The sequence below is a fragment of the Anomaloglossus baeobatrachus genome, chromosome 2 (genome assembly GCF_048569485.1).
Source record: "Anomaloglossus baeobatrachus isolate aAnoBae1 chromosome 2, aAnoBae1.hap1, whole genome shotgun sequence".
NCBI classification, from domain to species: domain Eukaryota; kingdom Metazoa; phylum Chordata; class Amphibia; order Anura; family Aromobatidae; genus Anomaloglossus; species Anomaloglossus baeobatrachus.
In genome coordinates, this window is record NC_134354.1 from 159782701 (window position 1) to 159854789 (window position 72089).

The window sequence follows — 72089 nt, forward strand, 5'->3', positions numbered from 1 at the left end:
TCCGGCCTCTGTCAGCGGCGCCAGATCTCCTGCAACCCGTCCGGGTGAGGAGACCATACTCTTTCGGCCACACCTCAGCGACTTAGGAAGTCAGCTTCCTAGTTTCCACACTTGGGATGTGAATTGTGGATATGGTGGATGCCGTGTCATCCACCCACATCAGAACCTGCCGGACTTCCTGGAAGGCTTGCCGGTTGCGCGTTCTTCCTTGGTGGTTGATGTATGCCACCGCTGTGGAGCTGTCCGACTGAAGTCGGATATGCTTGCTTTCCAGCCGCTGTTGGAAGGTTTGTAGGGCAAGATACACTGCTCTGTGTTCAAGAACATTGATCTGAAGAGTGGACTCTTGCTGAGTCCACGTACCCTGAGCGCTGTAGTGGAGAAAAACTGCTCCCCACCCTGATAGACTCGCGTCTGTCGTAACTATCGCCCAGGACGGGGATAGGAAGGACCTTCTTTTTGACCAAGAGGTGAGAAGAAGCCACCACCGTAGAGATTCCTTGGCCGCCTGAGAAAGAACGACGACTCTGTTGAGGGACGTCGACTCCTTGTCCCATTGGCGGAGAATGTCCCATTGTAGTGGACGCAGTAAAACTGCGCGAAAGGAACTGCCTCCATTGCTACCATCTTACGTAGGAAGTGCATGAGGCGTCTCAATGTGTGCGACTGGTTCTTAAAGAAGAGCTTGCAGCCCGTAGTGAATGCTGTTTGTCTAGCGGCAGCTTCACTATCGCTGAGAGAGTAAGAAACTCTATGCCTAGATATGTTATCGATAGGGTCGGGGTCGGATCTGACTTTAACAAGTTGATGATCCACCCAAAACTCTAGAGAGTCTCCAGCGCAACGTTCGGGCAGTGTTGGCATGTTTCCTAAGAGAGTGCCTTGACAAGTAGATCGTCTAAATACGGGACCACAGAGTGACCCTGAGACTGTGACTACTGCTGCCCTGACCTTGGCGAAGACCAGTTGGACTGTCGCTAGCCGGAAGGTAGAGCTACGAACAGAAGGTGTTCGTCTCCTATAACGAAGCGTAGAAACGCTAGTGCTCTGGATCAATCGGCACGTGTGGATAAGCATCCTTGATGCCTAACGATGCTAGGAAATATCCTTGGGACCTTGAGGCGATGACATGGCGGAGGGAATCCATCCGGAACCGCCTGGTGTCCACGAGCTTGCTGAGCATTTTTAGATCCAGAACGGGACGGAACGGCCCGTTGTTATAGGTACCGCAAAGAATTTGGGGTAAACCGTGACCTTGTTCCTGAAGAGGAACGGGGGTCATCACTCTTTCTGCCTATAGAGTGCACCCTGTTTGCAGAAGAGCAGCGGCCCGGCCGGGAGGTGGAGAAATTCTGAAGAATCGAGTTGGGGGACGAGAAGTGAGCTCTATCCTGTACCCGTGAGACAGAATGTCTCACACTCAATGGTCATTGACCTATGGCAGCTAAATATCGCCAAGGCGGGAGAGCCTGCTACCGACCGAGGCCGCAAGTCATGAGGAAGCCGCCTTGGAAGCGGGTTTTCAGACTGTCGCTTTTTTGGGCGAGACTGAGCCCGCTAAGAATCTTAGCTCCTCTGATCCTTTTGAGTCCACATTGGACGAGGAAAAATGGGACCTGCCCGAGCCTCGAAAAGGCCGAAAACCCCGACTGCCTCTTGCTCTGTTGGGGTTTGTTGTGTCCGGGCTGAGGAAAGGATGAATCCTTACCCCTGGACTGTTTAATGGTTACATCCAACGCTCACCAAACAGTCGGTCAGCAGAAAAAGGCGACTGGTTAGGCAACCTTTTTTTGGAAGCAGATCTGCCTTCCATTCACTTAACGAGCAGACCAGGCTCTGCTTAAAAACACGGAGTAGCGGAGGCTACCGCCGCACGGTTCGCAGAGTCCAGGATAACCTGAATCGCGTAAGAAACAAATGCAGACATTTGAGAGGTTAAGGATGCCACCTGCGGCACAGATGTACGTGTAACCGTGTCAATCTGTGTAAGACAAGCTGAAATAGCTTGGAGTGCCCCAAGGGAGAGAATGCCGGAGCCAACGCCGACAGCCTCATAGATGGCTTTCGACCAGAGATCCATCTGTCTGTCAGTGGCATCTTTGAGTTTGCAGTTCCATCTCCCACTGCAACTATGGATCTAGCTACAAGCCTGGAGATTGGAGGATGCCGCTCGGGACATTGGGTCCAGTCCTTGACCAAGTCAGGGGACAGGGATAACGTGTATCCTAAGCCGTTTGGAGAAGCGCATATCTGGATAAGCGTGGTGTTCCTGGACTGCCTCTCTGAAGGCAGAGTGGTCCAGAAAAATACGTGAAGCTGACTCCTCCACTGGAGGAGCTGTGAGAAATAACCCACATTCTATAGATGGACGCTATAAGATTATTTACTATGGCGTCACAATCAGGAGTATCCAGATTGAGAGCGGTCTCAGGATCAGAATCCTGAGCCGCTACTTCCGCCTCATTACACAGCGAGTCCTTCTGTTAGGACCCTGATGAAACCGAGGCCGCCTGTCTGGGACTGACGTCCGTGCAGAGCCGTGACTCTGGGATGCGTGTGACATTCCCGGAGCTGTTAGTTATTCACACTGAGGGGGGCCATGGATCAATGATTCAACAGTGCCCATATTGTGAGAGACATGTCCGGACTGCTAGGCTTCTAGTATCATAGCCATAGTCTCAGAAAAACTGTCAGTAAATACTGCAGACACCGTCCTCATCCCCTGGCCATTAGTGCATATAATGGGAGTCTATGTAACCTGCCGGCCGTATAGCCGTACATGCTGTACCAGCTGTATAGAAAAACATGTGGTTCTGCACCTTTGTTTTACACAGAGAATATGCTGATAACTCCTGCGCATAATCCAGGAGGGTATATACAACGTGCGACCAAACAGTGCAATGTATATAGTACAAGCATATCTATAAGTGCACTTCTGCACTAGTGGGGTTAGCACCACAGGTGCTGCTTAACGCCTGTTGCAGCGATTGTGTGACTATCAGAATGCCAGGGTCTTCCACACTTGTCTCTGTATCGTACAGAAACTGACACTAATGGCTGCCAGCGTCCTTGTAGAGAAGGAAGCCGTGGGCGTGCCTGAGAAAGTGCGGGAATCCGGATTCACAGTGCACACAGTGAGAGGGGTGGAGTATGCAAAACATACTCCAGCTCTCAGCGCTGCTCTATGCAGCGTCACGCCCCTACCCTGACTGTCAGGGCTGTGGGCGGTAACGAAGGGAGACTAGGCCCAGAAGCCGGGGACTCGAGTTAACAGCGCGGCCGCCGTAAAAGCGCGGGCCGCGCTGAAGTCCCCGGCGCACCACAAGTGCCAGCCGCGCCGCAGTTCCAGCGGCCGGCGCGACCGATTCATAGAAGTGGCCAGCGTCCCGCCCCTCTCCTGACTGGCAGGTCTGGGGGCGGGAACGAACGGAAGCAGGCCGCAAAAGCCGGGGACTCTAGTTATCAGCGCGGCCGCCGTAAAAGCGCAGGCCGCGCTGAAGTCCCCGGCGCACTACAAGTGCCAGCCGCGCCGCAGTCCCAGCGGCCGGCGCGACCAGTTCCCATAAGTGAGCCTGCTTCAGCGAAGCTGAATGAGGCCATGGCACAGGCGCCGCAGCGCTGATGTCCCCCGGCGCACTACAACACCCAGCATGCTGCGGTGTGAGCGCCAAATGCACGGGGACACAGAGTACCTTGAGGAAGCAGGGCCATGTCCCTGATGTACTCCGCTCCATCCAGCATCTTCTCCAGGGGCTGTAGATGGAGCACGGTCTCAGTGCCTGGAGACCGGTAAATCCCACTTCACCCAGAGCCCTGTAAAAAGGGATGGGGAAGGAATCAGCATGTGGGCTCCTGCCGCCGTACCCGCAATGGGTACCTCAACCTTACAAACACCTCCGACATACAGTGGGGTGAGAAGGGAGCATGCTGGGGACACTATATGTGTCCTCTTTTCTTCCATCCGACATAGTCAGCAGCTGCTGCTGACTAAAAAGTGGAGCTATGCGTGGATGTGTTGCCTCCTTCGCACAAAGCACAAAACTGGTGAGCCAGTGATCCCACTGGGGGTGTATAGCCAGAAGGGGAGGGGCCTTACACTTTTAAGTGTAATACTTTGTGTGGCCTCCAGAGGCAATAGCTATACACCCAATTGTCTGGGTCTCCCAATGGAGCGACAAAGAAAGAAGAAGGAATCAACATTGCTGGACACATCTTCAACAACCTTAAATACAGAAATGACAACACTGATAGCTACAAGCGTAAATGAAATGAAGGACTTATTACAGCATGTCAAGATGTAAAGCTCAAACACGGGACTCCTAATCAATACAAAAAAATTAAAAAAATAAATATATTGACTACTGCCAAAAACGACAGGGACCGCATCGATGATCAGTCAAGATGTAGTGAGGGCACCAGAAGTAAATAGGAGAATAGCTATGGGGAAATCAACAATGAAGTCACTGGGCAAGGTCTAAATTGAGGAACATTTCACATCATCTCGTACACAGTGTTTTTCTGTGGTAACGTGGATGCAAAACTTGGACGAAAAAAGAAGACAGAAGAAGAATATGTGCCTTCAAAATGTGCTGGAGAAGGATGTTATTAACACTATAGATGGCAAGAAGAACAAAAATCCATTATTGAACAAATCAAGCCAGACATGTCACTAGAAGCAAGAATCACCAAGCCATGACTTGCCTACTTTTGACACATCATATGAAGAGAGCAATAACTGGAGAAGGACATCATGGTCAAACGAATAAAAGGAACAAGGCGAAGAGGAAGACCAGCAACTCAATGGCTTGATACTATCAAGAAAATGGCAGAGAAGACCTTGGTTAACCGATTTATGCTTGAGTAAGATCGATCTTCCTATAAAGCGTTCATCCATCAAGTCACCATGGCTTAAGATTGTGCTGAAGGCCTTTAAAGGGAACCTGTCATCAGAAATTTAGTTTGAAACCTAAAAGTTTCCCCCCTCTGCAGCTCCTGGGCTGCATTCTAGCAAGGTTCCTGTACTTTTTGTGGCCCCTTTTAAACCAAATTAAATACTTTATAAACTTGTACCTTTTGCTATGTAAATTTTGTAAATCGTCCATGGGGGCAGGCTCTCTGCTGACCTTGCTGTTCCTTCAGCACATTGACGCCGTCCCCCCACGCTCCATTTCATCCATCAGGACACCGCTCACTGCGCCCGAGGTGCCGCCCACGCCAGGATCGCTGGTGACGTGTGTCACAAGCACGAGATTATGGGCGGCGCTGTGATTGCATCGCAAGTGCCGCCCATAATCTCGTGGACGCGCTTTCCCCCACTGCCTCCAGTTTTCTGTGCAAGCGCTCGCCGGCCAAATGACCCGACGTCACCTCCTTCCCATCTTACCCTGCAGCAGGGCAAGATGGGAAAAGAGGTGACGTCGGGTCATCTGGCCAGCAAGCGCTTGCGCAGAACGCTGGAGGAAGAGGGGAAAGTGCGGTCACGAGGTTATGGGTGGCACTTCCTGATGACACTCACAGCACCGCCCATAACCTCGTGCCTGCGCAAAACGTCACCAGCGGTCACACGTGCACACAGTGCACAGTCCCGCTACAGTCGCACAGCGCATGCGCGGGACCACGGGCGCCGTCCTGAGATATGAAATTCAGCGTTTGGGGGCGGCGTAAATCTGGAGGAACAGCAACGATCAGCAGAGAGCCCGCCCCCATGGACGATTTACAAAATTTACATAGCAAAAGGTACAAGTTTATAAAGTATTTAATTTGGTTTAAAAGGGGAAATAAAAAGTACAGGAACCTTGCTAGAATGCAGCCCAGGAGCTGCAGAGGGGGAAACGTTTAGGTTTAAAGCAAAATTTCGGATGACAGGTTCCCTTTAAAATAATAACCCCTATCACAGATCTACTGATATTCTATCGTAGAAATATGAAGTATAAACACCAATGGAAATAAAACAGACAAGAGCACTCAGTTTTACTTAAGAGAAAAATAAATATTTTATTACCCAGACCTGACCTGGAATTTAGCTTTGCAATCCTATGTGGTCCCTAAAACCAAAGCCACTAGGAGTTGAGGATCTGTCACCACCTTCCACAATATAAACTGGTGTACTTACCGTATTTTTCAGACTATAAGACGCTCCATACCATAAGACATCCTAAACTTAGACAGAAGAATATAGGAATATATTTTCCCATTTTGTTTTAAAACTGCCCTGGCAGTGTAAAGTGGAGGGGTCATTAGCATTAGTTTTAATGTAATGGCATAGAATATTAAACTATTAAATCTATTGAAGATAGATACTGGAAGGTTATACTCTGCAGTGTGTGTATTATACACACAGCTCTACTGCATGCACATTTACTCACATACACAGCTCTGCGTTCTGCCATGACAAATATTCTGCAGCGTTTTGGCACTGCATGTGCGTTTCAAAACGCAGCCAAAAAGCTGCATTTTGAATGCATTGTGAATGCAGAATTCATGTGTTCTGGATGCTTGATCTGCCATAGACAGCGTGGGAAACCATCCAAAATGCACAAAAGAAGTGACATGTTTTTTAGAACGCAGCGTTTTGGATCAAAATTTCTGCATGCAAATCGCTGCACTCTCAAACGCATTCAGCGCCCTGCTGGGGATGCAGGACGCAAGCGTTTATGCTGCAGTGCAATACATAGCGTAAAGGCGTGCAAAACGCACACGTGCACACACAGCCTTACACTCACATACACAGCTCTGCTGCATGCACATTTACGCTCACATACACAGCTCTGCTGCATGCACATTTACGCTCACATACACAGCTCTGCTGCATGCACATTTACACTCACATACACAGCTCTGCTGCATGCACATTTACACGCACATACACAGCTCTGCTGCATGCATATTTACACGCACATACACAGCTCTGCTGCATGCACATTTACACGCACATACACAGCTCTGCTGCATGCATTTACACGCACATACACAGCTCTGCTGCATGCACATTTACACGCACATACACAGCTCTGCTGCATGCACATTTACACGCACATACACAGCTCTGCTGCATGCACATTTACACGCACATACACAGCTCTGCTGCATGCACATTTACGCTCACATACACAGCTCTGCTGCATGCACATTTACGCTCACACACAGCTCTGCTGCATGCACAGTTACACTCACATACACAGCTCTGCTGCATGCACATTTACACGCACATACACAGCTCTGCTGTATGCACATTTACATGCACATACACAGCTCTGCTGTATGCACATTTACATGCACATACACAGCTCTGCTGCATGCACATTTACACTCGCATACACAGCTCTGCTGCATGTGTGGCGCCTCTGAGGCGTCAGGTGCCACAGGGTATTGCATCCAGTAACAGGTGCAGTGCTAACCCGGGATTCCTGTGCCGGTAAATACCATTCAAACACACACACATCCATGCCCTTTTTCCCCAGACTGGGTAACAGGCTAGAGAGGATCTGATGGATGGCTACCCATTGGTCGGGACTTATCCAAACCGCTAGTCAGACACCTGGGAGGAGGATGAGGGGCTAGTGCATGCAGTGGACAAGAGACGGACATCTTAATAGTCAGACAGTCTGTGGACGGTCAGTCAGAAGTAGACGCTGAGACAGAGTGTAAAGTCACTTATTGGGCTAAAGGAGTACGGTTGCGAGGGAGTACGGTGTGAGTACTCACTGGACCGAGCACCGGCGGGGTGCAGAGCCCTAGTTCAGAAAGTCGCTACAAGGTCACCTGATAAATCTGCCCGGTGAGGGAATCATCAAAGTTCCTCATCAACTTTAGTGCCCAGGGCACAGCGGCAAAGAGGGAACCCGGGAACGATGTCGACCCAAGAGAGGTTCAAGCTGCCTGCCATACGGGCCAGGACTGTGACGACAGGAGGGGACCCCAAAACGCTTCAGACCACGGGGACCCACCAACTGCAGACTGGTGCATGGAAGTAAAGCTCACAAGGTCACCATGACGGCATTGGGATCAAGGGAATATCAGATTACCTGAGGCCCAGATTGGTAGAGACCAGCACCAGCCGGGTTGCAGCTACTCAGAACCAGTCAGTAAAGAGCAAGTTAAACCGCAGCCCCTGTGCTGTCTGAATTCTTCCTACACCTCTGCATCACCAACTTCCACCATACTACAACCACCATCATTCTCCCCTGGGACTTAGCTTTACTTGCGGAGGGCCATAACATCCAAGCTGATTAATACCACCAGCCCCAGCAGAGGAAGACTCTGCAGCGGCGGCTTTCCCCACATAGCCGCATACCGCAAGTGGCGTCACGAAAAACATTTCCCTTTTAACACTTCCCCTTTTTTAAGCGACCCGCAGGTTCATGGAACCGGGCACCGGCCAGTCCCGTGACACGTCCCAGTGATTCAAGGCCCGGGACAGAGTACCGCAAGGCCCTGGGGTGCGCCACATGCACATTTACACTCAGAGACACAGCTCTGCTGCATGCACATTTACACACACCTACACAGCTCTGCTGCATGCACGTTTACACACAAATACATAGCTCTGTTGCATGCACATTTACAGACACACACAATTCATTATCACATCTTATAGATCCTGATCGGGACCTGAACAGACGCTGCAAGGAGTTACCACCTAGCTGAAGGACCTTTCAATTCATGTGATCAGTCATATGACCTGAAAGATCCTGTAATTGCTTGTGTGACAGGACCCTCAATTGTTCAGCTCCTGCAGCATTTGTCTTTCAGATCCTGGTAAGCATCCTCTTCTGCTCTGCACTGATCGCATAGATCAGTGCAGAGCAGGGGTAAGAGCTTCAGTTCTCTGATCAGGGAGGATGCGGTCTACTATTCTCCTCCATCACAGGAAGCTGCCTCCGGGTTATAGGATGCACATACTTTTTAGAGGGAGCTTTTCATGTTAAAAGGTTTGTCTTAAAGCCCGAAAAATACAGAAGTTTAGTTTAAAAATCTATGTCAGTATACTTTGTGTTTTTTTTTTTATCATTTTCCAGCATGATATAAATATAAACATGTTTATTATCAGGTGAAAAAATGTTTTAAGAATTATAGAACCATTTTGACAAGGATTTTCTGACACTAGCCTTGTCAGAATTAAGAGCTATTTATTGTATGCAGTTTGTACTATAAATTCTGGTGACCGATCTTTAAAAAAATGCATTTGTGTAATGTTTAGAAAACTTGCATTTGAAATGTTTGTTAAAAAAAAAAATGGACCTGAAAGGAAGAAAAAGTTATTGATATGTACAGTTCCTTGTGGAGACAAGCCACCGCAACATCAATTTGAAAGTGGTTCTCTAGATAGAAACATTTCTAGAATTATCTGACAAAGATGGATATTGTGTGACGATGTTATTCAGCCGTGAGCTGCATAATTTGGCTAGCCTGGTTGCTAGCTGTACACCACTGCGCCTTTCACTTGGGAGTCTCCCTTGCAACCAGTGTGTCTTAGGCCCTGTGCGCACATTGCGTTTTTTTCTCAAGAACATTCTTTCTGCAGAATTTCTTGAGAAAAAGAATGAGCGTGTCACTTTTCTGCAGGTACCTGCGTTCTTTGCCATAGATAAATGGTAAAAAAAATGCAGGGACCAACCTGCGAAAAAAAAAACAATCAAAAACGCATGCGTTTTTGGTTGCGTTATTGGTGCGTTTTCTGAATGTAAGTGCGCTAATCTTTCAGACTCAAGACATTTCTTGAGAAAAATCCTTTTTCTAGTGCGCACTGGGCCTTAGACCTCTGATGTTCTGCTCAATGCCACACTTGCAGCACTAAAGCATTGCTTCTCTTCCTGCCATATTGCTCTGTTTTTTAACATACACAAAAGTGAAGAAGCTTTTCACCCATGTGCCATGCTGGAGACTGAGGACATTCAACTACTCCAGGATCTCCTGTCTTTGCTGTAAGATCTGCGGTGATGCTTCTTCTCCTTATGACTGTACCTAACCTTCTCTCTCCCTTTGTTTTTGCTACGTTCTGAGCTGACACTTCTTCTCCGTGGGCTGTGATCCTTAGAGGAATGCTTTTTGTGCGATTTCTTCACCTTTTTGTGATTATCTTCATCCCTACTCAAGTCTCGTTTGTATTTGGTCTTCTGCCTGCGCTCTGTGTCCTGAGTGTGACTGTACTTTGTAGCTTTCACCGGTCTGTGTGTGTCGTCTATGTCGGTATTACTGTGACGTATTCCGCTCTCCTCCTCCTGTAAATCTGGATCTTTACTTGCTGAATTTTCATGATGCATCATGCTATTGCTTAGCATGCTGGTGAGCGAGTACAGGGGTCGCCCTGGGTTCAGGACAGTCATCTGGTTGTATTCCTGGAGATGGGGGTCTTCTGCACAGACTCCATTTACAGCATGAAGAGATGAATTTGCATAGTTGATGTAAGGTCTGAGCGGCTCGTAATCCGGTAGCGTTTGTGTTGAGGTAGATGTGACGTAGTTCACAAGTGGGTCATGAGGGAGGTTTTCACTGGGTTTGAGAGGATAAATCTGCTGAGGTTTAGGGTCTTCTTTTATTGGAGGCGCGGAGCACAGGTTCCTGTTGAGAAGACTGTTGACCAACTTTTCTCTCAACTCCCTCTCCTTCCGATGTAAGCTCAGAGTTCGCTGCTTCTCTTCCTCTACTCGCCTCAGTTCTGCCTCCTGTTGTCTTCTCCTTTCCTCCAGCTGCAATAGATGAATTCTCTCTGCTTCCTTCTCCTCCTGCTCACGAATCTTTGCAGCCTACAAAACAAAGGCAAAGTCCATTCACAAAATCTGATAACACACACACACACAGATAGATATAGATAGAGATAGATAGATAGATAGATATCTATCTAATTATGAACTGTAACGTTTCCAAAGCTATGTCGATTGACAACTGTTGGACTAATGGGGGCCTAAGGATGCATGTAGCATATATGCTGAAACCCTTCAAGACACTCGGTAATTGGGCACTGCAAACAGTAAATCCGCAGTGTGAACACATACTGGTCTTGATTACTTACACTTTACTAAGTTCCATAGATGCTAAAGATTCACAGCATATTCGGAATTCAATATAGAATAGAGACCTCTTAAAGGGAACCTGTCAGGTCCAATATGCACCCAGAACCACAAGCAGTTCTGGGTGCATATTGCTAATCCCTGCCTAACCGTCCCTGTATACACTAGTATAGATAAAGGGATCTTTAGAAAAAGTATTTCTAAAGATGTTTTATCGTATGCTAATGAGCGAGGGGACTAGTCCCCTGGGCGTTAGTTCACCTTACTAGTTGGCTCCATTTGCATGTTAGTACACCCCTGTGGGTGTGCTAACATGCTAATAAATACGCAGCGTCAGAGGATGATGTCACTCACCTCTCTGCTGCCATCTAATCAGACGCTGGACTTCGGCTCAGTGCGCATGACCCCAGAGTTTGGGTCATACGCACTACTTCAGTTTGAAGACAGGACACGTACACCGGGCTTCATAGTGCACATGACCGGAACTTCGGGGGTCATGCACACAGCCGAAATCCAGCGTCGGACGTGAGATGGCAGCGGAGAGGTGAGTGAGATCATCCTCTGACGCTGCGTATTCATTAGCATGTTAGCAAGCCCACAGGGGCGTACTAACATGCTAATTGAGCCGACTAGTCAGGGGAACTAACGCCCAGAGGACTAGTCCCCTCGCTCATTAGCATACGATAAAAGATCTTTAGAAATACTTTTCCAAAGATCCCTTTATCTATGCTAGTGTATACAGGGACGGTTAGGCAGGGATTAGCAATATGTACCCAGAACTGCTCATGGTTCTGGGTGCATATTGCACCTGACAGGTTCCCTTTAATATTAGATGGAGCTCTGATCAGAAAATTGCATTGTTTAATTAGCTTTTTGTATTAAACCATGTATTTTTAAAAACATGTAGGCATTTTTTTTAATATTACAATCTGTATTAATAATAAAAAAAAAAAAAAAAAAAGACATTTTTGTGTACTCACCGTAAAATGTCTTTCTTGGAGCCTTTCATTGGGGGACACAGACAGTGGGTTATATGGTGTCTCCAGGGGAGGCGTGACACTAGGTTTGAAAAAAGTGTTAGCTCCTCCTCCCACAGCATATAACCCCAGCTAGGCGGGAACTAGCTCAGTTTGTTGTAAAAGCAGTAGGAGAAGGGCAACCAAAACAACAAGGGCGGGAGCTGTGTCCCCAATGAAAGGCTCCAAGAAAGACATTTTACAGTGAGTACACAAAAATGTCATTTCCTTTCTCTCCTTTTCATTGGGGGACACAGACAGTGGGACGTCCCAAAGCAGTCCCTGGGTGGGAACTGAACTATTAACAGTGTAGAACATCAGCCTAACAGCTGACTTACAACTGCAACTGCAGGGAACACAAACACTGCCAAAAAACCGAGCAGTGGACACTTATAAATGGGCCACTGCCGCCTGAAGGACTTGTCTTCCAAGAGCAGCATCCGCGGAAGCATGCGTATGCACTCTGTAGAATTTTGTAAACGTGTGCACACTGGACCAGGTAGCGGCCTTGCAAAGTTGGGCCGCCGAAGCCCGATGACGGATAGCCCAGGAGGCACCCACTGCTCGTGAAGAGTGGGACTGCACAGATTGAGGGGGAACGAAACTTCGTGCTTTGTAAGTTTCACAGATGGCAGTCCTGATCCATCGAGAAATCGTGGATTTGGAAGCTCGGTCACCCTTTTTTGTCCTTCTGAGAGGACGAAAAGGGCATCGGACTTGCGCAACGGAGCTGTTCTGGAGATGTAGATCCGCAGAGCCCTGACAAGATCGAGAGTGTGAAGGGCTTTCTCAAAAGGAGTGGACCGGGGCCGGGCAGAATGACGGCAACACAATGTCCTCGTTCAGGTGGAAAGAGGATACGACCTTCGGAAGGAAGGCGGGGGAAGGCTGAAGGACCACCTTATGATGGACTATCAGGTAAGGCGAGCCACAGGACAGAGCTGCCAGTTCGGACACTCTCCTGATAGAGGTAATAGCGACTAAAAAGGCAACTTTATAAGACAGCCGTTGAAGAGAGATTTCTCTCAAGAGTTCGAAAGGAGGAAGCTGAAGAGCTCCGAGAACCAAATTCAGATCCCAGGGATCTAAGGGGTGACGATAAGGGGGGACCAAATGCGCCACCCCTTGAAGAAAGGTACGGACCTGAGGGCGAGAAGCCAGCAGCTTCTGGAAAAAATTGACAAGGCAGAAACTTGTCCTTTAAGGGTATTGAGAGCAAGACCCGAGTCCATACTGTCTTGAAAAAAGGCAAGAACATTAGGGATTGAAAAGGTAAGGGGCGACCGATTATGACGGTCACACCAGGTCAGATACGTCTTCCAAGTCCTGTGATAAATGCTGGCGGAGGAAGGCTTGCAAGCATTAAGCATGGTATGAACTACCCTGGAAGAAAGACGCGACTTGGCTAGAATCAAGGATTCAAGCGCCATGCCGTCAAATGCAGCTGTGCTGTATTCTGGTGGAATATTGGACCTTGCGACAGAAGAGCCGGGCGGTCGGGAAGACGCTAGGGAGTGTCGCCGAGAAGGTGGAGGAGCTCTGGAAACCAGGCTCTTCTGGGCCAGTCCGGGGCCACGAGGATCACCGGGATTCCCTCCGCTTTGATTTTCTTGATTACTCTCGGAATGAGAGGGAACGGAAGGAAAACGTATGGCAGGCGAAACTGCGACCACGGGAGGACTAGACCGTCAGAGCCGAGCGCTAGCGGGTCACTCGACTGGGATACGAAGGGATGTACTTTGGCGTTTAGCCGAGATGCCATGAGGTCCACATCTAGGCGCCCCCAACGAAGAGTGATCTGATGGAACACCTCGTCGTGGAGGGACCATTCCCCTGCCGCTAGACCTTGCCTGCTGAGAAAGTCTGCGGCCCAGTTGTCTATCCCCGGAATATGGACAGCTGAAATAATGGGAATGTGCCTCTCTGCGCAAAGAAGAATCCTGGAGACTTCTTTCATCGCTGCCCTGCTGCGAGTTCCTCCTTGACGGTTGACGTAAGCCACAGCCGTGGCATTGTCTGACTGGATCCGAACCGGGAGGCCCAGAAGCAAGGGTTGAAAGGTCTGAAGGGCCAGAAATATGGCCCTGATCGCCAGAACGTTGATATGAAGGGATCGCTTGGGGTGAGACCAGCGTCCGTGAGCAGTGTGGTGGAGAAACACCGCCCCCCAGCCTAACAAGCTGGCATCTGTTGTGACTACGTGCCAGTGGACAGGGCGGAAGGACTTCCCCTGAGATAGGGATGAGACCTGAGTCTACCACACGAGGGAGCTGAGGGCAGTCCGAGATAAGCGGACTGACCGGTCTAGAGAGGCTGGATTCTTGTCCCAAGAGGACAGAAGATCCAATTGCAGAGGGCGCAGATGGAATTGGGCAAACAACACGGCTTCCATGACTGCTACCATCTTGCCTAACACTCTCATCCCACTCCGGAGGGATGTGTAACGGCGGGAGCGGAGGGACTGGGCGGCCCGGATCAGGGAAGACCTCTTGTCTTCTGGAAGAAAAACCCCGGGCCTGAACCGTGTCTATCAGCATACCTAAAAAGGTGATGAGGAATGAGGGGATGACTTGTTGAAGTTGAGAAGCCACCCCTGGCCTTGAGAGCGTGCCTGGGCCAATTTGCACGCTTTCTGAGAAAACTTGGAGAGCTCCCTTTGATAAGTAGGTCGTCCAAATAGGAAACGACCAGGACGCCTCTGTAAAATGGACATGACGGCTGCCATGACCTTTGTGAAGACCCGAGGCGCAGTAGCCAGTCCAAAGGGAAGGGCCCTGAATTGGAAATGACGGTGTCCTACGGCAAAACGAAGGAACCGTTGATGCGATACACATATGGGAATGTGTAAATAAGCATCTTGAATGTCTATGGAAGCTAGGAATTCTTCCGGTTCCATAGCAGCTAGTACGGCTCGCAATGATTCCATTTGCAAGGTCCGAATCCGTACGGACCTGTTTAGCCTTTTAAGGTCCAGGATAGGACGAACAGAGCCATCTTTTTTGGGGACGACAAAGAGGTTTGAATAGAAACCTTTGCCGCGCTGTTCCAGGGGCACTGGAATGATAACGTTTGCTTTTTGCACAGAGGCTATGGCCTGACATAAGGACTGGCTTTGCGTTGTGGACTTTGGAAGCCGAAAACGAAGAAACCTGTTGGCCGGTAGAGAATGGAAAATCGATCTTGTAACCTGAGGTGACGATTTCTCGAACCCAAGCATCGCGAGTATGGTCTAGCCAGATATCCCGAAAAAGCAGAAGCCGCCCTCCAACAGGAGTCGGCTCTGAGGGGTACCTGGCGTCATGCTGAAGGGGCCTTCACGGGGCAGGTTCCTTGGGTTTAGATTGCCTGGAGTGGGAACGCCAGGAAGAGTCCCTTGAGGGACCGGATTCCCGATCTGAGCGTTGCGACGACCCCTGTGATGGTTTTTGGGGGGGCGGGCCAAAAGGACTGCCTGCGCCAAGAAGACTTTTTAAAATTTTTGGATACAGGCCGCTTTTGTGGTAGAATGGTACTTTTACCACCCGTTGTCTCAGATATAAGCTTGTCCAGGGATTCTCCAAACAGACAAAGACCCTGGAAGGGGAGTGTGGACAGGGACGTCTTGGAGGCACTGTCCGCGTTCCATATCTTTAGCCACAGGACTCTGCGGGCAAAAACAGCGTTGGCTGCAGTTAGGGCTGACAAACTAGCTGCATCTAGGGAGCCGTGAAGAAAATAATTAGAGGCTAGAGAGAACAAATCAAGGATCTCAAGAGCCTCTGAAGGAATATTGCAAGAGCGAAGCAACTTGCGCAAGTTCCTACTCCACACACTCATAGCTCTCGCCACCCATGTCAAGGCAAACAGGGGGCGCAGAGAGGAGCCCGAAGCCTGGAAAATAGATTTGACCGCAGCATCAACTGCGCGGTCGGACGAGTCCTTGAGAGACACGGTGTCTGAAACGGACATAACCGTGTGTTTAGCCAGCCTGGATACTGGCGGGTTCACAACGGGGGGTACTGACCAGGTCTTAACCAGTTCTGATGGAAAGGGATAAGTGAATGAAGAGGAGGATTTTTTATTAAACCTATCAGGGTGATCCCACCGTTTAGATATGATTTGATGAAAAATCGGATTCTGGGCAAAGGACTTAGGTGGATTCTTGGCCCGCTTGATTGCTGACTGAGAAGTCAGGTCCGAAGGCTGATCAGAAATCGACAGTGATTGACAGCCGAAATGAATGTGTCTTCCATATGTCTAGACTCAGAAGGGACATCTAAACCAGAGTCAGAGTCTTGGGAATCGTGACTACTAAAGGTCACGGAGCCTGAGTCAGACTGATCATCGTCCGAGTTGGACGAGACGTAACTGTTGCAATGGCGCCTTTTGGAGACAGGCTTTTTACGTACTGGGAACGAGACACCAGACGAAGGTGGGGTCCCCTGGGAGAGCTGAGCCGGGGGGAGGCTGTGGAAGGCTGGGATATCTGAGCGGCCAGGTCATCTAACCTCTTAGACCTTAGAAGAGCCCAGGCAGGAATAACGTCAGACTGGGGTACTGCCTGGATAGTGGCCGCAGCCAAATCCACAGACTGCATGACCTCCTGGACCGGCAGCGGAGGCTGTTGTGACACGGTAGTAGGGGCATCGCAACCCCGGCATAGTGGATAGCTTCGGCCATTAGAAAACGAGCGTCCACAGGTGGTACAAGCATAGTAGAGGTCCGTAGAGGACGCATGGGAAGCTTTATCACCCTTGCGGTTACGCATGTCAGCAACAGTTCCACAATAAGTACAGTGAGCCTCTAGCAGTATTATAAAGGGACTGCTGTGGGTGAGGAGCTGCTAGCAGTATTATAAATGACTGCTATGCAGAGCTGGTATATACTGAGTAAATTAGCACACCCTGTCAAACAGTCGGTATATACCTACAAGAACAGTTAGTATATACTGCTAAAAGCTGATATACACCGCCAGCCAGCAGAGAGACACCGCTAGAAAGACAGCGATATACCACTGAGCAGAGCGGTATATAGTGCTGCAGAATCGCAGAGCCAAGGAGGCGATCTCACCCGTGTCTGCTCCCCACATGTAATGGCGTCCAGTGTTCTCTGGCAGCATTGAGGGGAGAGACGGCCCCCTTGAAGGAGCGGCTTCTAGAGCAGTGAGAGGGGGTGTTGCTAGAATGCAGGCCGAAGCCGGGAGCTAAATTAATGATGCTTCCCTGGGATCACCTGCTCTTGGCTCCGTCTGAAGACGCGTCGGTCCTGGGATGTGGGGATCTCGGGGATGCATCTTCGGCTCAAGGCTGAAGCAGGTCCTCGGCTCTGCTAGCCCTCTGGAGCTACCTTGTGTGAGGTCCTTCCAGGGAGCCTGGAGGGGTACGCAGACCCGACCACTTGGGCGCGAGGGAAGACTGACGGCTTGTGCACACCAGGTTTCCTCTGCCCGTACACGGGGGGAACGGGGGTGGCAAGGCACCCTGGTATTGCCCCTATCAAAAATAGTATGAATAAGAAAAGAAAAACAAAATAAAAAGTAAAAATAAGCTGGCCTGAGGCACCTCTGGTGGAGCTCAGTCCAGACATGTCAGCCTCCCTGCTGACACTAGGTAACAAACTGAGCTAGTTCCCGCCTAGCTGGGGTTATATGCTGTGGGAGGAGCTAACACTTTTTTCAAACCTAGTGTCACGCCTCCCCTGGAGACACCATATAACCCACTGTGTGTCCCCCAATGAAAAGGCGAGAAAGGAAGGCTAATCTTACAATTTTGACTGTCCACAAGGAGTTTATTTAGGGTGCTTTCACACACCCGGATTTTTGCTCTGCAGCACAATACGGCGTTCTGCAGAAAAACCGCCACCGGCTTTTGTAACGCCGGTGGCGGGTTTTTTTGCAAAGACTTACATTAGTGCCGTATTGTGCCACAGGGGCTTGCGTTCGGTCCGGTTTTGGCCGCATGTGGCAGATTTAGCCGATGCGGCGGCCGGATCGAACGTCCCCTGCAACGTTTTTTGCTCCGGCAAAAAACACCGCATCGCGCCGCATCCGGCCGCTGCGGCGCATTTTTCAATGCATACCTATGGAGGCCAGATGCGGCGCGATGCGGAAAAAACCGCATCCGGTCGCCGCATGCGTTTTTTTCCACTGCGCATGCTCAGTAGCATGCCGCAACCGGAAAAAAACGGACGGGCCGCATGTAAAAACTTATGCAAAGGATGCGGTGTTTTCGCCGCATCCGTTGCATAGTTTTCACAGCCGGATTGAGCCGCAGGGCTCAAACCGGATGTGTGAAAGTAGCCTTAGACTAACTTCCTGTAGTTTTAGTAAACAACGCATGTACAGAGCTACAAGGATTAAACACGAACCATATTTTTTTAAATGAAGTGTTTTAAAAGCATATGCAAAGATCAGTGTGAAAGGAGGGGCGCAGGGTCAGCTGTGACATTGCGTAATGTGATTGGTGGATACTGTGTTATTAGCGGTGTAAAGAGTTGTTACCAGTCATTGCAATCCTACCTCTGATAATACGCCTGATGTAAACTCAAGAAGAAGTCTAAAAAAGCCTCAGTGCACAGTGTGAAAATTGCAAGATAATTTCTTTTTAATATAGATCCTAATAGAATAAAAAAAATTGCCAAAGAAGGGAATTTTGTTTACTTACCGTAAATTCCTTTTCTTCTAGCTCCAATTGGGAGACCCAGACAATTGGGTGTATAGCTTCTGCCTCCGGAGGCCACACAAAGTATTACTCTTAAAAGTGTAAAGCCCCTCCCCTTCTGCCTATACACCCCCCCGTGCATCACGGGCTCCTCAGTTTTGGTGCAAAAGCAGGAAGGAGGAAACTTATAAATTGGTCTAAAGTAAATTCAATCCGAAGAAAGTTCGGAAAACTGAAAACCATTCAACATGAACAACATGTGTACACAAAGAACAACAGCCCGAAGGGAACAGGGGCGGGTGCTGGGTCTCCCAATTGGAGCTAGAAGAAAAGGAATTTACGGTAAGTAAACAAAAATTCCCATCTTCTTTGTCGCTCCATTGGGAGACCCAGACAATTGGGACGTCCAAAAGCAGTCCCTGGGTGGGTAAAATAATACCTCGTAATAGAGCCGTAAAACGGCCCCTTCCTACAGGTGGGCAACCGCCGCCTGCAGGACTCGCCTACCTAGGCTGGCATCTGCCGAAGCATAGGTATGCACCTGATAGTGTTTCGTGAAAGTGTGCAGGCTCGACCAGGTAGCCGCCTGACACACCTGCTGAGCCGTAGCCTGGTGCCGCAAAGCCCAGGACGCACCCACGGCTCTGGTAGAATGGGCCTTCAGCCCTGAGGGAACCGGAAGCCCAGAACGGTAGGCCTCGAGAATTGGTTCCTTGATCCACCGAGCCAGGGTTGATTTGGAAGCCTGTGACCCTTTACGCTGGCCAGCGACAAGGACAAAGAGTGCATCCGAGCGGCGCAGGGGCGCCGTACGAGAAATGTAGAGTCTGAGTGCTCTCACCAGATCTAACAAGTGCAAATCCTTTTCACATTGGTGAACTGGATGAGGACAAAAAGAGGGTAAGGAGATATCCTAATTGAGATGAAAGGGGGATACCACCTTAGGGAGAAATTCCGGAACCGGACGCAGAACCACCTTGTCCTGGTGAAACACCAGGAAAGGGGCTTTGCATGACAGCGCTGCTAGCTCAGACACTCTCCGAAGTGATGTGACTGCTACTAGGAAGACCACTTTCTGCGAAAGGCGTGAAAGAGAAATATCCTTCATTGGCTCGAAAGGTGGTTTCTGAAGAGCCATTAGCACCCTGTTCAGATCCCAGGGTTCTAACGGACGCTTGTAAGGAGGGACTATGTGACAAACCCCCTGCAGGAACGTGCGTACCTGTGGAAGTCTGGCTAGGCGCTTCTGAAAAAACACAGAGCGCTGAGACTTCTCCCTTAAGGGAGCCGAGCGACAAACCCTTTTCCAATCCGGATTGAAGGAAGGAAAGAAAAGTGGGCAAGGCAAATGGCCAGGGAGTAAAACCCTGATCAGAGCACCAGGATAAGAATATCCTCCACGTCCTGTGGTAGATCTTGGCGGACGTTGGTTTCCTAGCCTGTCTCATAGTGGCAATGACCTCTTGAGATAACCCTGAAGACGCTAGGATCCAGGACTCAATGGCCACACAGTCAGGTTGAGGGCCGCAGAATTCAGATGGAAAAACGGCCCTTGAGACAGCAAGTCTGGTCGGTCTGGTAGTGCCCATGGTTGGCCCACCGTGAGATGCCACAGATCCGGGTACCAAGACCTCCTCGGCCAGTCTGGAGCGACGAGGATGGCGCGGCGGCAGTCGGACCTGATCTTGCGTAACACTCTCTGGGCAACAGTGACAGAGGAGGAAACACATAAGGCAGTTGAAACTGCGACCAATCCTGAACTAGTGCGTCTGCCGCCAGAGCTCTGTGATCTTGAGACCGTGCCATGAATGCCGGGACCTTGTTGTTGTGCCGGGACGCCATTAGGTCGACGTCCGGCATCCCCCAGCGGCAACAGATCTCCTGAAACACGTCCGGGTGAAGGGACCATTCCCCTGCGTCCATGCCCTGGCGACTGAGAAAGTCTGCTTCCCAGTTTTCTACGCCCGGGATGTGAACTGCGGATATGGTGGAGGCTGTGGCTTCCACCCACAGCAGAATCCGCCGGACTTCCTGGAAGGCTTGCCGACTGCGTGTTCCGCCTTGGTGGTTGATGTATGCCACCGCGGTGGAGTTGTCCGACTGAATTCGGATCTGCCTGCCTTCCAGCCACGGCTGGAACGCCTTTAGGGCAAGATACACTGCCCTTATCTCCAGAACATTGATCTGAAGGGAGGACTCTGGCTGAGTCCAGGTACCCTGAGCCCTGTGGTGGAGAAAGACCGCTCCCCACCCTGATAGACTCGCGTCCGTCGTGACCACCGCCCAGGATGGGGGTAGGAAGGATTTCCCCTTTGACAATGAAGTGGGAAGAAGCCACCACCGAAGGGAGGCTTTGGCTGCCTGAGAAAGGGAGACGTTCCTGTCGAGGGACGTCGACTTCCTGTCCCATTTGCGGAGAATGTCCCATTGAAGTGGACGCAGATGAAACTGCGCAAAAGGAACTGCCTCCATTGCTGCTACCATCTTCCCTAGGAAGTGCATGAGGCGCCTCAAGGGGTGTGACTGGCCTTGAAGGAGAGATTGCACCCCTGTCTGTAGTGAACGCTGTTTGTCCAGCGGAAGCTTCACTATCGCTGAGAGAGTATGAAACTCCATGCCGAGATATGTCAGTGATTGGGCCGGTGTCAGATTTGACTTTGGGAAATTGATGATCCACCCGAATCTCTGGAGAGTCTCCAGAGCAATGTTCAGGCTGTGTTGGCATGCCACTTGAGAGGGTGCCTTGACAAGCAGATCGTCCAAGTAAGGGATCACAGAGTGTCCCTGAGAGTGTAGGACTGCTACTACTGTTGCCATGACCTTGGTGAAGACCCGCGGGGCTGTCGCCAGGCCGAAAGGCAGTGCCACGAACTGAAGGTGTTCGTCCCCTATGGCGAAACGCAGGAAGCGCTGATGCTCTGGTGCAATCGGTACGTGGGGATAAGCATCTTTGATGTCGATTGATGCTAGGAAATCTCCTTGGGACATTGAGGCGATGACGGAGCGGAGCGATTCCATCCGGAACCGCCTGGTTTTTACGTGTTTGTTGAGCAGTTTTAGGTCCAGAACAGGACGGAAAGATCCGTCCTTTTTTGGCACCACAAACAAGTTGGAGTAAAAACCGTGACCCTGTTGCTGAAGAGGAACAGGTATCACCACTCCTTCTCACTCCCTGAGGAAGCGGTGTGAAACACGTGTTGGAGTGGCTGGCAGGGGAGCAGTTTTGTACCACTAATATGACAGCAGGTCTGGTATTGTTATGAGCCAAGTACTTTAATGGGCAGCGATCTAATGTAGACCATTTGTTACTATTATATGGGGATGATGTTAGCTGCCTAATTAATGCTCTTGTTGTACATTGAAGTTGTTATGTGGCCTGCTAGGACTAAGGCTATTTAATATATATGGTTCTTATTGTGGGTGTAGTACATGCTCCCCTTGCCTTGATTTTTTACAAATGTTTGTGTTTATGTTTTTATTATACCATCAATAAAAAAACGTTTTATTAATTTATAAGCTTTATTGGGATAATTTGGTTTAAATAGCTGTTGGTTTATCCCGGTTGGATTTTGAATATTTGTGATTTATGGTCAACTCTTCTAATTTTGGGTTTATTTATCACCACTCCTTCTGCCTTCAGAGTGCACACTGCCTGAAGAAGAGCATCGGCTCGCTCGGGGGGCGGAGATGTTCTGAAGAATCGAGTCAGAGGACGAGAGCTGAACTCTATCCTGTAACCGTGAGACAGAATGTCTCTCACCCAACGGTCTTGTACCTGTGGCAGCCAGGCGTCGCAAAAGCGGGAGAGCCTGCCACCGACCGAGGATGCGGTGTGAAGAGGCCGAAAGTCATGAGGAGGCCGCTTTGGGAGCGGTTCCTCCGGTGGTCTTTTTAGGACGTGACTTAGACCGCCATGAATCGGAGTCCCTCTGACCCTTCTGTGGCCTGTTGGACGAGGAGAATTGAGACCTGCCCGCGGGCCGAAAGGACCGAAACCTCGATTGTACCTTCCGTTGTTGAGGTCTGTTTGGTTTGGACTGGGGTAAGAATGAGTCCTTTCCCTTGGATTGTTTAATGATTTCATCCAATCGCTCACCAAACAGGCGGTCGCCAGAAAATGGCAAACCGGTTAAGAACTTTTTGGAAGCAGAGTCTGCCTTCCATTCACGTAGCCACATGGCCCTGCGGACTGCCACCGAATTGGCGGAAGCTACCGCCGTACGGCTCGCAGAGTCCAGGACAGCATTAATGGCGTAGGACGCAGACGCAAACGCCTGAGAGGTTAAGGACACCACCTGCGGAGCAGAGGCACGTGTGACAGCATTAATCTGCGAGTGACAAGCTGAGATAGCTTGGAGTGCCCATACGGCTGCGAATGCCGGAGCAAAGGACGCGCCGGTAGCTTCATAGATGGATTTCAACCAGAGCTCCATCTGTCTGTCAGTGGCATCTTTGAGTGAAGCCCCATCTTCCACTGCAACTATGGATCTAGCCGCCAGTCTGGAGACTGGAGGATCCACCTTGGGACACTGAGCCCAACCCTTGACAACGTCAGGGGGAAAGGGATAACGTGTGTCCTTAAGGCGCTTAGAAAAGCGCTTATCTGGACAAGCTCTGTGTTTCTGGACTGCCTCTCTGAAGTCTGAGTGATCCAGAAACGTACTCATTGTACGCTTAGGAAACCTAAAACGGAATTTCTCCTGCTGAGAAGCTGACTCCTCAATTGGAGGAGCTGGGGGAGAAAGATCCAACACCTGATTGATGGACGCTATAAGGTCATTCACTATGGCGTCTCCTTCAGGTGTATCTAGGTTGAGAGCGGCCTCAGGATCAGAATCCTGATCTGTCACCTCCGCTTCATCCTCTAGAGAGTCCTCCTGCTGAGACCCTGAGCAGTGTGATGAAGTCGAGGGAAGCTCCCAGCGAGCCCGCTTAGGCGGTCTGGGACTGCGGTCCGTGTCACAGACCTCACCTTGGGACCTATGAGTCACCCCAGGAGCACTTTGCTGCTCCAACCGAGGGGGGCCTGGGGTCAATGATTCAACAGTGCCCGGGGCCTGTGTTACCGGCCTGGACTGCAAGGCTTCTAGTATCTTAGCAGACCATTTATCCATACTCTCAGAAAGTTTGTCAGCGAATACTGCAAACTCCGTCCCTGTCACCTGGACAGTGGTAGCAGGTGGTTCCACTTGGGCCACCAGTGGCAGAGGCTCCGGCTGAGTAAGTGCCACAGGGGCCGAGCATTGCACACAGTGAGGGTAGGTGGAACATGCCGGTAGTATAGCCGCACATGAGGTACAGGTTGCAAAGTAAGCCTGTGCTTTGGCACCCTTGCTTTTTGCGGACGACATGCTGTTGGTACAGAGTAAATGCATAGCATATAATATATATATATATATACACACACACACACACACACACACACACACACTTCGGCACCCAGGGGGGCCAGCACCTAGAAACAGGTGCGGCTTACCGACCGCCCAAAGCGGTTGTGTGACCACCAGATTCCCTGCCTGGGCCTCCCAGAGCCGTGTTGTCTCTCCTCTCCAGCTTCAGAAGTGCTGACAGGAATGGCTGCCGGCGTTCTGTGAGGAGGAGGGGGCCGTGGGCGTGCCCTAGAAAGTGCGGGAATCTGGTGCCCCACGGTGCTCAGTGAGGGGGGAGGAGGATACAAAGTATGCTCCAGCCCTCAGCGCTGACGTCCAGTGCAGCGTCCCGCCCTTCCCCTGACTGGCAGGCCCGGGGGCGGGAATATGCGGTACTAGGCCGCAAAAGCCGGGGACTAAAGTTATAAGCGCGGCCGGCAAATAAGCGCGGTCAGCGCTGTAGTCCCGGCGCACTAACACACCCAGCAGTGCTGCAGCGTGTATGACACAAGCGCTCCATGCGCCGTCCCCAAGGGGACACAGAGTACCTCACAGTAGCAGGGTCTTGTCCCTGACGATACCCGGCTCCTGTCCAGCAGATTCCCCAGGGGCTGCGGAGGGAGCACGGTCTCAGTGCCTGGAGACCGATTAGGATCCCACTTCACCCAGAGCCCTTAAGGGATGGGGAAGGAAAACAGCATGTGGCTCCTGCCTATGTACCCGCAATGGGTACCTCAACCTTAACAGCACCGCCGACCAGAGTGGGGTGAGAAGGGAGCATGCTGGGGGCCCTGTTATGGGCCCACTTTTCTTCCATCCGATATAGTCAGCAGCTGCTGCTGACTAAATTGTGGAGCTATGCGTGCATGTGTGCCTCCTTCGCACAAAGCATAAAAACTGAGGAGCCCGTGATGCACGGGGGGGTGTATAGGCAGAAGGGGAGGGGCTTTACACTTTTAAGAGTAATACTTTGTGTGGCCTCCGGAGGCAGAAGCTATACACCCAATTGTCTGGGTCTCCCAATGGAGCGATAAAGAAAATCTGATTCTGGAGATCATTTTAAGACATTATCTGATAATCGCTTCCATTTACCTATCTCACTGCAAACTTTGAAGACCACGGTCTTTACCAACAACCCATTAAAAAAAAAATAAAAAAAAAAAAAAAATCTTAATATGGGGCTTTACACGCAACGACATCTCTAACGAGATGTCGTTGGGGTCACTGAATTCGTGACGCACATCCGGCCTCGCTAGCGACGTTGTTGCGTGTGAAATGCAGGAACGACCGTTAACGATCAAAATTACTTACCTAATCGTTGACTGTTCCTATCCCGATTATCGTTGCTGTTGCAGGACACAGGTTGTTCGTCGTTGATGCGGCAGCACACATCGCTATGTGGGACACCGCAGGAACGAGGAACATCACCGTACCTGCGGCTGCCAGCAATGAGGAAGGAAGGAGGTGGGCGGGATGTTCGGCCCACTCATCTCCATCCCTCCGCTTCTATTGGGCGGCCGTTTAGTGACGCCACTGTGACAGCGAACGAACCGCCCCCTTAGAAAGGAGGTAGTTCGCTGGCCACAGCGACATCGCTAGGCAGGTAAGTAGTGTGACGGGTGTAAGCAACGTTGTGCGCCACGGGCAGCGATTTGCCCGTGACGCACAACCGATGGGGGCGGGTGCTTTCACCAGTGACATCAGTAGCGATGTCGCTGTGTGTAAAGCCCGCTTAACAGAGACTTCTGTAGGAAATCGGGGATCATATAAAAATAATGACACAGCAGATACTTTTTACATTGTCCTGAGGAAGGGGGCAGAGACCCCTGAAACGCGTAGACTTTGTTAATGTTCCCAAATAAATGACTTGGAATAATAATTCTTTGGATTGAATGGTGACAAGCGCGGCGATGATCCCCGATTTCCTATAGAAGTCTGTTTCCATTTTACGGGTCCGCAGCTGTCTCCTCCAGCGTTTATGCTTCAATAGGTGTTATGACGTCTCACAACATCTATAGGTGAGTGCACCCTATTAATCCTTTCACTGTTTTTATCAGATAAGACCCTATGCGCCTGTTCTTTCCTCCACAGTCCTTGAATTCCTAAAGCCCGCTTAAGACATACAAGACTGAGAAAAAGAATATATTTTGTATTTATACGAAATGGTGCCCATCAGATAAATAAAGCCTGGCCCCCAAAACAAAGTAAAGCGTCTAAACACATTGGACAGACTACTATTGATCAGTTTCAACTTCTACTTGTAATATTGTGTGAGATTTTCCCTAACAAAAATTCGGCAAAACTTTCTGGAATTTAGACTATCTAGACTATCTTTACAGGGGTATTTCCACCTAGTACATTTAAGGAACATCTACAAATATGACCTAAGCGTCCAGTATATTCAGGCCTCACCAATCGGGTATGCAACCACCGCAAAAAAAAAAAAAAGAAAGAAAGGAAGAGGCCCTAAGGCCCTATCCCCCGCTTTCAGGTTTTCCATACAAAGGAATATGAATTCCAAGCACCTTTCCACTTCCAGCTTCTTGTGGCAGGGCTCTATTCTCTATATATATATGCAGATTCCGATGGTGGCACAGGCATCTACTCGACAAATAGGGCATATTCTGTGGATGGATGTCAAAAGTACGAGATTGGAACACCCCTTTGAACTTCCTTTAACGGTTCACTTGATTGGTGCTGCATGGCGGCCAGGCATTTCCCTGATGGGGCAGGCACCGTGCAAGTTGTCAGTCCTAACCAGCATTGACTACACATCTTTTCACAGAGACTCCTAACACAATGTAACCGTGGGTGGATGCTCTCAACAGCGAGAATGAAAATGAAATGACAAAATATGGGTGGAAAAAAAATGGCACACAATTGGCTTATTGTCTACTATTGCTAATTCTCAGTGGAACATTGTAATTAGTATCAGGGATTTCTGGACGATCAGATGTAAGCAGCTCTCACCTTCACTCTGCTCAGAAGCTCCACAATTAACCTGATGGACTGTAAATTCCTCTGAGCCAGTAAGAGCTTTCTCTCCTCAAAGCGGATTTTCTCCTGCAATCTCTTCTGCTCCTCGGCCTGCAGTTTTTGTAGTTTTTTCTTGTTCTTGCGAGCTTCCCTCTCTCTCTGTTTCTCTTCCTTCCGTTTTATCTTATCCTTCCGTTTCTTCTCTTTCTCAAACTCTTCCAGTTCTTTCTGCTTCCTTAAAGACAACCAGTTCACGTTAGGAGACCACAAGTTGATTTAGGTTAAGGGCTTTTGATACAGAGTTTTCTATTGGAGTCATATGTGTTGATGAGCTCTCAATCTGGTGAAAAGGAGCCTATGGTGTATACGACAAGAGCTTTCTCAGTGCTTATGGCAATTTATGGAGCTGGACAGCGCGTGCAAGTATCATAATAAAAATGGTGCCTTTTATGTAGCAATCTGCTATGCCAGTTATGAGAAAGCTGATGTGTAAACCATAAGAAAATAAGGCTGGAAGTGACCGGATTCTCCCAAGTGCAGCAACACGGCCCCAATGCACTTCCAGCCTGATTGCATATGCCATCTACATTTGATTTCTCATAACCGGCACAGCGAATATGTACTGGAAAGGACTCTTGTTGGATGACAATCACTTACACGGCTATGCCACTACTTCTAAACATAATATACGTTGTAAATAAAAGATTGTTCCCTTTCAAATAATGGTAGGCCCCGGCTGCAGTTTGTTAAAAAATAACGTTCAAGCGTATACTTCGGCACTCAAAGTCAGTAATAAAGAAAAAAGGAATGAAAAAGTGTGATCTTCTAAAGATGCTTTTTATTGTGTGTTCAAAGGAAAAACAAAAACGGAGGAGATGTTGTTTAAACCACGTGTCGGCTGATAGCCTTTTCAAGATTAACATGTCATATGTTCCAGTAGGTAATACAAGGGACCATGGGTGAAAATATCAGACTCAGACTGCTTAGGTGCTTGAACAGGTCAAGAATTGCTTGATAATTATAGGATATAGGGAACAATGGCCAATACGGGCCCTTATGTGACATATATCTAATGCAGGCTATAAGCACAAGGAAATACACCTTATGGGTATATGCAGACTGTAAGAGGAATGCCCGCAGGGTACTGAGACTGAGGTCAGAAGGCAGCCTGGAAATGCATTGGTGGTACCGCTGCCGCCAATGCACTTCCAGGCACGTGCCGCCAATGCACTTCCAGGCACGTGCCGCCAATGCACTTCCAGGCACGTGCCGCCAATGCACTTCCAGGCACCCTTCTGACCTCAGTTCCTTGAACTTCTAGCCTGCATTAGATATATGTCACATAAGGGCCCATATTGGCCATTGTTCCCTATATCCTATAATTGTCAAGCAATTCTTGACCTGCTCAAGTACACCCAAGCAGTCTGATATTTTCACCAATAGTCTTGTATTACCTACTGGAACATGTGGCATGTTAATCTTGAAAAAGGCTATCAGCCGATACGTGGATTAAACAACATGTCCTCCATTTTTGTTTTTCCTTTGAACACATAAAAAGCATCTTTAGAAGATCACACTTTTTCATTCCTTTTTTCTTTATTACTGACTTTGAGTGCCGAAGTATACGCTTGAACTTTGTATATTTTTACTTCTGAGCACCAACCAAGCTACTAGTGAGCCAGACCTACTCTAGATTGACTGTTCAAAAATAACAGCCTGCCTTATCCACCAATAAAATCCCCTTACTTGCGTCCACCGGTGAGATTCTGCCACTGCCCCGATGTCTGTCATAGGCTGTGATGCTGACGTCACGTCAAACGCCAATCAGCGAGCTCCGTGGTTCTGCCTATGTTAACAAAGCGCCCCTTTAGAGCTGCTAAAGTTCAATGATGCTGCGCTGTCGACTTGACGTCAGCAACGTAACCAGTGCGAGGTAGGTTAGCACTACGCTGTGTAATTTTTAAAAAACTGCAGGTGGCCCCAAACATTGTCTGAAATGGCACAACCCCTTTAATACTGATATATCAATGGTTAATTCACATGGTAAAACATCATAAGTGATGGGGGTGGGGTTACCGTTCCTCCTCCTTTTGCTTCTCTTCAGCTTCCTTCTCTTTTCTCTTCTGTTCCTCTCGCTTCTGTTCTAGTTCTTGTAATTTCTGACGCTCCAGTTGTCGCTTCTTAATAGAGGTCTCGCTCAGGTGCTTGGTTGTGTCAAATGAGACCTTAGAAATGTAAGAAAATGCATGAACTTGAATATCTTACTGCAATGGATATAAATTTACTAAGAAGTGTATCTTCTAGGTAATATACTCCTCCTATGTATTTTCTGAATGGATTATTTCCCTTTTTATTACGGAGCAGCATTCATACATTGGAATCAGTATTACTGGTAATAAGTCTCTGTAGCAGCGTCCAGGTGTTAGGTAGGTCAAGGTATACACTGTGTACGTTATGATATATTGTCATGGCATCATTTTCCCCATGTATAGTCAATGCTGTAATGTAATGTTTCTCATGGGTTATATTATTGTATGTTATGAAACACAGACATTCAGTTTTCCATGATTCAGTTGTGTGCAGGTAATGGTGATCGGTAGACAATCTGGCTGATCGCACACGCTGCGTCTTACCGCAAAATGTCCAAAACTATGTGCACCAGAATGATCAGATTCAAAATCATGTGTCCACAAGGTATCACTGAGCATCGGATGGATGCAGCGAGTGTGTCGCCCTGAAAAGCCTATCCATTTATTGTATGATCTACCCCAGGGATCTCTAATATGGGTGGCGCATTCAGCCCCTGAGGCTGCTTCATGCAGCCCACAGGCACCGGAGAAACCTTAACGATCGCGGCCCAGTCAAGACAAGCTCTCTGCACAGCGGCGGCAATTGAATGTGCGTCTAACGGTGCACAATCAACTGAACTTAGGCGCTGACGTTAGTGGCCCCTGGGCTGAGCCGCAATCTTTAAAAGGGTGACAACAATAGCTTTTTTTATATTTAGAATGGCACAATAGGGGACATTACTACAGCATGGGACATTGCAGCAATAATTGGAACATCATTACAAGATTTCGGCGCCAAAATGACTACATGGAGCTCATTGTAGAACAATATTACTCAGGGCTCATTCAGATGAACGTTCCATTTGTCCTAGTCAGTTTTTTTTTTTTTTTTGCGGACCTACTGACAATCCAACTTTTCAATGTGTTTTGTGTAGGATCGGATGGCACACGGAGGCACTTCCATGTACCATCAGTTCATAAAATATCGGTGTCCATATGTCTGTTCCGTTATTATGGAACATGTCCTATTCTGTTCCGCAATTGCAGACCGTGACAATATTAGTCAATGGGTCCACAAAATCCCCGGAAGCCACACAGAAGTACTTTCGTGTGGCTTCCGTCTATCGGTGCCCCTGCAGTCTATGTCCCACTCCCCAGCCAGCCCCGCAGCTGCTCGCACAGCAGTGTGTCAGCAGCTGCAGGGATGACTAGCACCGACATCAGGAGGTTAGCTAAGTTCAAGTCAAGAGTTTAACAGAGTTCATCACTGCAGTTAACGTACCTAGCTAACCTCATGATGTCGGTGCTCATTATGCCCTGCGGTGACCTGGCCTGACCTAATGATGTTAGCTCAGGTCACTGCACTGTTCTCCCAGCCAATGGGGAATATTCTGTTCTTCACTGACTGGCACAGCGAGTATGGATCGTCGCGTGACCCCCTTATTGGATTACGTCGGACCAGAATTTGTTTTTTTCTTTTCAAAAAATTGGTGAAAGAGGGAATGTGTTGGGGAGTGTTTTTTCAAATAAAAATTTGTTCGTCGTAGACCTATTTTTTTTTTTCCTGACTGGGTTAGTGATGTTGGGTATCTGATAGACGCTGTGACATCACTAATGCCAGGGCTTGATGCCTGGTGACATCACACAGCTGGTATCAACCCCTTATATTACACAGTTTGCCACCGCACAAGGGCAAGGGGGCGAAGCGCCAGGATTGGCCCATCTAATGGATGCGCCACTTCTGGGGCGGCTGCGGCCTGCTTTTTCTTAGTCTGGAGAGGGTCTAATACCTTGAACCTCGCTAGTTGAGAATACCAGACCACAGCTGTCCACTTTACTTTGGTTGGTGATCCAAATTTATTTTTTTTTGGGGGGGGGAAACTTTTTTTTGTCTTAAATTATTTAATTTAATTTAAAATAACAGCGTGGGGTTCCCTGTTTTGGATTACCAGCCAAGGTGAAGCTGCCAACTGTGGTCTGCAGGCTGCCGCTGTCTGCTTTGCCTTAGCAGGACCATTTTTTGTGGACCGCAAAAAATGGGACAGTCGTGTGAATGTACTCTTGCAAGAAGGGGATAAAAAGTAGCAAACAAAAAAAAAAAACACAACTCATGAACTTTTTTTAATCACTAAAAATGCTGTTTTAAATACACACTAAAATAAACAAAAAGGGGCAAGGTTTTTTTTATAGCCACATCTGCAATAACCCAAGCTATAAATGTGTACCATAACCCATATTATAGATAGAGATAATTGTCTGTCTGTCTGTCTGTCTGTCTGTCTGTCTGTCTGTCTGTCTGTCTGTCTCCAAAATTGTGTACTTACGGTGACAACCGTCTGCTTGGCTGCTGGCTCGGCCTGTCCCCGCACCCCCCACGGATTGGTTGCCCGCCTCGGCCTGGCCCCGCCCCCCCGCATGGATTGGCTGCTCACCCCGGCCCTCCGCACGCATCGCCAGACATAACCTTGCGCTGCTGGGATCGTGACGGAGCCGGTGAACGCTGGTATCCATTATACACATCAGGTAACTAAGGTCCCTTAGTTACCCGATGTGTATCATAGTTACCAGCGTACACCGGCTCCCGGTACACATGTGCAGGGAGCCAGCATTATACTCCTCTCCCCCCAGGACTACTCCTCCTATTATAGTCCTCCTATTATACTCCTCTCTGAGTATAATAGGAGAACTATTACAGCATGGGGGATGGAGCACGATGGGGAGTGCGCAGCATGGGGGATGGAGCACGATGGCGAGTGCGCAGCATGGGGGATGGAGCACGATGGCGAGTGCGCAGCATGGGGGATGGAGCACGATGGCGAGTGCGCAGCATGGGGGATGGAGCACGATGGCGAGTGCGCAGCATGGGGGATGGAGCACGATGGCGAGTGCGCAGCATGGGGGATGGAGCACGATGGCGAGTGCGCAGCATGGGGGATGGAGCACGATGGCGAGTGCGCAGCATGGGGGATGGAGCACGATGGCGAGTGCGCAACATGGGGGATGGAGCACGATGGCGAGTGCGCAACATGGGGGATGGAGCACGATGGCGAGTGCGCAGCATGGGGGATGGAGCACGATGGCGAGTGCGCAGCATGGGGGATGGAGCACGATGGCGAGTGCGCAGCATGGGGGATGGAGCACGATGGCGAGTGCGCAGCATGGGGGATGGAGCACGATGGCGAGTGCGCAGCATGGGGGATGGAGCACGATGGCGAGTGCGCAGCATGGGGGATGGAGCACGATGGCGAGTGCGCAGCATGGGGGATGGAGCACGATGGCGAGTGCGCAGCATGGGGGATGGAGCACGATGGCGAGTGCGCAGCATGGGGGATGGAGCACGATGGGGAGTGCGCAGCATGGGGGATGGAGCACGATGGGGAGTGCGCAGCATGGGGGATGGAGCACGATGGGGAGTGCGCAGCATGGGGGATGGAGCACGATGGGGGGTGCGCAGCATGGGGGATGGAGCACGATGGGGGGTGCGCAGCATGGGGGATGGAGCACGATGGGGGGTGCGCAGCATGGGGGATGGAGCACGATGGGGGGGTGCGCACCTCCCCCCAAAACACACACCGCCACACGCACTGCACAACACACCACACACACACACTGGGAACCACAAACACCTCCCTACACAGACACCCAACACACAAACAGCGCGGCACACACAAATATACGCACATGCCGCACAACACACACATTGCACAAAACATACCTCCCACCAAAACACACACACACCCCCCACACCCACACAAACCGCGCAACACACACACAGCGTTCCACAAACAACACCGCTCTCACCCCCCGCCACACCCAGAACATGCACAGCGCCCTACACAAACACTTGGTAACTACACACAACAACATATATATATATATATATATATATATATATATATAACAAAAATCATACATTAACTACACAATACGTAAATTCTAGAATACCCGATGCGTAGAATCGGGCCACCTTCTAATATATATATATCTCTTCTATTATAACCTTATCTAGCCAGATGTTTCAGCACAAGTAAATGTAGTATGCCCATTGTATGGCTACACAGGCAGGTATTGGATTACTGTAGGTTTGTTTTGCATACAAATTTGAACAGGGCTGACAAAAAAAAAAACAAAAAAACAAAAACCTCACTTCAATGGCAACATCTCCGGCTGATCTGCTATTTGCTGCCCGCCTCCCGACCTCTTCTTTCTGCCATAGTGTGTCACATCTCTGGTCTCTTCTCTATAGGCCAGGATTTCTACCCGCCTGTAGGCTTTGTAGGGCAAGGCACACAGCGTGATGTATCGACTTTACGACATGAAGTCCCAGAGGCCTGGATGTGGCGAGACCTCCTGGGCTATAGTGATGCAGGAGTGGAAAGAGGAGTACTGGCGAGCAATGAGCAGCAGAAGTGAGCAATTGGGTATTCGTTTTTTGTTTCTTTTTAACATCATACGTTTGTAAGCAAGTGTAGTATGTAAGTTGGATGTTCATAAGATGGGGGCTGGCTATATTACTGTTGGTAATATTGTAGCATACTGGATAGTTATTTTTATTGCATATGGTGCCACTTTACCAGGCCTGTGTGTGTATTGGATCCAATGGAAGACGCTGTGTAATTGGTGATGTCTGGGCGCTGCCAGAAAGGATCGATGAACCAAGGGATGAAGGTGGATTTTATTGGATATTTTAAAACAACCCATTTTGGAGTTTGTTCAGCTCCTTCAGGGCATCGACGCTTATACAGCCCCTTCCTTTGGATCCAATATCCTCTCTTTCCACCCGCGGATGTGAATGCACTGGCTGGAACAGCATCCCTTCAACATTTGGTTCATTTAACCTGCGGCGGAGTTGGGTCACATACAACTTATCCAGATGAGCAACTCGCTTAGCTCTCTTGTAGATCACTCTGTGGTATCAAACAGGGGGCGCTCCCTCTTTTATATGACTTTGTGGGGGACACACTGCAGGCTGAAACCAATGCATGAGGGTTTATCAAAGTTTGGTAGCTTGCATTTAGAAACACCTTCTTCTGTGTCCCCCAGAGATATTCTGCCATCAGAAATGTCTGACAGCAGCTTGCTCTTATCTCCCTGTTGAAAACACATGAATGTTTGGCAGAGACGAATGCTCATGTGTACAGGAGAATTGGGAGATAGTTATAGACGTTGTTAGACAAATCTTAAAGGAGTTGTTCACTACATGGACAACCCCTTCTTACTTCCCATGTTCGTCCCAGTAAAAATAAAAATGCCCATACTCCCCTCCGGTGCCAGGCATAGATCCAGAGATGTCAGAACTCACTTTCCAGGGGTTCACGTGACATTGTTATGACAATCAAGTACTGCAACCAATCAATGCCAGCTTCCTTCTTCTCTCCTTTGGAAATTTACGTAATTAACAGAAAGTGAACGCTTCGGCTGCCACTCACTTCCTGTTACTTAATTGTACGAAGGCGAAGAGAAGGATGCCGCTGTTGATTGATCACGTGTCAATGTACATGGGCCCTAGGAACAAGAGTTCTGACATCGCTGGATCCGTGCCAACTCCAGAGGAGAGTATAGGCTTTTTGGGGAAGTGGGGGGAGAAAACATGGGAAATAAGAAGGGGTTGTCCAACTAGAGGACAACCATTTTAACCCCTTCACGACCATGGATAGATATATCCGTCATGGAGTGTGTCCCATTAAGCCCCGCCCCCTGCCGCGGGCAGGCGGCGGCGGTCGGCACACATCAGCTGTTTTCAACAGCTGACGTGTGCCTGCATGTTGCGAGTGGAATCGCTTCCACTCGCAACATTTAACCCCTTAAATCTCGCTGCCAAAGTCTGGCAGCGAGATCTATATGCACGCGGCCATGATTATTACTTACCGCCACCCCCACCGGAAGTCACGTGCGTGATCACATGACTTTCGGTGGTTGACATCGTAGCACAGGGTCATGTGATGACGCCTGCAGCTATGAAGTTTTACTTTCGTTTTCCCTCAGATGGGAGCAGAGGGAAACAGAAAGTGACTGAATCTGCTGTTTACAGCTGTGTAGCTGTGATTAGCAGATAGATAAGAGCGATCAGATTGCTGATCGCTATAGCACCCTAGGGGGACTAGTAAAATAAAAAAAAAAAATAAAAAAAAAAAGTTTTAAAAAATAATAAAAAAAACCCCTAAAAGTTCAAATCACCCCCCTTTCCCCCCATTGAAAATTAAAGGGTTAAAAAAATAAATATACACATATTTGGTATCGCCGTGTTCAGAAATGGCCGATCAAAATATAAAATCAATTAATCTGATTGGTAAACGGCTTAGTGGCAAAAAAAAATTCCAAACGCCAAAATTACGTTTTTTGGTCGCCGCAAGTTTTACGCAAAATGCAATAACAGGTGATCGAAACGTAACATCTGCGCAAAAATGGTACCATTAGAAACGTCAGCTCAAGACGCAAAAAATAAGTCGTCACTGAGCCATAGATCCCAAAAAATGAGAATGCTATGGGTTTTCGGAAAATGGGGCAATACGTGCGCCACTTTTATTGGACAAGCTTGTGAATTTTTTTTAACCCCTTAGATACAAGTAAACCTATATATATGTTTGGTGTCTACAAACTCGGAACAACCTCAGAAATCATACCCACATATCAGTTTTACCATATAGTGAACACCGTGAATAAAACATCCCAAAAACTATTGTGCAATCACATTTTTTTTGCAGTTTTTCCACACTTGGAATTTTTTGGTAAAACTTATGGGTTCATTTAAAAGTACAACTTGTCCCGCAAAAAACAAGCTCTCATATGGGCAAGATTAACGGAAAAATAAAAAAAAAGTTACGGCTCTCGGAAGAAGGGGAGCAAAAAACAAACGCAAAAACAGAAAGTGCCCCGGGGCTGAAGGGGTTAAAGGTCTCTGCCTGGATCAGGACTTTTAGCCTTGAGATGAGTGATTTTAGCATTTCTCTGACCGAGTTCCTATCTTCCGCCCTTTCTTTTTTCTGTTTGTTATTACAAAGGATGGCAGTGAATGTTGAGATCTCCATTTCTTCCATTGTCTGAACACACCCTTGAGGAAAGTTACAATTATTTTTTGATTAGAAATAAGCTAATTGCACCACTCGGGAACCTTGTTTATAGCTCTGGGCCAGTGTCTGGGGAAATATAATAGGAGAAGAGAAATGTTGTTAACACTACACAATTACAAACCTTTATATTACAAGCCACAGCTTTTCCATCTTCCCCTTTGTGCATAAGCTTCATACCACGTAGAGCATTCATTGCCTTAACAAAGCCAACATACTCCTTATATTGTACATATGCTTCAAAGTTCAAGTGGCCACCAAAACTAAAAGTATGGAAGTTCCTGCCAGTCATTTCTTCTCTATATGGGTCAAGCATGGGGATATCCACATTCCTAATCTCGCCAAACACACTGAACACCTTGACGAGTGCGTCTTCACTTGGTTTCTCCGTGCCGGAATCTTTTGAAGCAAACCACTTGCAAGGAAGTCCTTCTAAGTGAATAGTGTCCGGTCGCTCCCCGGGTAAATTTTCATTCATGTCTTCTGCATCTCGAAAGAAAGAATCCCAGTCGTGTCTTGTGGGGAAATCTATTTTATATTCGGCAGCTCTGACTTTCAGAATATCAGAGAAGCCGCTCAGCTTTATGCTTTTTCCTTCTAATGCTGCTATAAAAGCTTTAACCAAGCTCTTGTTCTCTACTTCTCCCTCGAACCGTATGAAGTCCATGGTGCTCTTGGAGATGCGCAGAGTGGAGAACTGGTGGTTATTCACCATGCCTTTTAGGCGTTCCATTACTTCCCAGTTTGAGATGGATTTTCCCGGTTGCTTCAGTTGAGGGAGCGCTACGCTGATGATCATTTTTGAGATAGGCTTTAAGTAAAGGCCATGCAGATGACATAGTTCCACAGCTTCAGATGTATCATGCACTATGGTGGCGGCAGCCATAGTATAGACAGGCCTGAAAAAGACATAAATTAACATAAAGTCAGTTATAAAAAAAAAAAATAAAAAATAAGCGTAACTACATAAGTCGCCCATGACAGGAAAAACATGGTTGTTTTATTCATATTACACGTGTCCATAGGTTGTGACTGGTTTTGCAGCTCCAGTCCTTTTAACGTGGCACTCCATGTTTGATTTGCTTACTATCCTATTTTTATTGCTATATGTGCACACTGCATCTATTACTATGTTTTTGGTGACGTTTTGTGGTCACTCATATGCATGTATATCCTTCCCCCAGCAAAGGATATGAGGTTTCCACAGTGCCTCTTTTCTGGGTTTTTGAAGATGCAGCATGTAAGTTCTTTTTGCATTCTGTCCCTGCGTTTTGGAGGACTGGCAGATCAATCCCCCGCTGACTCCGGGTCGGTGGGGGATTGATTCCTCGTATCTGACCAGATGTCGGTCCACATATAATCTATGGGGACCAGAATCCAGCGCAAAGGAGGTAGGAGCAAGCGCTTCATTCTTAACGGGGCGGCTGCCACACTGCCCCCGCAACCAGTCATTCACTTCCCGGGTCTCCATTACCTTCTTTGAATATGCACTGCTTACCCCGCACCACTGATCACAGCTCAATCTGAACCTCACAGCGGATAGTCATAGTCTATGGCACTACCTGTGAGCTTCAGATGTAGCAGAGCTGAATCGTCGTGGGACTTCGTGTGGATTACATCTGACCTGTAGGGGTGTTTTGGGGGTTAATGAAGTGGTGAAAGAAGGTGCTTTTTTTGTATTTTATTTTAAATAAAGGATTTTCTGGTTGTTTGTGTTCACTTACTTTGACTTACAGATTAGTGACAAGGGTGGAGGGGGGTCTCAGACGTCTCCCGTTACTAATCTGGGGCTTAATGACAGCTGTGGGCTGCTATTAACTCCTTATTACCCCGATTGCCACAAGTCCAGGGCAACAGGAAGAGCCGGGTCCAGTGCCAGAATTGGCGCATCTAATGGATGAGTGCCACTTCAGGGGCAGCTGCGGGCTGCTATTGTTAGGCTGGAAAGGGCCAAATAATCATGGTCCTTTACATGCTAATAATATCAGCCCCTAGTTATCTGCTGTACCTTGGACGGCTTTTGAAGAAAAAAAAAAAATTTTAATAAATCAAATAAAAAACAAAAACATGGGATCCCCTCTAATTTTCATAACCAGCCAATGTACAGCAGAGATCTGAGGGTTGCAGCCTGCGGCTGCTCCTCTTTCTGTGCTGGAGATGAAAAATGGGGGGGGCCCCACATCATTTGTTTACCAAAATATACGGTAATTAAAAAAAAAAAAAAAAAAAAAAAGCAGCTGGCCAAGCTAGCTATCGCTCTACTGAGCTATTCTGTTATTTCTATTTGTTCTATCAATTCTAGATATCAATTATCCTACACTATCATATTTTGCTTCTCCTTTAAAAAAACGCATTAAGAAAAATGTCATGTGTTTTTGGGGAACAAGCTGCGTTTCTGTGACCACAGGATAAAAAGATACACTCAGAAAAAGATGCAGCATGCGCACATAGCCTAACCCTGTCCCTAGTCTCCCTATATACCGTACATGATTCAGCTAGCATTACCGTATTTTGTTCTATCATTAAATTCATGGATCTTTTCTTTTCAGTTGATCTATGTGATGTGATCTTATGGTGAGAATTCCTCTTTCCTCTCCACACAGGAATTACATGGCTTTTGCTGAAAGGGGTCACCATCTTAGGCTACTTTCACACATCCGGTTTTTGCTCTGCGGCTCAATCTGGCTGTGCAAGCTATGCAACGGATGCGGCGAAAACACCGCATCCTTTGTATAAGTTTTTACATGCGGCCCGTCCGTTTTTTTCCGGTTGCGGCATGCTACTGAGCATGCGCAGTGGAAGAAACCGCATGCGGCGGCCGGATGCGGTTTTTTCCACATCGCGCCGCATCCGGCGTCCATAGGCATGCATTGAAAAGTGCGCCGCAGCGGCCGGATGCGGCGCGATTTTTTTGCCGGAGCAAAAAACGTTGCAGGCAACATTTCATCTGGCCGCGGCATCGGCTAAATCTGCCGCATGCGGCAAAAACCGGACCGACCGCAAGCCCATGCGGCACAATATGGCACTAATGTAAGTCTATGCAAAAAAAACCGGTTGCGGTTTTTCTGCAGAGTGCCGTATTGTGCCGCAGAGCAAATACCGGATGTGTGAAAGTAGCCTTAGTTAACAGGAGTTCTTGCATGATGAAATTGCAAGGAAGGTTTAACAGCCATACTGCATAGAGGCTGCTACCATGGATAACAATGATGACTGCACAGCTCCTGTCACACAGTTCAGTCTCCCCGAGTGTATACTTATACAATATTTACAAGAATATAGAAGGACGAATAATCAGAGACATACCAGCAAGCAGAGGTGGCACTAGCTCTAGCTAGTCATGGGATTCTGTACTCCTGGATCATAGCATTTATAGAAGAGCATGGAGAAATAAAGAAGGGAATTTTGTTACTTACCGTAAATTCCTTTTCTTCTAGCTCCTATTGGGAGACCCAGCCGATTGGGTGTATAGCTACTGCCTCCGGAGGCCACACAAAGCATTACACCAAAAAGTGTAAGGCCCCTCCCCTTCTGGCTATACACCCCCAGTGGGATCACTGGCTCACCAGTTTTAGTGCAAAAGCAAGAAGGAGGAAAGCCAATAACTTGGTTAAACAAATTCACTCCGAGTAACATCGAAGAACTGAAAAACCGTTCAACATGAACAACATGTGTACCCGAAAAAACCCAAAAATCCCGAAGGACAACAGGGCGGGTGCTGGGTCTCCCAATAGGAGCTAGAAGAAAAGGAATTTACGGTAAGTAACAAAATTCCCTTCTTCTTCGGCGCTCCATTGGGAGACCCAGACGATTGGGACGTCCAAAAGCTGTCCCTGGGTGGGTAAAGAAATACCTTATGTTAGAGCTGCGAAGACAGCCCTCCCCTACGGGGAGGCAACTGCCGCCTGCAGGACTCTTCTACCTAGGCTGGCGTCCGCCGAAGCATAGGTATGCACCTGATAATGTTTGGTGAAAGTGTGCAGACTCGACCAGGTAGCTGCCTGGCACACCTGTTGAGCCGTAGCCTGGTGTCGCAATGCCCAGGACGCACCCACGGCTCTGGTAGAATGGGCCTTCAGCCCTGATGGAACCGGAAGCCCAGCAGAACGGTAGGCTTCAAGAATTGGTTCTTTGATCCATCGAGCCAGGGTGGCTTTGGAAGCCTGCGACCCTTTGCGCTTACCAGCGACAAGGACAAAGAGTGCATCGGAGCGGCGCAGGGGCGCCGTGCGGGAAATGTAGATTCTGAGTGCTCTCACCAGATCTAACAAATGTAAATTCTTCTCATACCGATGAACTGCATGAGGACAAAAAGAAGGCAAAGAGATATCCTGATTAAGATGAAAAGAGGATACCACCTTCTGGAGAAACTCCTGAATGGGGCGCAGCACTACCTTGTCCTGGTGGAAGACCAGGAAAGGAGCCTTGGATGACAGCGCTGCTAGCTCAGACACTCTCCGAAGAGATGTGATCGCTACCAGAAAAGCCACTTTCTGTGATAGTCTAGAAAGTGAAACCTCCCTCAGAGGCTCGAAGGGCGGCTTCTGGAGGGCAACTAGTACCCTGTTCAGATCCCATGGATCTAACGGCCGCTTGTACGGGGGTACAATATGACGAACCCCCTGCAGGAACGTGCGCACCCTAGGAAGTCGTGCTAGACGCTTTTGAAAAAAGACGGATAGCGCCGAGACTTGCCCTTTAAGGGAGCCGAGCGACAAACCTTTTTCTAACCCAGATTGCAGGAAAGAAAGAAAAGTAGACAATGCAAATGGCCAGGGAGACACTCCCTGAGCAGAGCACCAGGATAAGAATATCCTCCGCGTTCTGTGGTAGATCTTAGCGGACGTGGGCTTCCTAGCCTGTCTCATGGTGGCAACGACCCCTTGGGATAATCCTGAAGACCCTAGGATCCAGGACTCAATGGCCACACAGTCAGGTTCAAGGCCGCAGAATTCCGATGGAAAAACGGCCCTTGGGACAGTAAGTCTGGTCGGTCTGGTAGTGCCGACGGTTGGCCGACCGTGAGATGCCACAGATCCGGATACCACGCCCTCCTTGGCCAGTCTGGGGCGACGAGTATGACGCGGCTGCAGTCGGATCTGATCTTGCGTAGCACTCTGGGCAAGAGTGCCAGAGGTGGAAACACATAAGGGAGCCGGAACTGCGACCAATCTTGCACTAAGGCGTCTGCCGCCAGAGCTCTGTGATCGCGAGACCGTGCTATGAAGGTTGGGACCTTGTTGTTGTGCCTGGACGCCATTAGGTCGACGTCCGGCCTTCCCCAGCGGCTACAGATTTCCTGAAACACGTCCGGGTGAAGGGACCATTCCCCTGCGTCCATGCCCTGGCGGCTGAGGAAGTCTGCTTCCCAGTTTTCTACGCCGTGGATGTGAACTGTGGATACGGTGGAGGCCGTGGCTTCCACCCACATCAGAATCCGCCGGACTTCCTGGAAGGCTTGCCGACTGCGTGTCCCTCCTTGGTGATTGATGTATGCCACCGCTGTGGAGTTGTCCGACTGAATTCGGATCTGCTTTCCTTCCAGCCACTGCTGGAAGGCTAGTAGGGCAAGATACACTGCTCTGATTTCCAGAACATGGATCTGAAGGGTGGACTCCTGCTGAGTCCACGTACCCTGAGCCCTGTGGTGGAGAAAAACTGCTCCCCACCCTGACAGACTCGCGTCTGTCGTGACTACCGCCCAAGACGGTGGTAGGAAGGATCTTCCCTGTGATAATGAGGTGGGAAGAGGCCACCATTGCAGAGAGTCCTTCTGTGAAAAGGATACTTTCCTGTTCAGGGATGTTGACTTCCCGTCCCATTGGCGGAGAATGTCCCAATAAGAGGACGCAGATGAAACTGCGCAAACGGAACCGTCCCATTGCCGCCACCAACTTCCCGCGGAAGTGCATGAGGCGTCTTAAGGAGTGCGACTGACCTTGACGGAGAGTCTGCACCCCAGTCTGTAGTGACCGCTGCTTGTCCAGCGGAAGCTTCACTAGCGCTGAGAGGGTATGAAACACCATGCCAAGATACGTTAGTGATTGGGTCGGTGACAGGTTTGACTTTGAGAAGTCGATGATCCACCCGAACGTCTGGAGAGTCTCCAGCGCAACATTCAGGCTGAGTTGGCATGCCTCTTGAGAGGGTGCCTTGACAAGTAGATCGTCCAAGTAAGGGATCACAGAGTGTCCCTGTGAGTGCAAGACTGCTACCACTGCTGCCATGACCTTGGTGAACACCCGTGGGGCTGTCGCCAGACCGAATGGCAGAGCTACGAACTGAAGATGGTCGTCTTCCATCACGAAACGTAGAAAACATTGGTGCTCTGTAGCACTCGCAAGCTTCAAACGGAACCTAAAGACTCATCTGTTCAGAAATGCCTATAACCTTCAATGACCTCACTGCTTCACCCCCGTGCGGAGCTGCCGCCCCACCCCCGTGCGGAGCTGCCGCCCCACCCCCGTGCGGAGCTGCCGCCCCACCCCCGTGCGGAGCTGCCGCCCCACCACCGTGCAGAGCTGCCGCCCCACCACCGTGCAGAGCTGCCGCCCCACCACCGTGCGGAGCTGCCGCCCCACCACCGTGCGGAGCTGCCGCCCCACCACCGTGCGGAGCTGCCGCCCCACCACCGTGCGGAGCTGCCGCCCCACCTACACCCCACCTACTGTCTCCTCCCCAAAATCCTTTAGGATGTAAGCCCGCAAGGGCAGGGCCCTCTTCCCCCTGTGCTAGTCTGTCTATTGTAACGTGTACATGTATTCTGTATGTAACCCCCTCATGTACAGCACCATGGAATCAATGGTGCTCTATAAATAAACAATAATAATAATAATAATAATAATAATAATCGGCACGTGGAGATAAGCATCTTTGATGTCTATTGATGCTAGGAAATATCCATGAGACATTGAGGCAATGACGGAGCGGAGGGTTTCATCCGGAACCGCCTAGCCTCCACGTGCTTGTTGAGCAGTTTTAGGTCCAGAACGGAACGGAAAGAGCCATCCTTTTTTGGCACCACAACCAGATTGGAGGAAAACCGTGTCTTGTTCCTGAAGAGGAACAGGGATTACCACTCCTTCTGCCTGCAGAAGAGCATCGGCTCGGTGGGGAGGTGGGGACGTTCTGAAGAATCGAGTCGGAGGACGAGAACAGAACCCTGTCTTGTGCACGTGGGCACAATGTCCCTCACCCACCGGTCTGTGACCTGTGGCAGCTAAATGTCGCAAAGGCGAGCGAGTCTGCCATCAACCGCGGATGCGGAGAGATGAGAGAGCTGAGAGTCATGAGGAGACCGCCTTGGTAGCGGTTCCTCCGGCTGCCTTCCTTGGGCGTGATTGAGCCCCCGGAAACTGAGCCCCTCTGAGGCTTTTCAGCTCTTTTGGACGAGGACAATTGGGACCTGCCCGAGCTTGGGAAGGACCGAAACCTCGACTGTCCTTCCAGGACAGCATTAATAGGGTAAGTCGCAATGCATACATTGCGAGGTTACGGACGCCCCTGCGGCACAAATGTACATATGCTCAAGACCAGCTGTGCAAGAACAGCTGAAAAGCTTAGGGTGCCCATACGGCTGTAAATGCCGGAGCAACCGACACGCCGATAGCCTCATAGACAGATTTCAACCAGAGTCCATCTGTCTGGCATCTTTAAGTGAAGTCCCATCTCCACTGCAACTATAGCTCTAGCCGCAAGCCTGGAGATTGGAGAATCCACCTTTGGACCCTGGGTCCCACGCTTGACCACGTCAGGGGGAAAAGGATAACGTGTATCCTTAATACGTTTGGAGAAAACGCTTATCTGGTAAGCGTGGTGTTCCTGGACTGCTTCTCTGAAGTCAGCGTGGCCAGAAAAATACTCAATCTACGTTTGAGCTACTGAAAAGGGACTTCTCCTGCTGGGAAGCTGACTCCTCCGCTGGGGGAGCTGAGGGAGAAAGATCCAACATTCCATTGATGGACGCTATAGGATCATTCCTTATGGCGTCACCATCCGGTGTATCCGGATTGAGAGCGTTGTCAGGATAAAAGTCCTGATCAGCTACGTCTGCCCCATCATACAGAGAGCCTCCTGGGACCCCCCCCGGAGCACCGATTTTATTCCCAATGAGGGTGGCCAGGGAGCAATGATCCAGATTGCCCATGGCCTGTCCGGACTGCAAGTCTCTATCCCATTGCAACTCCATCCCTGTCCTTGGACAGGGTTGACAGGTGGTTCCTTTGGCCACGTCTAGTAGAGACCCCGGCTGACCAAGTGCTCCAGGGGAGCATTGCACACAATGGGGTTCAGTGCCGTGGAACAGTATCACATGCAGTAAAAACAGCATCGAAAGCCTGAGTTGCTTATATGCTGCTGCCGACTAGCCATCTAGGACATAGCCAAGAATGGCGACCGTACAATGCAATGTATAGTATACCAGCATAAAGTACAATGAACACTGCAGCACATGCAATACAAGCAGCATAGAAGCATGTGCCTTGGCACCCCTGCTTTTCTGCTGCTGTAGACTAGCCATCTAGGGGAATATAGCCCAGAATATCGACCATACAGTGCAATGTATAGCATACAAGCATAAGTACAAATGAACACTGCAACCCCTGCAATACAAGCAGCATAGAAAAAACCTGTGCCTCAGCACCCCTGCTTTTCTGCTGCTGTAATCTAGTCATTCTAGGCGAAAATAGCCCAGACTAGCGACCGTACAGTGCAGTGTATAGCATACAAGCATAAATACACATGAACACTTCAGTACATGCAATACAAGCAGCATAGAAAGCCTGTGCCTTAGCACCCCTGCTTTCCTGCTGCTGATGTGTCGCCATCTAAGAGGGCATATAGCCAAAAATAGCGACCTATGCAGTGTAAGCATAAAAATACCAATGGACAACTGCGGTATTTAGTGGGGTCAGCACTTCAGGTGCCGCTTACCGCCCGCCTATAAGCGGGTGTGTGGTCGCCCTAGTCCTGTGCCTGGTCGCCCAGAGTCCGATCTCTCAGCTCGGACTGCAGGAATGGCTGCCGGCGTCCTTCTCCCGCTCGTGTGAGTAGGGGCGGGCCGTGGGCGTGCCCCCAAGTCAGAGCGGGAAACCGGCGTCCCACAGTGTCCAGTGAGAGGGCTGGAGCATGTAAATAAGGCTCCAGCCCTCGGCGCTGCTGATTGTACAGCGTCTCTCCCCTACCCTGATTGACAGGGTGGGGGCGGGAACGAAGCGGAGCTAGGCCGCAAAAGCCGGGGACTGGATTTATAAGCGCCGCCGCCGTAAAAGTGCGGTCGGCGCTAAGTCCCCGGCGCACTACAAGTCCCAGCCGCGCCGCCGCTCCCGGAGCGTCCGGCGCGGTAGTTCCCCATACATAAAGTCACTCAGCTAGGCTGTAGTGACTGTAACCCTTTACTGTCCCCGGCGCACTAGCACACCCAGCAAGTCTGGAGTGTGCTGTGCCTGTGTGTACGGGGACACAGAGTACCTGAATGGTGCAGGGCCATGTCCCTGAACGGTACCCAGCTCCGTATCCAGCAGGTTCAATGGGTCTGTGGATGGAGCCCGGCCTCAGGGCTTTGGGGCCGGTAAGATCCCACTTCCTCAGAGCCCCTCAGGGGGATGTGGAAGGAAAGCAGCATGTGGGCTCCAGCCTCCGTACCAGCAATAGGTACCTCAACCTTACAAACCACAAGTGGGGTGAGAAGGGAGCATGCTGGGGGCCCTATATGGGCCCTCTTTTCTTCCATCCGATATAGTCAGCAGCTACTGCTGACTAAACAGTGGAGCTATGCGTGGATGTCTGACCTCCTTCGCACAAAGCAGAAAACTGGTGAGCCAGTGATCCCACTGGGGGTGTATAGCCAGAAGGGGAGGGGCCTTACACTTTTTGGTGTAATGCTTTGTGTGGCCTCCGGAGGCAGTAGCTATACACCCAATCGGCTGGGTCTCCCAATGGAGCGCCGAAGAAATGTAGGATTAAAGCTAAAAATGGTGGGAACCAAGAACACCATTCATAATAGATGTGCATATAGAGGCAATCAATCAGGTGAGGGGTGCCTGCAATGTTGGCATACAATCCATGCACATCACCGCTGCAGCCAATCACTATTCATGCAAACACCACTGCTAAGGTAAATGACTGGCAATTCATCACTGCAGAAAACTATATTCAAACCAATGGAGACCACAGGAGGAGCCGTGCGGGAAAACTGCATTTAACAACCGAGAGACATTTAGAAAAATCTTGAGCAACAAATTCAACAATTCTTTTTACAATAAAACCATTTCAGTGACTAAATTACAGTAATATGTGAACAGTGCCATGCAGAAAGACTGGTAAGTGACGTTACCAGCTTCTGCCCATCCACACCGCACGAGATGTGCAGATATCTGTATCACAGGAGAATCTACTCAGACCTCAGAAGACAGGCCGACACATCCAACTGTATACAGTAGGTAGAATACACGGACATAGGTCACCCATAGGCTCAGGTTACAAAGCAGTTTATATTTTTTGCTGCTTCCCTCAGCAGAGGAAACCGACCTTTCCAATACAGTAGGGAAAACAATCCATGCTGACTAATGCCGCCGCACACCCCTATGTGACGGGAGGGGCCGGCGCACACCCCTATGTGACGGGAGGGGCCGGCGCACACCCCTATGTGACGGGAGGGGCCGGCGCACACCCCTATGTGACGGGAGGGGCCGGCGCACACCCCTATGTGACGGGAGGGGCCGGCGCACACCCCTATGTGACGGGAGGGGCCGGCGCACACCCCTATGTGACGGGAGGGGCCGGCGCACACCCCTATGTGACGGGAGGGGCCGGCGCACACCCCTATGTGACGGGAGGGGCCGGCGCACACCCCTATGTGACGGGAGGGGCCGGCGCACACCCCTATGTGACGGGAGGGGCCGGCGCACACCCCTATGTGACGGGAGGGGCCGGCGCACACCCCTATGTGACGGGAGGGGCCGGCGCACACCCCTATGTGACGGGAGGGGCCGGCGCACACCCCTATGTGACGGGAGGGGCCGGCGCACACCCCTATGTGACGGGAGGGGCCGGCGCACACCCCTATGTGACGGGAGGGGCCGGCGCACACCCCTATGTGACGGGAGGGGCCGGCGCACACCCCTATGTGACGGGAGGGGCCGGCGCACACCCCTATGTGACGGGAGGGGCCGGCGTACACCCCTATGTGACGGGAGGGGCCGGCGTACACCCCTATGTGACGGGAGGGGCCGGCGTACACCCCTATGTGACGGGAGGGGCCGGCGTACACCTCTATGTGACGGGAGGGGCCGGCGTACACCTCTATGTGACGGGAGGGGCCGCCGTACACCTCTATGTGACGGGAGGGGCCGCCGTACACCTCTATGTGACGGGAGGGGCCGCCGTACACCTCTATGTGACGGGAGGGGCCGCCGTACACCTCTATGTGACGGGAGGGGCCGCCGTACACCTCTATGTGACGGGAGGGGCCGCCGTACACCTCTATGTGACGGGAGGGGCCGCCGTACACCTCTATGTGACGGGAGGGGCCGCCGTACACCTCTATGTGACGGGAGGGGCCGCCGTACACCTCTATGTGACGGGAGGGGCCGCCGTACACCTCTATGTGACGGGAGGGGCCGCCGTACACCTCTATGTGACGGGAGGGGCCGCCGTACACCTCTATGTGACGGGAGGGGCCGCCGTACACCTCTATGTGACGGGAGGGGCCGCCGTACACCTCTATGTGACGGGAGGGGCCGCCGTACACCTCTATGTGACGGGAGGGGCCGCCGTACACCTCTATGTGACGGGAGGGGCCGCCGTACACCTCTATGTGACGGGAGGGGCCGCCGTACACCTCTATGTGACGGGAGGGGCCGCCGTACACCTCTATGTGACGGGAGGGGCCGCCGTACACCTCTATGTGACTGGAGGGGCCGCCGTACACCTCTATGTGACGGGAGGGGCCGCCGTACACCTCTATATGACGGGAGGGGCCCCGTACACCTCTATATGACGGGAGGGGCCCCGTACACCTCTATATAACGGGAGGGGCCGCGGTACACCTCTATATGACGGGAGGGGCCCCGTACACCCCTATGTGACGGGAGGGGCCGCCGTACACCTCTATATAACGGGAGGGGCCGGTGCATACACTGTATGTAGGAAGAATATTGAATATCATGAGGCGCTGCAGAGCGGTCACATGTCCATCACTTTGGGGTGAAAGGGCTCTATAATAGTGACAGGGTAGCACTGCAGGATGTGGGCTCCGCTCCTTTATCCCGGGCACACATCTGTGCACCACACAGCCTGTGCCCGGTTATGGCGCGGACAGTGCTGGTAATCACCGGGAGGCCTATGACAGGTTATTCAGGGTGAGCCTCCCCAGCAGTCTGCCCCATGCCCGGCCCTCACAGCGCAGCCGCCTACCTGTACAGCTACAGATAACTGACGAGCAGCCAGCAACACATCAGGCAGTAAGATCACCGAACCGCAGTGCCGCTTGGGAAGTGGGCGAAGCCTGACCGCCGGGATAGGTTCCGGTTCAGCAGCTTAGGTTTAATGCGGTCTCCATGGAGATACGTAAAGGACTCTACCATGGGAGGTTACTTACCGGAAGCGGATAATCCGCCATACTGGATGAGGGCAAAGAGCTGATGTACGCTCCGTTTAGTAAAGCAGGATGTGTATCGTCCCTATGTACCGAGCTGTGCGTGTCCGACTGATAGCAATGAGCGTGAGATAGGAAGGACGGGGTGTAATTCTCTGCACGTGATAGGATGGATGATAATTACCAGATGAGAGTACCCTGTGCCAACCAGAGGCTGCCCTATCACTGTGCCAACCAGAGAGTACCCTATCACTGTGCCAACCAGAGAGTACCCTATTACTGTGCCAACCAGAGGCTGCCCTATCACTGTGCCAACCAGAGAGTACCCTATTACTGTGCCAACCAGAGGCTGCCCTATCACTGTGCCAACCAGAGAGTACCCTATCACTGTGCCAACCAGAGAGTACCCTATTACTGTGCCAACCAGAGAGTACCCTATTACTGTGCCATCCAGAGAGTACCCTATTACTGTGCCAACCAGAGAGTACCCTATTACTGTGCCATCCAGAGAGTACCCTATCACTGTGCCAACCAGAGAGTACCCTATTACTGTGCCATCCAGAGAGTACCCTATTACTGTGCCAACCAGAGAGTACCCTATTACTGTGCCATCCAGAGAGTACCCTATTACTGTACCATCCAGAGAGTACCCTATTACTGTGCCAACCAGAGGCTGCCCTATTACTGTGCCAACCAGAGGCTGCCCTATCACTGTGCCAACCAGAGAGTACCCTATTACTGTGCCAACCAGAGGCTGCCCTATTACTGTGCCAACCAGAGGCTGCCCTATCACTGTGCCAACCAGAGGCTGCCCTATTACTGTGCCAACAAGAGGCTGCCCTATTACTGTGCCAACCAGAGAGTACCCTATTACTGTGCCAACCAGAGGCTGCCCTATTATTGTGCCAACCAGAGAGTACCCTATTACTGTGCCAACCAGAGAGTGCCCTATCACTGTGCCAACCAGAGGCTGCCCTATCACTGTGCCAACCAGAGGCTGCCCTATCACTGTGCCAACCAGAGACCACCCTATTACTGTGTAAACCAGATACCGCTCTATTACTGTGCCAACCAGAGACCACCTGATTACTGTGCCAACCAGAGACCACCTTATTACTGTGCCAACCAGAGGCTGCCCTATTACTGTGCAAACCAGAGACTGCCTATTACTGTGTCAACTAGAGAGTACATATTATTGTGCCAACCAGAGACTGCCCTATTACTGTGCAAACCAGAGGCTGCCCTATTACTGTGCCAACCAGAGGCTGCCCTATTATTGTGCCAACCAGAGAGTACCCTATTACTGTGCCAACCAGAGAGTGCCCTATCACTGTGCCAACCAGAGGCTGCCCTATCACTGTGCCAACCAGAGACCACCCTATTACTGTGTAAACCAGAGACCGCTCTATTACTGTGCCAACCAGAGACCACCTGATTACTGTGCCAACCAGAGACCACCCTATTACTGTGCCAACCAGAGGCTGCCCTATTACTGTGCAAACCAGAGACTGCCTATTACTGGGCCAACTAGAGAGTACATATTATTGTGCCAACCAGAGACTGCCCTATTACTGTGCAAACCAGAGGCTGCCCTATTACTGTGCCAACCAGAGGCTGCCCTATTACTGTGTAAACCAGAGACCGCTCTATTACTGTGCCAACCAGAGACCACCCGATTACTGTGCCAACCAGAGACCACCCTATTACTGTGCCAACCAGAGACCACCCTATTACTGTGCCAACCAGAGGCTGCCCTATTACTGTGCAAACCAGAGACTGCTCTATTACTGTGCCAACCAGAGGCTGCCCTATTACTGTGCCAACCAGAGGCTGCCCTATTACTGTGCCAACCAGAGACCACCCTATTACTGTGCCAACCAGAGGCTGCCCTATTACTGTGTAAACCAGAGACCGCTCTATTACTGTGCCAACCAGAGACCACCCGATTACTGTGCCAACCAGAGACCACCCTATTACTGTGCCAACCAGAGACCACCCTATTACTGTGCCAACCAGAGGCTGCCCTATTACTGTGCAAACCAGAGACTGCTCTATTACTGTGCCAACCAGAGACTGCTCTATTACTGTGCCAACCAGAGACTACCCTATTACTGTGCCAACCAGAGACTGCTCTATTACTGTGCCAACCAGAGACTACCCTATTACTGTGCCATCCAGAGAGTACCCTATTACTGTGCCAACCAGAGGCTGCCTTATTACTGTACCAACTAAGGGCTGCTCTATTACTGTGCCAACCAGAGGCTGCCCTATTACTGTGCCAACTAGAGAGTACCCTATTACTGTGCCAACCAGAGGCTACCCTATTACTGTACCAACTAAGGGCTGCTCTATTACTGTGCCAACCAGAGGCTGCCCTATTACTGTGCCAACTAGAGAGTACCCTATTACTGTGCCAACCAGAGGCAGCCACATGCCAACAAGAGAATGCTACATGACTGTGCAAACCAGAGAGTACCCTATTGCTGTCCCTGATGTCCTTCGACAGCTTTTTGGGGTTGGCAATGGTGGAGAGGTTGGAGGGTGATTGAGTGTGTGGACAGGTGTCTTTTATAGAGGTAACAAGTGGAGGGCGTCTTGGTTTCACACATCCGGCTTTTCTCCACTTTGTCGGATCCAGCGCGCTCCCGTACAGTGTATACAGTACAATGGCTGCGCAACAAGCTCCGGTCACATGCTATCATGTGACCGGAGCATGTGACCAGGAAGTTGCAGCGTGGAGATTGTACTGTAAACACTGTAGGGGAGCGCGCCGGATCCGATAAAGGGGAGAAAAGCCGGATGTGTGAAACCAGCCTTAAAGAAAAACGTCTGTGAGAGGCAGAATTCTTGGTGGTTGGTATACTTACTTCAATAAAATGAAAATTAATTATTTAAAAATCATACAATGGGATTTTCTGGCATTTTTTTTCTATCCTGGCTGTCACAGTTGAAGTGTATCTACCATAAAAATTACAGACCTCTCCATTCTTTGTACTTGCAAAATTAGCAGTGTATCATATACGTATTTTCCCCACATGTACTGTGGGTAGAGACTGTACATGTAATTTGATCCGAAAATCCTTATCAGAACTGATTTAGAAGAGCAGAGTATTTTCAGAAGGTCTCTTCTGTGCAACGTCCATACTGTGCGCAGTGCTCCTCAACTCTACGGCCTCCCTGAACCAGTTTGCAGATCCTTGATTCAGCTAATGCAACTTTGTCAGACTCGTCATAAATTAGGCCAAAACCGGGAAAAATGCTTTAACAGAGGAAAATGCCAGAGAATCGTCAGGCAACGGAAATGCCCAGACCTCAGGATCCCATTGAGCAAGGGTAAAATAATGCCCACCCGTTCACTCTCATCCCCAGAAGAGACAGGACGGAGGTGAAATAACAAAATACAAGCCGCACAAAAAAAATAAATTGAGAACTTCTATCCCCATCTAAGCAGTCCGGTGACTTTCCCTTGGGTTCCACTGCACCATTAGGACTAGCGACTAGTTAACGCCTGATAACCGCAACCTCCAAGGAAAAAGTTTGGATTTGTGCAGCCAATACGTTCAAGGAGGCCATTTTGTTGCCTAAGCACACACTATGGGGTGGACTGCCTATAATGTTATGCATGTACAGTTAGGTCCAGAAATATTTGGACAGTGACACAATTTTCGCGAGTTGGGCTCTGCATGCCACCACATTGGATTTGAAATGAAACCTCTACAACAGAATTCAAGTGCAGATTGTAACGTTTAATTTGAAGGTTTGAACAAAAAAATCTGATAGAAATTGTAGGAATTGTACACATTTCTTTACAAACACTCCACATTTTAGGAGGTCAAAAGTAATTGGACAAATAAACCAAACCCAAAAAAAAAATTTTTATTTTCAATATTTTGTTGCGAATCCTTTGGAGGCAATCACTGCCTTAAGTCTGGAACCCATGGACATCACCAAACGCTGGGTTTCCTCCTTCTTAATGCTTTGCCAGGCCTTTACAGCCGCAGCCTTCAGGTCTTGCTTGTTTGTGGGTCTTTCCGTCTTAAGTCTGGATTTGAGCAAGTGAAATGCATGCTCAATTGGGTTAAGATCTGGTGATTGACTTGGCCATTGCAGAATGTTCCACTTTTTTGCACTCATGAACTCCTGGGTAGCTTTGGCTGTATGCTTGGGGTCATTGTCCATCTGTACTATGAAGCGCCGTCCGATCAACTTTGCGGCATTTGGCTGAATCTGGGCTGAAAGTATATCCCGGTACACTTCAGAATTCATCCGGCTACTCTTGTCTGCTGTTATGTCATCAATAAACACAAGTGACCCAGTGCCATTGAAAGCCATGCATGCCCATGCCATCACGTTGCCTCCACCATGTTTTACAGAGGATGTGGTGTGCCTTGGATCATGTGCCGTTCCCTTTCTTCTCCAAACTTTTTTCTTCCCATCATTCTGGTACAGGTTGATCTTGGTCTCATCTGTCCATAGAATACTTTTCCAGAACTGAGCTGGCTTCATGAGGTGTATTTTAGCAAATTTAACTCTGGCCTGTCTATTTTTGCAATTGATGAATGGTTTGCATCTAGATGTGAACCCTTTGTATTTACTTTCATGGAGTCTTCTCTTTACTGTTGACTTAGAGACAGATACACCTACTTCACTGAGAGTGTTCTGGACTTCAGTTGATGTTGTGAACGGGTTCTTCTTCACCAAAGAAAGTATGCGGCGATCATCCACCACTGTTGTCATCCGTGGACGCCCAGGCCTTTTTGAGTTCCCAAGCTCACCAGTCAATTCCTTTTTTCTCAGAATGTACCCGATTGTTGATTTTGCTACTCCAAGCATGTCTGCTATCTCTCTGATGGATTTTTTCTTTTTTTTCAGCCTCAGGATGTTCTGCTTCACCTCAATTGAGAGTTCCTTAAGGCCCCGTCACACTAAGCAACATCGCTAGCAACATCGCTGCTAACGAACAACTTTTGTGACGTAGCAGCGATGTTGCTAGTGATGTTGCTGTGTGTGACATCCAGCAACAACCTGGCCCCTGCTGTGAGGTCGTTGGTTGTTGCTGAATGTCCTGGGCCATTTTTTAGTTGTTGCTGTCCCGCTGTGAAGCACAGATCGCTGTGTGTGACAGCGAGACAGCAACAACTAAATGTGCAGGCAGCAGGAGCCGGCTTCTGTGGAGGCTGGTAACCAATGTAAACATCGGGTAACCAAGAAGCCCTGTCCTTGGTTACCCGATATTTACCTTTGTTACCAGCCTCAGCCGCTCTCACTGTCAGTGCCGGCTCCTGCTCTGTGCACATGTAGCTGCAGGACACATCGGGTTAATTAACCCGATGTGTGCTGTAGCTAGGAGAGCAAGGAGCCAGCGCTAAGCAGTGTGCGCTGCTCCCTGCTCTGTGCACATGTAGCTGCAGCACACATCGGGTAATTAACCCCATGTGTGCTGTAACTAGGAGAGCAGGGAGCCAGCGCTCAGTGTGCGCTGCTCCCTGCTCTCTGCATGTGTGGCTGGTCACTGGTTGCTGGTGAGCTCACCAGCAACTCGTGTAGCGACGCTCCAGCGATCCCTGCCAGGTCAGGTTGCTGGTGGGATCGCTGGAGCGTCGCAGTGTGACATCTCACCAGCAACCTCCTAGCAACTTACCAGCGATCCCTATCGTTGTTGGGATCGCTGGTAAGTTGCTTAGTGTGACTGGATCTTTAGACCGCATGTTGTCTGGTCACAGCAACAGCTTCCAAATGCAAAACCACACACCTGTAATCAACCCAAGATCTTTTAACTACTTCATTGATTACAGGTTAACGAGGGAGACGCCTTCAGAGTTAATTGCAGCCCTTAGAGTCCCTTGTCCAATTACTTTTGGTCCCTTGAAAAAGAGGAGGCTATGCATTACAGAGCTAGGATTCCTAAACCCTTTCTCCGATTTGGATGTGAAAACTCTCATATTGCAGCTGGGAGTGTGCACTTTCAGCCCATATTATATATATAATTGTATTTCTGAACATGTTTTTGTAAACAGCTAAAATAACAAAACTTGTGTCACTGTCCAAATATTTCTGAACCTAACTGTACGTAATCTATGTAATCCACACAGATAAAGTGAAAGAAAAGCTAGTCTCACTGCTGCCACTCCTGCATCATTCTAGTTCCTGTACAGACTAGTATTCCTAGCTGCATAACTCCCTAATGGTAACTGGACAGACTAAAATATCCCTAGACGCAAAACTAGAAAGTCACAACCTGGACCTGACTCCCTGAAAGTCCGTTGGGTTGTTTTTCGTACCTCAAAGCACTACAAAGTTTAGGAAAGTATGCAGAGATAGACAGTTACCCAAATTGAGGAAACGCTAAGCACATGCACAAATGGACAAAGGAGAAATAATAAATACAAGCCAGGGTAAACTCCTAATAACCTAATAGAAAAGATAACGTAGGTGTAGGAGAGGGAAAAAGATTACACAGAGAAACAACACTGGTCTCTGCCTAAATACCTCAAGGCTATGTGCGCACGTGTGCTTATTGCATGCAGTTATGCTGCGTTCTGCACCGCAGCGTTACTGCATGTGTCCTGCGTCCCCTGCACAGTCTATGGAGATTGTGCAGGAGCCGTGCGCACGTGGCATATTAGAACGCAGCGATTCGGCTGCTGCCCGAATCGCTGCATTCTAAGAAGTGACATGTCACTTCTTCCGTGCGGTTTGCATGCTGTCTATAGGGAGAGGCAGCATGCAGAGCGCACGTTCTCTGCTGGCACCATGCGCTTCAGAACGGAGCTTTTCAGCTGCGCTCTAAAGCGCACCTTTTAGGTGCGGTGCAGAGCGCACACGTGCGCACATAGCCTTACTGCAGGGCAGAAACTCCTTAGCAGACATCCACATATACATTAATATACCTGCAGAGAAGACTGGGATTAGGCTGCTTTCACACATTCGGTTTTTGCTGAGCGGCACTATCCGGCGCTTTGCAGAAAAAACGCCACCTTTTTTATTTTGCTGCCGGTTGCGTTTTTTCCGCATAGACTTGCATTAGCACCATATTGTGCCGCATGGCCTTGTGTTGCGTCCGGCTTTCGCTGGATGCGGCATATTTAGCCCATGAGGCAGGCGGATGGATCGTTGCCTGGCACGTTTTTTTGTGCAGCGAAAAAAACGCATCGCGCCAGCGCAATGCGGCGCGATTTACAATGCAAGCCTATGGTCGCAGGATGCGGAGTCCTGCGGTTTTTTGAACTGCGCATGCTCAGTATCAAGCTGCATCTGTCAAAAAACGGACGGCCGCATGGAAAATCTAATGCAATGGATCCGTTTTTTTCTACGCATCCGTTGCATAGGTTTTTGAGCCAGATTGTGCCTGATGCAAAAAAAAACAAAAACTGATGTTTGAAAGCAACCTTAGGCCCCTTTCACATGTCAGTGATTCTGTTACGTTTGTGTTTTTTTTTAAACGTACCAGAATCACTGACATACAGTCAGGGCCAGAAATATTTGGACAGTGACACAAGTTTTGTTATTTTAGCTGTTTACAAAAACATGTTCAGAAATACAATTATATATATAATATGGGCTGAAAGTGCACACTCCCAGCTGCAATATGAGAGTTTTCACATCCAAATCGGAGAAAGGGTTTAGGAATCATAGCTCTGTAATGCATAGCCTCCTCTTTTTCAAGGGACCAAAAGTAATTGGACAAGGGACTCTAAGGGCTGCAATTAACTTTGAAGGCGTCTCCCTCGTTAACCTGTAACCAATGAAGTAGTTAAAAGGTCTGGGGTTGATTACAGGTCTGTGGCTTTGCATTTGGAAGCTGTTGCTGTGACCAGACAACATGTGGTCTAAGGAACTCTCAATTGAGGTGAAGCAGAACCTCCTGAGGCTGAAAAAAAAGAAAAAATCCATCAGAGAGATAGCAGACATGCTTGGAGTAGCAAAATCAACAGTCGGCTACATTCTGAGAAAAAAGGAATTGACTGGTGAGCTTGGGAACTCAAAAAGGCCTGGGCGTCCACGGATGACAACAGTGGTGGATGATCGCCGCATACTTTCTTTGGTGAAGAAGAACCCATTCACAACATCAACTGAAGTCCAGAACACTCTCAGTGAAGTAGGTGTATCTGTCTCTAAGTCAACAGTAAAGAGAAGACTCCATGAAAGTAAATACAAAGGGTTCACATCTAGATGCAAACCATTCATCAATTCCAAAAATAGACAGGCCACAGTTAAATTTGCTGAAAAACACCTCATGAAGCCAGCTCAGTTCTGGAAAAGTATTCTATGGACAGATGAGACAAAGCTCAACCTGTACCAGAATGATGGGAAGAAAAAAGTTTGGAGAAGAAAGGGAACGGCACATGATCCAAGGCACACCACATCCTCTGTAAAACATGGTGGAGGCAACGTGATGGCATGGGCATGCATGGCTTTCAATGGCACTGGGTCACTTGTGTTTATTGATGACATAACAGCAGACAAGAGTAGCCGGATGAATTCTGAAGTGTACCGGGATATACTTTCAGCCCATATTCAGCCAAATGCCGCAAAGTTGATCGGACGGCGCTTCATAGTACAGATGGACAATGACCCCAAGCATACAGCCAAAGCTACCCAGGAGTTCATGAGTGCAAAAAAGTGGAACATTCTGCAATGGCCAAGTCAATCACCAGATCTTAACCCAATTGAGCATGCATTTCACTTGCTCAAATCCAGACTTAAGACGGAAAGACCCACAAACAAGCAAGACCTGAAGGCTGCGGCTGTAAAGGCCTGGCAAAGCATTAAAAGGAGGAAACCCAGCGTTTGGTGATGTCCATGGGTTCCAGACTTAAGGCAGTGATTGCCTCCAAAGGATTCGCAACAAAATATTGAAAATAAAAACATTTTGTTTGGGTTTGGTTTATTTGTCCAATTACTTTTGACCTCCTAAAATGTGGAGTGTTTGTAAAGAAATGTGTACAATTCCTACAATTTCTATCAGATATTTTTGTTCAAACCTTCAAATTAAACGTTACAATCTGCACTTGAATTCTGTTGTAGAGGGTTCATTTCAAATCCAATGTGGTGGCATGCAGAGCCCAACTCGCGAAAATTGTGTCACTGTCCAAATATTTCTGGACCTAACTGTACGCAGACCCATTATAATGAATGGGTCTGCTCACACATCAGTGATTTGTCACTGCACGTGTCTCTGTGCGGCGTACCCGCGTGTGCGTGATTGCTGCACGGAGACATGTTCATTTTTTTCTGGCATCACTGATGTTCCACGGACCACGCAGTGGTGTGGTCCGTGAAACACGTGCCAGAAAAAAACGTGCATTTAAAATAATAAACATTTTAACTCACCCGGCGTCCAGCGATGTCCTCTGCAGCCCGTTCTCCCTGCTGTTTCTGAGCCGGCTGATTACTGTCGCGCATATTCATTATGCGCGACACAGCCGACCCGGAAGCAGCTGCTGCGGGGGTCACCGCCGGCCGGATGCTGCGTCGCGGGAGCGATCAGCACCATGAACAGCGGGAGCGGGCACAGGTGAGTTGATTTCTAAGTGCAATCACGGGCCACGGATAACGGAGCCCGGACTGCACTTAGACAACCCACGTGTGTCGTGATTCACGGCACACGCAGGGACATGTGCGTGTTTTACACGCCAGTGAAAAACATCACTGTTTTTCACTGACGTGTGAAACGGGCCTTAGGAGAGTATAAGTAGCCTCAACCAGGATGTAATAGGACAGAGACAATGAGCAATTGAAAACAGGTGATAACCGCACACATTATATGAAGAGAATCAAAGGTAAGTAAAAAGGCCATCAGCATTTGGACAGGGACTGACCAGGCAGTGGCTCAGCAAGGAAGGAAACTGACCAAGCAGCAAAAGGTCACCGATGAAGTCCTGAGACATGACACCCTTATTCCACAACTGTCCTAAACCAGAACATGACAAAAAACAATTAAAGGGAACCTGTCAGGTCAAAAAAGCGTTATAACCTACAAGCAGGAGCATGTGTGAGCTAGTAACCCCTTCCTACCCATTCCTGTGTTGTAATAATGTGTAATATGAAAGTAATAAAATACGTTTTACTACTTACATATTCCCTATGTAAATGAGCATGTCTCTAGCCCCATGGGCATCACATCGCCCTGTGGGCATTTGCATGCTTTCCATGGTATCACACCCCTGTGGGCGTGATACCATGAATTTACATGAGCGACATTACGTCAGTCCTTCAGAATCCTGCGCGTGCGCGCTTACCATTCTCGCCGCCTTCTCATCCTGGTGTTTGGATGTCGGCTTCAGATGCGCACTGCGCATGCTCAGAAGACTCCTGCTGTTCCGGTCATGCGCAGCACGCATCTGAACCCGGCAAGCAAACACTAGAAGGCGACAAGAATGGTAAGCGCACACGCGCGGGATCTCAAGGAGCTGACGGTGACGTCGCTCATGTAAATCCATGGTATCACGCCCACAGGGGCGTGATACCACGGAAAGCATGAAACGCCATGGGGCGATGCAACGCCCAATTGGCTAGAGACCCTGCTCATTTACATAGGGAATATGTAAGTAATAAAATGTATTTTATTACTTTCATATTACACATTATTACAACACAGGAATGGGTAGGAAGGGGTTACTAGCTCACACATGCTCCTGCTTGTAGGTTATAACTCTTTTTTGACCTGACAGGTTCCCTTTCACTGAGCAAAAAGGAATATCAGTCCATCATTACTTTAATGCACTACTCTAGCTTTTGGGTTTGTTTTAGCACTGAAGTGGCGTTTTAAATGTAAGCCCCCTGCCCCCTATCATATATTCACTTTCCAGCAGCTTCACCTTTTACTGACGCCGCTTCGGTCCCGCGACGCCATCTTGTGCCTGTACCATTTGACTGGCCAGAAGTCAGACGTTCCTTCACAAGCTCCCAATGCATCTCTATGAGAGCAAGAACAAGTTTCTCATTAAGTTGTATTGAGTTATAACCTCCAATGTAGTCCATAAAACACTGAAGCTGCTTGCAAATCAGAAATCACAGGAGACCGACCAAAATGGCAGTGATAGAAGATGGAGCTGACGGAAGGTGAGTATATGACAGGGTTCAGAAGAATTTAGAATTAAAGCACCACTCCAACGTTGCAATAAAACGAAACCGCTGGAGTTGTGATTTAAGAAAGGAAGGTCAGTCAATCTGGAAAATTGCTAGAACCTTGCACGTGTCCTCAAGAGCATTTATTAACCCCTTCATGACCGGCCGATTTTGCGCTTTCCATTTTTTTTCGCCATTCTTCTGAGAGACGTAACTTTTTTATTTTTCAGTCAATATGCTCATGTGAGGTCTTGTTTTTTTGCGGAATGTGCTGTACATTTAAATGAAACCAAGAGTTTTACCATATAGTGTACTGAAAAACGACAAAAAAATAACAAATGTGGAAAATTTAAAAAATAAGTGCTATATTACTATAAAACTGACGTGTCACTGTGATGCCTCAGGCTGGTGCGAGTTCGTAGACATCAAACATGAATAGGTTTACTTTTATCTAAGGGGTTAAAAAAAATCTGAAGTTTGTCCGAAAAAGTAGCGTAGGTTTTGGGCCATTTTCCAAGACCCGTAGCGTTTTCATTTTTCGGGATCTATGGCTCAGTGATGGCTTTTTTTTTGCATCTCAAGCTGGCATTTCAACCCTACCATTTTTGCGCAGATGCTACATTTTGATTGCCTATTATTGCATTTTGCGCAAAATTTGTGGCGACCAAAAAAGTAATTTTGGCATTTGGAATTTTTTTGCCGCTACGCCGTTTACTAATCAGATTAATTGATTTTATATTTTTATAGATCGGACGTTTCTGAACGTGGCGATACCAAATGTGTGTATATTTTTTATTTTTTTGACCCTTTAATTTTCAATGGGGCAAAAGGGGGGTGATTTGAACTTTTAGTTTTTTTTATTTTTTAAAACTTTTTTTTATTTTACTAGGTCCCCTAAGGGACTATAAGAATCAGCAATATGATCGCTCATTCATTTTTCCCAATCAGAGCACCATCGCTCGGACCGGAAAAAATGATTATCTCCTGTAACAGCTAGTACTTGGCTGTTTGTTTACAGGACCTTAGTCATGTGAACACAGGAGTAATCACATGACCCTGTGCTATCATGGCAACCACTGGAAGTCATGTGATCACGTCACGTGACTTCCGGTATCGGCCTGTAAGTAAATTTTCAGCGCGATCGCTGTTATAATGTCGCTTTCACTTATTGACAGTGCCATTAAAGGGGTTAAAAGGCAGGGGCGGATAGCGATTCCGCTCGTGCCTGGCAGGCACACATGTCAACTGTATAAATCAGCTGAGATGTGTGCCGATCTCCCCCTGCTGGTGGCAGCAGCAGGGGGAGATTAACACTATGACCGCTAGGACATGATTACTGCCCACGGTCGTTAAGGGGTTAAAATCAGCACTCTCTATTGTTCTGAATGTCATCCGAGGGGTGATGGTTTGGAGCTCCCTCTAGTGGTCAGGACCGGGGGTGAAGCTGACTGTGACTCAACAGGTGTGGGAGTTAATTGGGAGTTTGGGAAGTCCAATTGCAGATCAGCCTGGGCTATATAGAAAAGCAGTGTCTGCTGGCTGGGGCTGGTGATATATGTTTATCCTCAGTCTCTGAATTGGCTTGGAGTTTGTCCTTCCATTTGGCCTAGGCCTGTATCATTCCAGATAAGTTGCAAGTTCTTTGCTTTATTGCCTGATCCACACCTAAGGGTGTTTGTGTTGCTTTCATTTTGCTTGAGGTCTATTTTCTTGCAGAAGAGGAATTGTCTTTCTGTTTTGATGAACATGGGGTTTCCCCCTCTGCAAGCCCCACTGCAAGAAAAGGGAGATTCTCCCTGTTCTACTTGATTATTTGTACTTTTGTTTTTCTTCTGTTTTTTGGTATTTTGTTTCTCCCATTATTTACAAGGGTACCTGATATAGTGGGGGAGAGACCCAGTGGTCTCAGGGTTTTTTGTATATCAGGAGATTGGTATTTTTCCATAGGGTTTTGCACTGACTGCAATCAGTTATCTGTCCTGTCCTGTTCTATCTAGGAAGTCGGGCCTCGCCTTTGTTAATCTCCGGCTGTGATGAGGCGTCTAGGTGTGTTTAGGAACGCTCCACGGCTACTTCTAGTGTGGTCTGGCAGATGGGGGATTGCGGTCAGCTCAGGTTCCAACTACTCTTGTGTTTTTTGTATTTTTCTGCTGATGAGATTTTTGTGATCATCCATGGTTACAGATCATAACACACTATGCTAAATTTGGCTTTCATGAGGACAGCCAGAGGAAGGAAAACAGAATTACTTCTGCTGCAGAGAATAAGTTCATCAGATTTGCTTGCCTCAGAAACAGCAAATTTATGGAACTTTAGACAACATCCACAGACATCATCTCAACATCAACTTTCTAGAGGACCCTGCAAGAAGCAAATCTTTGTGGTGCAATTGATGCAATTTAGCCACTACTAAGTACTATAAACAAAAAAAAAAGACTTGCTTAGGGCAAGCAATGCAGAGTGGATATTAGATTGTTGGAAATCTTTACTGTGGTCTGATGAATTAAAATTTGAGATATTTGGTCTTTTTGAGATAGAAGAAAGCATGCAGATGTTTTCTAAATGTATGGTTTCCACTATGAGCATGCATGTCACTGACTTTATTGAGGTCACCTAAGGTCAGGTTACCTGCAGACACAAGTGGAGGGCCGTGGGAACCTCCAGCTGTGCCCTCAACTAACCTGAGTGACGTCACTGCTGATCTCGTGGCTCACTCGGTCTCTGCCTGCAGCTAACAGCAGGCAGTCATGTTCTATGATGCTCGCTGTGGCACAAATATAGCAGAACTGGAATCATCGTGGGACCTCGTGTGGATTACATTGGACCTGCAGGGTGTTTTTGGTGTTAATAAAGTGGTGAAAGAGGGATTTTTGTATTTTATTTCAAATAAAGGATTTTTTCGGTGTTTGTGTTTATTTACTTTCACTTACAGATTAGTAATGGAGATCTCATAGATGCCTCCCATTACTAATCTAGGGCTTATTGGCAGCTGTGAGCTGCAATTAACCCCTTATTACCCTGATTGTCATCGCACCAGGGAAATCGGGATGAGCCAGGTAAAGTGCTGGGATTATGACAGATAATGGATGTGGCAATCTTGGGTGGCTGCAGGCTGCTATTTTTAAGCTGAGGGGGCCCAATAACTATGGGTCTCCCCAGCCTGAGACTACCAGCCCCGAGCTGTCAGGCTTTATCATGGCTGGGTATCAAAATTACGGGGGACCGCACGCTCTTTTTTAAAATTATTTATACAATTTAAAAAAGCCACATGCAGTTCCCCCTAGTTTGATACACAGCCAAGATAAGAGCACGGCTGGGGACTGTCGCCTGTAGCAATATGTTTTAGCTGTGATGGGTATCTTAATATGGGGGACTCTAAGCCAATTTTTTCATTTACTTATTCTTATACCACAATAGATGCACGTAGTGTCTGTGATTGGAAGCACACTGTCACTCAGCATGGGGGCGCATCTGACTTAAACCAATCACAGACGCCAGTGGGCGGGAGAAATAGTGCAAATGCATAAAGGTAAATGAGCGGCCCCAGAAGTGCATAAGTGGCCGCAGGAGCAGTTACAGACTTGGAAAGTATGTGACACATAAATAATTAGAGGGAACCACCTACTGGGGATTTCTGATAGCACACAGTCAGATTAACTCAAGAAACAAACAAAAGAGAGTTGTGCTAATATACAGGATCACCAAACAGACAAACAATAAAAAAAAACACAACCACATTTTAAAATCACTAAAAAAACAAAAAGAATTGACACTCATCCTATATTATTCATAGGGTAGGACAGGTAATAATATTAAAGGACGCTATTTGTAGGCAATAGCAAAGGACTGAGCCATACCATTTCACATGGTTTCATCAAAGTCTTGCTGATGTCACCATGGAGCATACTCACCACATATCCATTATAGGGAAATAAAGGTTGTCCTACAGTTTTAAATAGAATAAAAATCCTATCCTTGCCCCAGTACAATTGTTAGGGTAGCATGGTAGCATGTAAGGCACAGGGAGTACCTGCCCCACGCATACCGCCACACTTAATGTGGCTTTCTAAATGGCTGAAAATCAGTTAAGGGTTAGTCCTGACCACAAGTTTATGTACAAAATAAAAAAATATACTAAAGGAAGTGAGGTCATTACCTGGGCTGGCAGCATATTATCATTAGCAATAAGAGCATCAGCTGATATTGATCTGGCAGCAGAAACCAATACAACGTGATCCGCATGGAGCTTAAGTCATGCGCGCAAAGATAAATACATACAGCGCATGCACAAAGAACTATCAACATAGCACTTGTGTAGAATAAAATGGGAATTATATACCTAAATGTAGAACACTGGCACGTCAATGCAGGGACAGCTGGGTGCGCATAGCGCATGCACCTTCACTTAGTCTGATGTTACATGACATATCACAAGTGCACGTACAGCGCATGCGCCAGCAGTTAGTCTGATATTGCAAGGCATGTTACAAAGCAATGTGTAACACAATAAAACAGCAATCATATACCCAGTATTTAAACATACAGGCACATTGGTGCGAAGATAGCTAGGTGGAACCTCCGAATACTCCAGTGTTTATTCTGATATTGTATGACCTATTAACAGCACATCCAAAAACAAATAGATGTTAAAGGAAAATCACACAAACAATAAATGTGCAAAAACAAATAAATCACAGGTCATATAAACCTGTCAATACTAGGGAGCAAAATGTATTGGAGAAAAATTCAAGGAGATCATTTGACAAGGGTCCACATGAAAACCCTAAGCAAATAACTTTGCAGCACCAAAAATATTAGTACAACATGTTTGTAAAAAACAAAAAAAGGGGAAATGTATATGATATTTTATCTCAAAGAGAAGAAGTGCAAGGAAATACATACAGAAAACCCCATGGTGACATTAGCGGGAAGGCAAAACTAATGAAATCAATTACAAGCACCAACAAAAGCTCATTTGAGAACTTAATCAGATTTTTACATACATGAACAAAAAAAATATAATTAATTCCATATTTGTATTCAGTCCAGGTGGCGCATGGTTGGAATGGCGGATCAATTTCAGATCATCAAAAGGAGATCAAGTCCAAAATCCAGTCACCAAGTTTTACCAGGCGTATCCACAGGTAAGTACTAAAAATAAAGAGAATAGTGAGTCATGGGTACTATCATAAATTATAGAATCTATTGAAGAAAAGTTCTTCACATGGTGATAGGGTGTTCAGATTATAAATCCAGCCGGATTCTTGTCGTAGCAAATCCTTTGTGACGTCCTCACCTCAAATGTTGGATTTCGCAACATCCACCACCATCACCAAATTGTGACCTCCATGTTGGTCTAAAAAAAATGGGCTGCAACAGAAGAGATAGACTTACCTTTTTGTTTGTCTGTTTTTGCCTATGTAGTATTAGACAAATGCTGTTGCAGTCCTCTCCTTACTTCCTTTGTAGCCTGACCTATATACAATTTCGGACAGCTGCAAATAAAAGGGTATACATTAATTATTCGATAAATCTCATCAACAAGAAGAAACATGGAGTTTGAGAGAATTACAAGCTATCCAGACATTGAATGAATTGGAGGAAACCGAGGAATCTTTGGGACAATTAGAGGATGGAGGTAAGGATTAAAACATTTTCAAACCAAAATCTAACAAATTTCCATCGTTAAGTTTATTCCCTAATATTGACTTATTTGTTAAATTGGTGTCATATGGATTTCAAAAGATATCTAGAGGAAGAGAAAAGGATAATCTGACTAGAGAACAAAGAACAACTATTGAAAAATTGAAAGGTATGAAAGAAGTCGTTAAAAAACACACAGACAAAGGGGTTAACGTGGTATTGTGGCCACATAAGATGTATGAAAAGTAAGCTTAGAGACAGTTGAGGGAAACCGGTTTTTATAAGAAACTTACCTTCAATCCCCTGCGATCCTTTTCTCTGTCTTTTCAGGAGATGTTGGAAAATGCTATGACTAATGGTGTCATCACTAAGGAACAAAAGGAATTTTTGACTATTAAGAGTCCTCGGATACCTTGTTTCAACACACGGAGAACGGGAACTTTCTACTCACCTGTCCCTGGCTTTGCTGTCCATGGTGCTGATCTTCGGTCTCCGGTCCTGCCGACTCCCCACTGCTGCTGCTTCCGACCGCTGTGAAGTGAATATTCAATTAGCATAATGAGCGGTGGTCGGCAGCAAGTGACAGCAGCGGCAGAGACAGCAGGGCTGGAGAAGGTGAGTAAAGTTTTGTTTTTTTTTTCTCGCAGACACATGTCTTTTCTCTGGTGCGTGTCACACGGAACACATCCGTGTGGTCCGTTTGTGTCATGTGTGACCTGTTTGCGTTCCTTGTGACATCCGTGATGCCGCAGAGAAAACGGACATGTTGCCATGAGAAACACGCAGACACACGTATGTACAGAACGGACACACATTCCGTGCGTAAATACATACGTGTGTCAACTCCATTTGAAAACATAGGTCTACGTGTGTAGGTGTCTCCGGTACGTGAGGAAATGCACCAAACACGTACCGGAGGCACGTACGTGTGAAAGAGGCCTTACTAAGGGTGATGGGCATCGATTGGATTGTGTTGAACCGAAGAGGAGGGAATCTTAAAAAATTGTTAGCCCAACGACATGCCTTTTGGATCTGGAAGATGGACACGGTACGCCCAAAGGGATTGAATGAAGTTTTGAGTTATGCACTTTTCTTTATAACTCCTTCACAGTGGATGACTATTTTGGTATTTTTCCATACCTGCTTAATGAATTAAATGAATTAAAGATGTTCTCCATTCCTTAAATTTTAATTTTTTTAACTGTTTTTATCTTTTTAAATTATTTTATTTTTAGTCATTTTTGGAATAAACAATTTCTTATGTGTGTGGTGTCTGGTGTTGTTTTTTAATTTTTTTTCTTATTTTGTATAGTTAGTTGTGGACCCAAACATGAGAAGAATTTGGGAATGTGTTTCAGAGACTTATTTGACATAGAGAGGTACGAGGACGTATCATCGGGGATTTTTTTTTAATTTCTTTTATTTAAAAAATATATAATAAATATTTCTTATTAGTGTTTATTTTGGGGGGGTTCTATTTGTGCATTCTGGTGTAGATATTTAATATTTATTGATGTAGAATATTATATTTATAATTGAAGTTGAATATATTTGGAATATATTACTTATGTATTGTATTTATTTATTATATTTAATATATTGATTCATTGTAGTGTAAGGTTGGTCTCCTGTTTGCTATGTGTTGTTATTTGTTGGTATGGTGTGTATATTTATTGTATCATTTAGGTACACATTTGCAAAGATTTTGGAGGGGTGAGTATTTATTGGCTTAATGGCACTCTCACTATTTGTTTTGGATATCTATTTAAATAAATATTAATATTTTCACTTTGTCACTTTATCAGCAGTTTTTGTTCACTATATATACTTGGTTCACATGTAAGATTTGATACTTTATTCACTGTAGTCTAAAATATATTTTCACTTTTTGTTTCACTAATGCCATTTTTTCTACAAGGGATTTTTTATACACGTTTATTTATATAGTTGGAAATTATTCACATTCACTCACTTTTGTAGGGTTATTCACAGGCGTGTATGGATCAATCTTATTATTTCCCACTTTGTTCTTCTGAATCCCCTCATTGATATGTAGAGATCCAGTATACCTACTAGCTTTTCATGTAGCCTCTATAGCCTTGTGTTTTGATCTAACAATGGCGCATGTGCTCTACTCCGTTGCTGTATCTCTGGGATCACGTGATCTCTGGACGTGCTCCCCTAGGTGACGCGTCTCTGAGGGGTAAGTCCATGGATTAGGGGATGCCACACTTTTAGCTTCCGGACTTGCTGTTATACAGTCTGGAGCACTGCACAGCTGCCACAATTAGGGGCAAAGTCTGTCATTGGACAGTTTGCCTTTAAATATCTTGTGCTCCACTTCACAATCACCCCTCCTGAGGACGTAGACTACGAAACGTACGTCAGCGGGGGTCCTGTGGCAGACGTGGCATGGTAACTTAATCTTTATTTTCACCTTTAATGTTTTAATTTCATGCTGCAGTGATTTGGGAGACAAGGAACGGAAACCTTGTATTCACCTGTGATTTTTTAATTTCCAGCACTGCAGCGTAAATGTGATTTCCTTATTACATTTGCAAGTGTTGCATTGGTAATCATGGTATTGGGGAACAGGGAATAGAGCTATTAGTGCCCACCTGTTTGAATCTTTATCCCCTGCCATGTTGCTAATGTGAATTTTCACAAATAACTGGAATTTTCTGCACTGCAGCCTGAATGTGAATTACCTATTACATTTGCAAGTGTTGCATTGGCAATCGTGGTATTGGGGAACAGGGAATAGAGCTATTAATGCCCACCTGTTTGAGTCGCTTATCCCCTGTCGTGTTCCTAATGTGAATTTTCACTTATATATGCATGAAATTCGGGATTCTCACACCACTTTGAGGGTCTCCGGGAGTAAAAATTGTGTTTTGTGTTTTACATTTATCAATAGAGGATAATTTATTACAATTTGGCATCAGTTAAATTATTTAACCCTGAGGTCCTGATTGCCTTGTTCAATAAGGATATATTATTATTTTAAAACCTAACAATTTTTCTTGTATATAAATTGCAAATATTTATTTATTTATTTTTCATAACTAATATTTACAGAAATAAAATATTTATAATAATTGCATTTTATACATATAACATCGATGAAATGAGCATCCGGAGACCAACATTGTTAATTTTTTATGCTAGAATTGTATATTTACTGGTGTTGTATGTATGGAGATTATATAAATAAGAATCATGTGGATAGAATTGTGGCCAATTATTTTCTTGTTAATTAATTAATATTTATTGTTTCGTCTGCCTGGGTATCTTTTTTTGTTGTCCTATTCTCCGTTTTATTTGTATTGATTGTGTATAAACATATATTGTCTGAATAAAGATAATTGTTTGTTCAAATTTAAATGGGGTCTCTTTCATTTGGATCAATAGTTGGATTGTGACCTTAGCATACATTCTGGCAGTGTTTTTTGGTAAATTTCAATTTCTTTATAGCCAAGCTTCATTGGTAGATACTCTACCAATGGATAAATACTTTATGGAATTGCTTGAAGAAACTCATCTTGGCTCAGGAAGGACACATACCTTTAAGGGTCACCTACTCTCCCATGCTACTCCCTCTTTATTGCTATGTCCTGGAGTACAAATCTTTTTTTATGAACTGGTGAGGGACATTGATTCTCTTAAGCTTGATACCAACAAGATAAATAATCCTTACAAATTTGAAACACAAGGCCCTAAAAGGAATAAAAGAAAATACATTGTTTATAATTAAAGAAGCAGACAAGGGCGGGAATATTGTTTTATGGCCCACAGAGATATATGGGAAGGAGGTTAAGCGTCAACTATTTAATAACTCTCATTACCAGGTGTTATACTCTGACCCCATGGCCATTTTTAAAGCAAAAATTGAGATATTTGTGGACACAGCATTTCATTACAGCATTATCACAAAAAAAAGGCATACCTTATGAACAAAGCACCAGTAGGGTCTATGCTATATACGGTATGTCACCAAAGGTTCACAAAATTCTTACTGAAAACCCAGGTAGGCCCATTGTTTCTGGGATCAATGGTCTTTTTGAGAGACCCTGTATTTACCTAGATTTTTTTCTTACAGCCTATGGACCAATCATTAGCATCATTTGTGAGATTCATCTCATCTCATTCAACAACTGACAGACATTCAGTTACCACCGTACACCATCCTCATCACACTCAATGTCAAATCATTATATACCATCTGTTGTGAATACATTTTCCAGTTTTGGGCTCCCTCTTGTGGTCAGTGCTGAAGGTACAGTTGACTTGTGGAATGAGAGCCACACACCTGTAGAGGACTGGCAATCAGGCCTTTCAGATTGGGCCTATATAACTGAGTAGTTTTCTCCTATTACTTGCCGGTGCTCAATTGATTTACTGTGTGTTTAGGACATTTTGAAACCAGCCCTGCTCTCTACCAGAACTCCTCTCAAGATAAGTTGGTCTTTATACCTTTGCTTATTGTTTCCACTTTCTTGTTGTTTTTTCTGTTTTGATACTACTGCTTGATTCCTATTTTGCCTGTGTGGAGTTCCTGGATCATTCCCTGCTGGGAGTGTCTGTATATTTAGCTCCATGATTCTGCAATGTATTGTGTTTTGTCATGTTGGTATGAGTTCCTCATCTATTTTAGTGTTTTTGGATCCCAGTAACATCAGAGTATTTATATAATGGATGAAAAACTGTGGAAAGAAAAGCAGAATAGGGTCTTACCCCAAAAAGGGAGGAAGATATGTAATAAAAACACACTCACCTATAATGGTTGTGCCAGTCACAACCACTATACAGGCATATATAAGATCCAGGTCCAGGCAGCAGTCCCAAAGTTAGCTGATAACAGAGAGTGATAGAAGAAGGGTCTTAATTCCGCGCCAAGGACTCAATGGATCCAGGAAGAGATTAATGCTTCTTTACTAACATGCACAAGTCTACGCGTTTCTGGAGACACAGCTCCCTTCATCAGGACATTGGCAAGAGAACATCAAATCTGGTATCAAGTGAGATTGTGAAGTATAAAAACATACAATGATGTCATAGGAAACACCCATCCTGAAAAAAAACTGTGAAAGCGGGTGGGATCCTGATCATTCTAGAAATCTGTATGTTCCAACAGTTTCCTGAATATTGAATTATGATCAAAAACAGTTACATACACTTCTACTAACATACAGTAAATATGTACAATAATCCTGACAAAAGAAAAAACAAAATAGATATATAATAGATATACTGAACGACATACGGAATATATAATAGATAGGTTCAACCCCGTGTATGTCGTTCAGTATATCTATTATATATCTATTTTGTTTTTTCTTTTGTCAGGATTATTGTACATATTTACTGTATGTTAGTAGAAGTGTATGTAACTGTTTTTGATCATAATTCAATATTCAGGGAACTGTTGGAACATACAGATTTCTAGAATGATCAGGATCCCTCCCGCTTTCAAAGTTTTTTTTCAGGATGGGTGTTTCCTATGACATCATTGCATGCTTTTATACTTCATCATCTCACTTGAAACCAGATTTGATGTTCTCTTGCCAATGTCCTGATGAAGGGAGCTGTGTCTCCAGAAACGCGTAGACTTGTGCACGTTATTAAAGAAGCATTAATCTCTTCCTGGATCCATTGAGTCCTTGGCGCGGAATTAAGACCCTTCTTCTATCCCTCTCTGTTATTTACTTATATAATGGGGGAGAGGCTGTGTGGTCTCAGGATTTTTCCATGTCAGACGTGCTGAGATTTTTTAGGGTTTTTTTGGCTGCAGACAGTGCTCTTTCCTATCCTTTCCTATAAAGATAGTTTGGCCCTCATCTTTGCTGAATCTCTTTTCTAGCTTTGTATTGTGTTTTCCTATATCACCATAGTCTTTACATGTGGGGGGCTATCTATATCTTTTGGGGATTGCTCCAAGGCAGATTAGCTTTTCTTATATTTCTATCTGTAAGAATATTTAGTTCTCCGTCTGTGTCGAGACTACTAGGTCATCGTAGGCTCGTCCCACGGCTACTTCTAGTTGTGTGTCAGGATTAGGTCTGCAGTCCATTAAGGTTCCAGACACTCTGGTTACTTTTTGGGAAACCTCCGCATTTTTTGATCCTCCATGGTCCCTGAATCATAACACCATCATTCATCAACAGGTGGGTGTTAAGGCAGTTATGTACTTTCTTGATCGCCAGACTTCCAGGGATAGAAATCACGATTCCTTGTCGATATTCTGATGATGGTCTTTGAAAAAAGCGATTTTGTATTTGATAGGGTCTTCTATAGGCAGGCGTCCAGGACCACTATGGGACCAGATGTGCTCCCTCGTATGCAAACTTATTTTTGGGGTGGTTTGAGGACACTTTTGTGTGCCTTCTTGAACAATTCCACAAGTATGTTCTACAATGGTTTT

At 47.6% G+C, this 72089-nt stretch overlaps 1 protein-coding gene across 1 annotated transcript; it reads right to left on the minus strand.

Annotated features, from left to right (window-relative positions):
- Positions 1 to 5968: 5968 nt before the first annotated feature.
- Positions 5969 to 48850, minus strand: AKAP17A (A-kinase anchoring protein 17A). The gene is made up of 5 exons (XM_075335462.1): positions 48775 to 48850; positions 36488 to 37262; positions 29085 to 29233; positions 27003 to 27243; positions 5969 to 10745 (listed from the first exon to the last, which is right to left on the minus strand). The coding sequence occupies exons 2-5, from the start codon at positions 37247 to 37249 to the stop codon at positions 9894 to 9896; spliced, it is 2004 nt and encodes a 667-aa protein (XP_075191577.1). The 5' UTR covers positions 37250 to 37262; positions 48775 to 48850; the 3' UTR covers positions 5969 to 9893.
- Positions 48851 to 72089: the final 23239 nt, after the last annotated feature.

Coding starts and splice junctions, on each gene's coding strand:
- AKAP17A (XM_075335462.1), bottom strand. CDS start 37,249: ATGGCTGCCGCCACCATAGTGCATGATACATCTGAAGCTGTGGAACTA. Junction 29,234..36,487: donor CTGTGGCTTGTAATATAAAG/GTTTGTAATTGT, acceptor TACATTTCTAAG/GTCTCATTTGACACAACCAA. Junction 27,244..29,084: donor AAGCAAAAGGAGGAGGAACG/GTAACCCCACCC, acceptor GTTGTCTTTAAG/GAAGCAGAAAGAACTGGAAG.